Source organism: Drosophila persimilis, unplaced genomic scaffold (genome assembly GCF_003286085.1).
Source record: "Drosophila persimilis strain 14011-0111.01,24,50 unplaced genomic scaffold, DperRS2 tig00000002-arrow-pilon, whole genome shotgun sequence".
Classification (NCBI taxonomy): Eukaryota; Metazoa; Arthropoda; class Insecta; order Diptera; family Drosophilidae; genus Drosophila; species Drosophila persimilis.
In genome coordinates this window covers 7,440,769-7,512,642 of record NW_020825289.1, presented here as the reverse complement: position 1 = coordinate 7,512,642, position 71,874 = coordinate 7,440,769, and the positions used below count along the sequence as shown (strand labels likewise).

Here is a 71,874-nt window from a genome sequence, read left to right as displayed (position 1 = left end):
CATACAGATTACACATATTGCAATAATAATTTGCCCGCAGGTGGCCGCTAGAACAATAAAAGCTGGCTGCTATAAAATCAGAAAAAGGTGACCACTATGACACTATCAATTGGTCTCTTGGAACTAGTCGTCAAATGGGACGGCCAGACGGACATGGCTATATCGACTCGGCTATTGATTAAAAGGTATATATTTTGGTATATTTTTAAGAGTCAAACGGTATACATATTTTATCAATAAGTCCGTAGTCCCACTGCAGGGCATGGGGGCACCAGCTGCTGCCATGGACACCGTTGATGAGGATCACTTAATCGATTTTAAGCGCCTGCAAACATAATTTCCATTGCTGCCAGAGCAAAAAAAAGAGCAGCAACAACAGCAATTGCATGGCTATCAGCGGCAATCAAACCGAAGTTAAGACACATGGCCATGGCCAGCTCTTGTACTCCTCGGACTGGTGCTGGTGCTGGTGCTGGTGCTGGTCCTGGTGCTGGTACTTCCTCCCGATCCTGAGGTTATTCATACTCGACTCTTCTCCCGCTGCGGTTGGGGCTGGGGCTGCGGATGGGGCTGGTAAATGCAAAATTAAAACATAAATCGTGCGCGCCATTATGGTTATGGCAAAGCAGCATGCCAGCATGGCTGGGGCAGGGGCAGGAGGCATGATTGAGTGGGGCAAGCACATGGCGGTGGAGAGGGACGGGCTGAAAAATTGCACTCAAAGTGCGCTCAAAATGATCGTTCGATCAAGTGAAAGATGGCAGCAGGAGGGGCAGGGACAGGGACAGAGCAGCCTCCCCACTTGCCACTCGAGGGCAAGAGCGAAGCCATCAAGTGTAGAATTATATGTATGAAGGCAGTCGAGACCTGGTCCTGGACCATCCCCATGGCCCCTCGGCCATGTAACAGCTATGGCGGCTCATTGCGCATTGTTATTATAAATCCAGGCTCCGACCCCGACCCCGAACCCGAACCCACTCTGCCCCACAGCCCTGCCGCATCTGCATCTGTGGCTGTGGCTAGGGCTGTGGCCAAATTGCCAATGATTTAATAATACGCAAACCACCAACTGGAAAATGAAGACTCACTCACACCAGAGCCCCGGTTCGGGCGTGGCCAGCCAGTTGCTGGCCCTTGGCCCTGGAATAAAATATGGAAAATAAAACAGCTTCACAAAAAAAAAGAAATATATAAAAACGACAGAGAAAAATTGCTTAAGCTGCGTAGATCACGTGCTTATTAAATAATTTATTTAAGCACCCAATTCAATTTAATAATAAAAATGTAGCCACGACAACAAGAGTCCCGTCCCCCCCCGCACCAACAACCGCCAGCATAACCAGCACCCAGCCACCATCGCCTCGTCTTGGCCAAGTTACCATCAAAGTGGTTAATTGCTAAGAGATTTTGTTGTTGTTGTGGCCAATATGCAATTTCCTTGTCGTCTGTGTGTGCCTCTTCTGCTGCTCGTTGCAATTAAATGGGTGGCAGCCAGATGGGGGGCGTGGCTGGCTGCATACGCGCCTTTCAGTTAACTCCTGACTGGTTTCCCTCCTGACCGGCGGAGCCAGTTGCACTTGCACTTGCACTTGTCTCTGGATATGTGCTGGCCAGGCTCTTCGGAGCTGGCTCATTAATTTAATGGTTTAATTGTAGGTCTTTGCCCTGCCACTCCTGCCACTCCTGCCACTCCAGTGCCCCGTGTTGGAGTGTCGAAATGAGTTTCAGTATTAAGCCCTGTCTCTGGGATGGATCAGGTTCACTCTGCTCCTCGTCGTCATCCATCCCCATCATCTTTTAGCTGATGTTCATTGGGTTTGGCTGCTCAATTTGCAAATTTATGTCTTCATAAGGAGCTCCATTGTTGGGACTCCTAGAGTGATACTACGCCTGGCAGCTGGCCCACGGATTCGTGACCCACAACCGATTCTGGGCCTACAGATCGTACGTGACTCAGTTGCTGAAAATGCAGCCCATAAAAGAGAGAATTTTTAAGCGTTTGACAGGGGAAATGCTTCAGAAAAGGATTAAGTAAGGCTCAATTAAAACCCGAATTGGATTGGGCCAGGGAAGGGGGGCTTAATTGAGGCAACAATTCCAGAGGAAAACATCCTACCAGAAATGTCTACCAAAATCCCACTCCTTCCATACATCCATAGGAGTACAATCTGAAATCGTACCCCATACAAAAACTTGAAGCCTACTCGGAAATGGAAATACTTTTCCAGCCTCTTCCCACACTTTTTCGACCTTTGAGTGTGAATTGTGTGGGGGGAGGGGGGAGGATCGGATCGGCATCGAATGCCAGAGACAACCCCATAATTCAGTGATATTTAATCTCAAACAAATAATAATAATAATAATTTCCTGCTAAGGCAAACAACACTCGACTGCCCAGAGCGCAAAGAAATCTCAGCTAAAATTGCAAAGGGGAAAACCAATGAACAACTTTTGAGGCAACAAACGCCTCCAACACGCCCACAACAACGAACTGCAGTGCAGCAAAGTACAGCAACAACCAGCAGGCAGTTTTTGGTCAATCAATATCGTAAAATGCAATTTATGATTTGTGGCTTCGATTCGCAAAACAAATAGCAAAGGCTATTCCCAGCGAGGAAAAACAAAAGCCAAGGCACGAGAGGATTGAGCAACAACGGCAACAAACGAGCAACATGCCACATGCAACACCATGGAGACAGAGACTAGCAGCGGCAGCAGCAGCGGCAGCAGCAGCAGCCACCAAAAGTTATGGCACAATTTTCACATCATTTTCCCCCTCTCTGCCGATATCTGAGTTATGGGATGAGATGGAGAGCCAGAGCGCCTCCACAGCGGAGTCCAGGCCGGAGACTGGGTCCGAGTGCGGCACGTAAAATAATTTAACCAGCGTTTAACCTTAGTTTTTCGCCACTCGGTCCGGGCGGTGTCTGGGGGATAGCATTGTTGTTGTTGTTGTGGCTTGCAGCTGTCCGAGCGTTGATTATGATGAAGTTGTGCGCAATTTGTTGGCCGTCTGGTTGCCCATGAGGCACAACGGAAATTGGAGATGCGAGATGGTGGATGGTGGATGGAGGATGGAGGACGAAAGATGCAGGCCCCAAGATGGTAGATCCACCATGGAGAGCCGCACAATCCGAGAAGGGAAAGCCAGAGTGCTTTAGCCATGGCCAGATCGCTTAATTGGCCACCAACTGGAACTGGAACTGGAACCGAACGAAGCATTCATTCTAAACCAAACTAAAGTACGAACACGGATGGGAAGATGAGTCCGAGTCCCTCTTTCTTCACAGTTCGCGTTTCGTTGCGCCCTAGTACACGAGACTAATTAAATTGCGAACGTTTTAAGTTTGGGCCATAAATACAGAGGGGAACGGACCCCCCAAATGCCGTGGCGGGTGGTGGGGGCTGAGCGCTTGCTTCATCCTTCAGATGAACATCTGCGTGTGGCTCCGCCCCAGCAATTTGACGGCAGCAGCCACCACCGCAGCAAAGGAGCTCTCGCTCTCCTGCTCCTTGGAGACTGTGAAGTGGAGACTTGGAGAGAGAGAGAGAGAGAGTCGCCGACTGTCGCTCTAGCCGTCTCTGTCGCGCCGGAAACTGGTTTTCGAAGTTTCGGATTTCGAGCTACCCCAACTTCGAAATGTATCTGACAGATACAGATGCGGCCCCTGGCGCAATTATGACTTAATGCTTGGCATTCGATCAAGAGCGGCAGAATGCGCAATTTCCTGTTAAATGATACGTGCTATGAACGTTTAATTTATGCCACCTTTGGTTTAATATTAGCTCTGTTCTGCCCCGCTGGCTCTCCGCTCTAGTGGCTGCCCCCCCTACCCCCTCCCTCTGGCCCGATAGTACCCCCCTTTTCTTGGTTGGGGGGAGGTACTTTTAATGCGAGTGCCACGCATGCGCAGACCATAAATTATGTGCAACGTTTTCATTTCATTCCATTGCCACATGTGCCGCCCAAATGGGATCATGATTAAAGCGGATGATACCCTCCTCCATCTCGTGGCTTCCCTTGGCTAATTATGCTTAGACTCCAAGGTAACCAGGTCCAAGCCAAACCCCCACCCCCCACCACCGCCTCTGCATCCGTATCTGCCGGCGGAGGAGCTTTCGCGGTACGCTGAACACCCAAATTGCCGTCTCAATCCGACAATCCCTCAGAGCTGTTGTGGGTGCCGCTGCGGGGTGGTGCGGGGTGGTGCGGGGTGTGGCGGGGTGTATCTGTGGGGGGAACGCTTAACGCTTTTTAGTCGCTCGTTGGTCGCTGGCTTCTCTCTGTTTCTCTGGCAATTTAAGCGATAAAACAAATAATACATTGCACCTACTACTTATTTGTTCAGACTTCTTTACCTTCCCCCCTCAGCATTCCCCTCAGCACTCCCCTACCCCTCTTCTCGTTCATCTGTTTGCATTGTTCTTCAGTTGTTTGCTGCTCTTCTGCCTCATTGTTGCCTGTTGTTTCTGTTGTTGATTTGTTTGCCAGTTTTCCGGCTGCGATAATGAAAAGGTGTAAAATGTCAGTTTTGTTTGCTGTGCCCCCATTTTGTAAGTGGTTGTTGTAAGCGGTGTTGCAGGTTGCAACTTGTTTGCAAGTGGCGCCAAGTGCTTGTTAGAGTGCTCTTTGTGTGGGTGTGTGATATGGCAAATTGAGGAATTACCTAAGGAAGAGATTCAGAACGTAATAGACACGAATAGATCGATGGAATCAGCCTTGAGTTGACCATCTAGCCACCTAAACAGAAGGGTTTCTTATATGTATGAGCTATAATTAAATAAATTAAGTATTTCTTACAAATTTTAGCCTGTTTCCCCTTCCAGAAACCCCGATTCTGGGCCCCAGGGCCCAGTTCTGACAACTTCCTCCTGGATGTTCCTCATTCCTTTGGGCTCTACGTGCCGTCATGGGGTAGCTGCAAATTATCCATGCTCCTAGAGACAGCGAGAGACAGAGACCCTACGAGTAAGCTATATAAAATATGCCACGCGGCTTCCGAGTGAGTGACTTATGGGAGGTCTGTAGCCATGGGGGAGCTTGCAGAGGGACTCCAATTGAAAATACGCAAATCGCACCTTTGAGCGATTCCAGCGCGTTTCATTCACACCTTTCAGAGTAGTCTTGCATTTGATCAGCCAGTTTTAGCCTTGGATCTAATGGCTGGACTATTATTAGATGGCCACGATTCACAGTTGAGTGCGAGATCAATGTTTATGCTGCCAGCCAACAGCTGCAGAGCGAGAGCCAGATCAGCAGCCCCAAATCGAACTCCAGGCTCGGTTTGGGTCTCCATTTTGGCTAATTAGCTGCAGCTATGGCCAACGCCACGAAATCTTGGGCCCCCTTTTGCGAGCGAAAGTTGCAAATTTGCGAATTTGATTTATGTTTTTGTGTCGAGCGCGGCAGACCAATAAAAATCGACCAGGAATCGAGCTCATCAATCAACGGGGAAATCTATTTAGAGACAGAGCCTCACCACCCGAGAGGGTGATTAATTTCAATAAGTCCGAACAAGCTGCAGAATGGTTCGGGGTCCAGGCCGGGGCCAGGCCTAGGAGCGACCGGGAAATGGGTCAGAGATGAACGTCAGACGAAGACTACGACGACCACGACGACCACGACGACCGGCACAGTCAGACAGTCTGGTTGGGTCTGACCAGGGTCCAGAGTCTGTTCTTCGGATTTGCTCTGGGGGGGATTACAACGTCTCCTGAATGTCTCTGAGAATTTATTATTTGCCCTGGCATCAACGACAACTGCCAGAAGAAGAGGGTGGTTGGAGGTGGCTCTGCACTGGTCTACTCTGCCCTGCTATGCCCTGCTCTGTTCTGTTCGGTCTGCTCGATCCTGGCATCGCGGAGAGGGACGAGACTCTCGGCAAAACACAACTCATTTGCAAATTCCAACGAAACACTGTTCCGCAGAATTTTCAACGATCATTTAGAATTCAGTTTGGGTGCCCGATGCCCGGTGCCCGGTGCCCGGTGCCCCAGCCTCGCAGTCTCGACTTGAGCGTTGTCTCTGTTGCGGTTGCATGCCCCATCCAAACTGGTGGCTGCCTCTGCCTCTGCCTTTGGCTCTGGCTCTGGCTCTGACTCTGGTTCTGTCTCGGTCTCGGTCGCGGGCTCAGGTTCAGGTTCGTTCATGGTGCATGTTCAGGTTTGAGATGCGACGAGACGAGTCGCGCGGCTTTGAAGATGCGCCGCGAAAGTTGTTCGAGACCACCCAAGTTGACGCAGCGCTAAGGATGTTGCTGGATGCTGCTGGATGCTGGATGCTGCTGCATGCTGCATGCTTTAAACTGCTGCAAAGGGCGCTGTATCCCCGTGTGTGTGTGTGTGTGTGTATCCGCGCGTGAGTGTGGGACTGTGTGCGAGTATCTGTGTGCAATAAATGCGCAAATAAAGTCACAATTAGAGTTGAACTGGTGGGAACGCTGGCCAGCAGCGACAACGACAGCAACAGCAAACAGCAACAGCAACAGAAACGACAACGACAACGACGAGGAGATTCTTTTGGCATACACTTTTGGTTAATATTTTCGACTCTTGAGTGGACCCTGGGTCCAGGCCTCCCCCTGCCCCTTGGCTGGGGTGCCTGCTCCTGTGGCATATTTTGAGATGCGTGAAGAATGCCTCCATCTGCAGACCTGCAGATCTGCAGATCTCCACTTGGTGCTAAAGTAGAAATTCTTGTAGTTTCCATCGATTCGTATTGTTCTTTGGGATCTGGGGAGGTCTCTTCTGTTTCCTTGGACCAGGGGTCATTGATTTGTTACGAATTTATTAGCCAGAAGCCCAAAACTCAAATAGAAGGAGTATCTCTTGATGGGTACTCCTTTTCTGGTGCCTACTTTTGGGCTACCAACCCGACTGGACCGGACCGGACCGGACCGGCTCCCATCTTGTCATTATCTAAACTGTTTCACACGCTCCCATCCATCGATACATCGGTCCATCCATCGCCCATCGTTGGCTGTTCCGCAATTAAGCCAAATGTATCTAGATAATTGCAGCCATGTTCTCTCACTATCGCCACCTTGGCGGAACCGTTGGCGAAGCAATTAACCAGAGCCCCTGCTCATCCCCAGGCCCATCCCAACGTCATTCCGATTGCAATTCGACTGCTCCATTGATCTGGAGCTGGGGGCTGGAACGGACCGTACCGGACCGGATCGGATCGGATCGGATCCCCGTTATCATCTGGCTGGCGATAATTGCCTAAACCAATTTGTAAGATACTCGTATGACAGATGCGCGGGGCATTATATTGGCAAGATCTATGGCTCGTACCGCAATTGCAATTGCAAATGAATAATGCAAGCCAAATGCATTTATTTTCAGTTAATACGATTTGCCGTCAACGATGCCAGTCTTGGCCTGGCCGAAACACCCATTACAAATCACCGTTAATGAAGTTGAACTCCATCGGATCGGAGTCCGCGATATGATCGGGCAAAACATGGAAGCTGCCGGTTGCTGAAGTCGTGGAATGTCCGGTGGATGGGCAGAGATGGAGGAGCTGTTGATTGGACTGCCGCTGCCGCTGCCGCTGCCCCTGCCGCTGCCCCTTCTGATGGTGCAGTTTTTCTTCTTTCGATCCAAGGCTGTGACTCCGTCTGAAGGTTGTCAACGCAATTGACTCGAGTTTATGAGCAATTAGAAGCAGATCGTACTGCCACGCGTTCGACACAAAGGACACACGACCTACGACCTCGCTCTAGGACCTGCCTGCTTCTCTGCTTCGCTGCCACGCGTGGCACGCGCATCAGCCCAAGGACTAACAGTAGGCAACAGTCGCGTTGTTGACCATTGCCTTGAGTAGGATTCCATGGATTTTTATGGGCTTACGAACTGGCCTTGCCTGCCCCGTGGGGGAGCCTTGGGAGCGGGTCTCACCTTGGACCCAGACAAAGAGAGGCTAGAGGGAAATCAATCAGTCACAGTAGTAGCATGTGAGTAGTTGTTCGTCTTCCGGGAAGACTCACTGTAGTGTCCCCTAAAACACTACCGAACACTGAGGATAAAGATGGATAAGGCAATCTTAGGCGAGCGATCTGGAAACGATTTACAAACGGAAAAACAATCACATTTCGATGTTATTTCCTTCGACTTTATACAATATGGATTTTTTATGTTTCGAAAAGCTTCTGCTGTTCGGTTTTGTTCAGTGTACTCCCCCCAATCTCCATTTGTCTGCTGTGCTGTCATTGTTTGTCTCAATTCGTTGGCCTGGGACGACACTAATCCAGCTTATAATTTTTTTGTATTATGCCTTCGAGAGGCACTCTGTGTGTGGGTGTCCGCCTCCGGACCCCGACCTCCTCTCCAGCCCCAGCCACAGTAGCGAAATGCTCTGACACGAGGCTTTTGACAAACGTAATTCATCATCGCCACGAGTGGCGTTGGGGCTTGGATTGGGCCCCAGATGGAGTCCGAGCCTCGGCTTAGTGTCTGGCTGTGATGCCTGATCGTTTAATTGGATGTCGACTACTCGTACTGGTGCCCTTTCCCTTAGCGGGGAGGCGGGAAGGTGGGAAGGCGGGAAGGCGGGAAGGTAGGGGGCAAATGCCACACAACTCAATTGCTTGCTAGCCCTCCCCTGGAAGCCCCCTGGGGAAAATGAAGTTTTCATTCGCGGAATAGCTTTTCTAAAATTGAATTTTCGCCTGGCTCAGGTGTGCATTCCTTCTGGCTTTATCGGGGCATGCGATATACTTTATGACTCAACAATCGAATCGCAGTCGAAGGGAGGGTCGGGCTCGGGCCCGGGCCTGGTCCTCCAAGTAGAACATTTCCAAGGAAATATCAACGGGAGCCGTCGGTTGTCGGTTGTCGGCTGTTGGTTGTTTTGGGGTGTTCGTGTTAATAATTTAGTTGCTTATCGCTTGTGTTGACGTTCAAAATGGTTTTGGCCTGGCCCGTACAGAAGGCAGGAGCACGGGGGAGGCCAGAGCAGTGTGTGTGTGTGTGTGTGTGCTATCCTCTTGTCTGTCAGCGCTCTGATAGCGAAATAGTTGCCGTCTCTGGCCAATTAGCGGGCACTTGGCACTCGGCAGTCGGCAGTCGGCACTCGAGTTAGGCATTAGATAGGCATTGCCGCCTAATTGGCAGGCGTTGAAATGGACTGGGGCTTATCAACCAGCAGTTCGATAACTTCCAGCAGACAATGGCAGGACGGTCAGAAGGGGGCAGAGGGGGCAAGAACGAAACGAAACGGCCCTGGGACGAGACGAGACCACACACGACGCATGCGCAAACGAGATTTAAATGAGTCGCAACTCTCTCACGATTCTGAATTTCAGCGAAATTCAGCCAGTGGCAGGGGCAGTGGCGGTGGCGGTGACGGTGGCGGTGGCAGCATCAGGAGTTGCAGCAGTTGGAGGAGTTGGCTCTGTGGGCGCATGGAATGCCACGCATTTCAGAGATACTTTTGGCACCTCAGCGGCGATTAAATGCACACGCACGAACCCAGAGAGAGAGGGCGGGGGAGAACGATCGATGGCTGAGGTAAGCGGCTTTACAGGCCCCTTTTCTGTCCTGCTCCAGCATCCACTCCCTTTTAATTGCCAAGTACAAGGACCACACAGGCCGATGCGGGAACCGATTAGAAGGCATTTTAAATGTAAATCGACAGCAGCAGCAGCGGCAGCGGCAGCGGGACAACCATTTGTTGTCACAACAGAAACACAACCCATGAAAAATGACCCAAACAGTCAACAGGTTGAGGCACGCCGATAAGATGACCTGACCGCAAAGTGCCCCCAAAATGCAACCGCAGCAGCAGCAGCAGCAGCATCATCGGAATCAAAATCAGGGAGAGCCCCTGGTCCCTTATCCCCTGCCACTGCCACGGTCCCTGCCCCTGCCCCTGCCACTGCCCCCGTCCCCTTGTTCGATGTGACACTAATGTCCTGTCCAGCATTTGTCGGCGGTGTCGGCGGCATCTCGTTTGTCCACTCGCCGCCTTATCGGATCTTGCCACAACAAATGGAAAAGAAGGAAAGAAAACCCCTCCTTCCCCTCATAATTTACGATTAACCAGCGGGGGGAAAAACCCCGGTGGGGGGGAGGGGGCTTAGTGCGGGGAGCACAAAGTGCTTTCGTTTCCTTTCTTCTGATTGTAATAACAATATTTTGCTTTCGGCTTTCGCCGCATGATTAACTGAAAACTCGATCGGTGGCTTGTCGGCCCGGACCCCAAGCCGATCCTATTCGAGATCCTAACCAAAGAGATTCGATCCGAGCCGAATCGAATCGAACCGCATCGATCCCGTGCTGAAGTCGAAATGAAAGCGCGAAATGCGTTAATTTCGCAGCCAATTGACGTGTTTCAATGCTCGTTGGTAGGCCTTCCGGCTGTCCAGCTGCCCGGTCGACTGCCCACGGAGTCCATTCGACTGTCCGCTCTGGCCGCTGATTGAGCAAAGTGCGCCGAGAGTGGACGTGCCAGAGAGCTTGTCTATCGTGTTGCTGGCGTTGCCTGTTGGTTTCTGCTGTTGGTTTTAGCCGCTAATCAGCGTTTGCTGCTTGACTGATTCAATTGACTTGGCCGGGATTGGGGCTGGGGCTGGGACTGGGGCTGGGTCTGGCACTGGCACTGGCACTGGGGAGCCTTCCCATGTGGCCCCCAACCTGCTGTTCACTTTATGCTTGATTTGATAAATGAATAGAGGAGGAAGATAGAGAAAAACCGTGCACGGCCTGCTGCCAGTAAATATTTGCACTGCACTTAGCACTCGGGCCCCTTCCCCCCTGGCTCCCCTGCTCCACCCAGCCAACTGAGACGGCATTTTGAAAGCTTCAATCAAGCCGGAGCTGTGGCAGCCACAGCCACAGCCACAGTCCGAGCCGCCTCAGCGGTTGCAATTATGTGGAATGAGGTGCTAATTTATGGATTTGAAAACTCTTTCCTCCGAGCCGAGCAATTTTTGCGTCTATAATTTACACTATCCGTCTGATTGCTCAGTTAGCTAACGGTTGTTGTCTGCATTATGCATTTAAGTGGAACTAAATGCCTCGAACGGGAGTGGGAGAATTCAGTGGGGTGGAGATCCACAGATCAAGTGGGTTTTTGTAGGTGGTAAATATTTCCGGGTGGTTTGATATGTCTTTTTATCAAACAGATCACTTTGGAAATGTTCTTTAGGAAGCAAAGAATAGCTGTAGTAATATAAGAATTAATAATAGATAGAAGAAGATCTATCCATTGGTTGTAGATACACAAAAGACTTGGTAGCAGTTGAATCAATTTAAATGTGGAACCTTAACCACATTCCATATCAAATCTCTATATTCCACATACTATAGATCTCTTTAACACTCTCCTCGTAAATAAGGTTCGTCAAATGGTATTTTATTTCCTTCGACTCAAGTAAGCTTTTCTTTGTTATATATTTCTGAGGCAAAGACCTTCAAAGATCAAATGATTCGTACCGTTAAAAGATACAATATAATAAGCGAAGATGGACTTCCATCTCTTTTCTGATTCCCCCATTTACGGCTCCAACCCGTCGGATATATCTTGATTTGGTTTCATTTCAGGCAAATATGCATGTTAATTTTGTAATAATTGAATTCGGCGTCCTCCTAATTGTTGCAACGTGACCCGAACACCCAGAACCACGAACCCAGAGCCCTGAACCCAACCGAACAGATCTCCAGCCTCCAATCGTCCAATGGGAGAGACGCATTAATTTTATGGAAGTTTCAGGTCATTGGTAGGAAAACTGAAATTGATTGCCACAATCTACTCGAATAATCTTTCAGTTCTCTCCGTTCTGTCAGTGTTTGTGTGTGTGTCGGTGTAAGTGAGAAACGTTGTAGATACATAACCCCCACCCAAATGTATCTGTATCTCTCGCTCTCGGTTGATGGGTCCATATCTAAGGCATCTCGTAGGCTCTCGTAGGTTGCTTTTGGGCAAGTTTCTTGGATTCCGTTTTGGGCATTTTTGAGGGCGTGTTTGCTGTTGTTGCCTCAATCATTCTCTCCACTAATTATTTATTGGGTCTCGGGGACCGCTCTCAGAGATATAGATACATTTTCGCTGCGGCTCCATTCTCTGGAAATCTGTTTATTTATGGCCGATGTGGCTTTGTTATTAAAATGTTATTGGATTTCTCTCGCTTTCCAGCTGGGCCACGGGGACGGAGCCGGAGACCGACCTGGCCGTTGGATCATTAGAGGAGAGCGGACAGCGGGTAACCCTATATGATCTCCGATTTGGACGGGTCTCCGACTCTGGGGTGTTGTGATAAATGATTTTCCCCGTCATTTTCCTTGTGCCTGACTGCGACCCTCTCTGCCATTTTCTGTTGCCTGTGTTTCCATAAATTGGTTATATTTTTCATTTCGGACGTTTTCAGGTGTCGGAGGGAATGTTCTCCCAACCAAAAATGGCCGCTGGAACTGGGCTCCTTTAAGACGAGTGCGAGGGAAAGCAATTTGCAGCCAAGGACGAGCCACCCAGGAGGCTTCGGAGGCTGCTGCCGCTGGTCGTGTGACTCTGGTGTCCTTGACTGAAATCAATGCTTCATTAGCAGCCCGAAAGCACTGCCATTAGACCAAGGACCGGGGAGTCAAGGCCGCTGTCGGGATCGGAGGGCACCCATTTGCAGTTGCTGCCGTTCGCAGCTTCCGTAGCCTTCGTCCTCGTTTTCGTCTTCGTCCTGCCAACCACACAATCATTTGGCAGCCTGAAAGGGCCGACCTCCTGTCGAGTGCGTTGCCAATTGCCAATGCACTTGCCTCGCTGTGAGTCCTTGGCCAACATCTGTGCCTGCCTGTGTCTGTGTCTAATGGGATATCCTTAGTCTTGAGTCCTGCCTTTCATGCTTTGCGGTTTAATCGAATTTAGAGATTTGCCAGCAGTTATCCCTCGGACTGTTTGCAAACACCGGCCTAAGACTTTGCTTAGGTTTTTATTGGATTAACCGCACACAAAGCAAACACCCAAAAGTGTCTTAAGTCTATCCTGGCTGCTTATGCAATTGGGCTACGGGGATTTTCCTGGAAATCCCAGCACCTATTGCCCAATTAAGGGGGCGTCGAACAACAGACTTAGGACACCAGCAAAGGTCAAGATTGCCATCGAAAAACTTTCACCAGCCGCGGGGGAAAATGCCACACAATTTTCGATTTAAACAAAAGTGAAATTCAGACAGACGCAGCAGACATTAATTGCAGTGAAACCGCGCCAAATTGTTTAAACAATAAAATAAGATATTAAACACTTATGGCCAATTAGCGCCCTCAACGATCGGGGGCACGAAAGAGAGAGCGAGAGAGAGGGAGAGGGCGAGAGGGCGAGAGGAGTCAAATGCCACAACAGCGTAGGCAAATTAACAAATTAGCTGAGAAAACCCATTTGCGGCGAGTGGCAAATTAGACAAATTACAGCTTTGCAGCGGAAATTGGCCAGCTTAAATGATGGGGCCAGAGCGAGAGCCAGTGCCAGGTCCCCCCCACCCCGGTGCCCCTTTTTAGCAGATTGAAAACGAGTTACGTTTGACAAAAGCCAGAGACAGTGCCCCCCCAACCGCAGATGAAGTCATAAAATTCTTACGACTCTCGAGAGTCTGTTTTCGGACTTTTGAAATGCCATCCGGGGGCTGCTAATGGCGTATATGTATATAAATTAATAATAATCAAAATCGGCAATGGGATGCCGCACAGATACACTCGTATAACAATAAATATGAAACTCGTTTCGGCCAATCTGCGCGATCTATTAGTTGGCCAGGCCCAGGCCCAGGCCTAGGCCCCTCCGAAGCGGGCAAATAAAGTAGTCAAATTTATAATCAACAAGTTCATTAACATTTAACCCTAAACGTGGTCCACTCCACAGAAACAACCAAAGGCGACAACCAACAAAAAAAATGTATTTTTAACAAATTAAAAATTGTTTTAAGTCCCGAGGCATTGTGCGTGCTGTGGCAGGGAGGGCGGCAGGGTGGAGAGTGTATCTGGGGGCCAACAGGAGGTGGAAGTGCTGTGATGGCGGACGGGTGATGGGAGGGCATCCCCATCACTGACAAACGATTTACGAACAGAGTTAAATTTTAATTAAAGCCAACGCTCAGAGCTCGAAGATGGAAGGATGAACGGAATGCCACAGCCTTGGAATACCCTATCCAACTAACCTGATGGCTCAAAAGAAAGTTTCCCACTAAGAAAATACTAATAATAATTTAGAAAGGAAACTAAATCGGATTCCTTCTAAATCTAGATAAATGTTCCTCATAAATCATGCTAAATATATCAAATATCCTACGGAAACCGTTCATCTTCCTAAGTGGAGGCACTTGCGAGTGGAGGCACTCGGTAACCCTGCTGCTTCAGATAGTATATCTTTCTCGTCTCATCAAAGTTTCCGATTACACCGGTAGACCGTATATTCCCGTAGTTCCCAGAAGCAGCAGCGCAGTGCAGCTTCCCGGGACTTGTAGGGTATGCAAATGACGGAGAGAGACCCACTCATTTGTCTCGCAAGTGGCTAGGGGGCCAGGGGGCCAGGGGCAATGGAATACCCCATATTATATGCGGACTCGCATGTGTGTCCATTAATAACTCTCGCCCGCCACTCGCCGCCACTCAGCACAAGCGCACATCGCACGGATTTACGCATTTACGCATTTTGCTGTGTAAAATATGAATTTTAAATTACCACAGTCCCAGTCCCAGTTCCAGACCCAGACCCAGGTCCAGACCAGTCCCCCCTCCCCATCCAAGACTCAGTTCCAGTTCGAAGTCTGAGAGAAAGAGGGAAAACTGTGAAGCGGAGATAAACCATTTCGTTTGGGCTAAATGTCCGACGTGAGGGAAGGGAGTTGAAGCGCAGACAGACATGTGTTTTCGGCTTGCCTCCAGCTCCAGCTCCAGCTCCAGCTCCAGTGGTGACCCCGACAATACATTTACTTAATTACGTGTATGTCCAGTGCCCGTTACGGTTCCAGTTCCACTTCCAATACAACTTACATTTCCAGTTTTTGAGAGCGACCTGCTACAGATACAATTGAGTTGTACGATGGGAATGAGATGTAATTGCAATCGCACAGGATACACCACAAAGGAGCAAGGAAGCAGCTTTCGAAGGGAAAACCTATCGAACAGTAGACGATGATGATTTCCCTTTTTTTTTGTCTCTCTGATATGTTTTGGCACTCTATCAAGTTTGTTTCTTCAGTCTTTTGTTTGCCCTGCAGCGCTTAGACGTGGAAAATCATTAGCAGGGGAAAAGAAACAGTAGCCAAAAACGGGTGGATGGATGGGCAAAGCTCATTAGCAGTTACCATTTTATCCAAACAGAGGGACGGACAGACGGACAGACGGACAGACGGACGGACACGATCATTATCATTAAGGGCAAAGCCAGCCCAAAACTCGAAACACAATCAAAAGCAGCAGCCGTACAGAGCAGAAGGCAGTGGCAGTGGCAGTGGCAGAAAACAAGTTGAAAACTTTAATTAACGCATTTTTACGCAACGCAACGCAACTGTCGGCGGGTCTTAGCCCTCCCCCCCCCACCCCTTCTGCGGTTTGCAGTCGCGTCAAATGCTGAACAAACACGACAACGGTAATAATTGAAAATCATGGCAATCAAAGCGGAAAGCAGGGCGCTGCAAGGGCGTGGGGTGGGCTGTCAGTGTGGTTGGGCGCGTTGAGCGGAAAAATCAACAGCTGCCGACGGCATTGGAGAGCAACAGAAACAGCAACAACACCACAGTAGAGAAGAGCAGCCATTGATGTCATGCGTGAGAGAGCAAAGAGAGCATGACTGATGTAGTGAGCGAGCGAGCGAGAGAGAGAGAGAGACAGAGGGTTGTGTGCAAGCGGGACAGCTAGCCACAGCAGTGTTCGAATTTCGAAAGGGGAAATGAACAGCTCCAGATCGGGAGAGCGAGAGCGAGAGAGCCGCGTTCCAGTTCCGTTCCAGTACATTTCCAGTTTTCCCCAGTTTGAATTTCAATGGCTCTCGGCTGGAATGTGTGAGAATGAGACACAAACAAAATATTGTAGTATTCGAATATATTGTTAAATATTTATTTATTTATCTAAAATTTAAATAAAAATGCGCATAATATTGGCATAAATTGTGGCCATTCGAAACAGGTTCGATCGAGCGATTGTCTGCTCCAAATTTGGATGGGATAGCCATTGATTATGTCACCTGGGAATATGGCAAATGGCAACCGGAAACGAGTGGGCTGGCGGGGGAGTGGCTCCACTGATTATTCTATAATTAAATCCTTGCCACTTATCCGAAATACTTGCGCCATAACATGGATAGACCGTAAATCACATGCCCACCACGGATGGCATCGCCATCGCCAGCTCCATCGAATCTCAATCGAATCTCAATCGAGGCGATGCTTTTATTATGCAAAATTAACACCACAAATAATTCCAGTCGCAGCAATCCCCAATATAAGGCAATTCATTAGCGATTTTAGTGTTTGAATTGGCTTTTATGTGATTTATGTGCCATATATCAGGGGATAGATACACGGAATCTGGCAGCACATGTTTCGCATTTCGAAGATTCGGCGGCTGATTAGAGCCCCGCGACGCGACTCCCATTGTGGCGGCCCGATCCCAATGCCAAATGGCGTTCATTTCTAACACCTTTTCGAGTCGGTTTTGAAGGGTAAGCATGATATAATATGTTCATGTATTTCCGATAGTTTTTGTTGGTTCACATTGGATTGGTTTTCGAATTGATTTTCAATAGCAGAAAGCTTCAAAATATCAATTAAAATTCAATTAAATACCAATCAATGGCCACATTGCGTCAGTCGCCTACGATGGAGGCCGAGATGGAACATTAAACCGTTTAATTGTTGCCAATCATGATTGTTGCAAGCATACCCAAATTGATGATATTTTTGGCATGTTTTTGTGAGAAATCGCAAGCGATTTGTGGCCTGGCTGGGCAGGGAGGGGGTGTGACAGGGCTCCTATTTAAATTATAACAATTAGTGGCTGCCACACCACACCACACCGCATTTCCCCTCTCACGATGCCACTCATGGGTGTCGATAAAGTTGTAGGCCGCCGACTCGTCGACGCAGATTGAAACGTCGCGGCCGAAAACAAAATCAACAAAAACTAAATACTTATGAAAGGTCTCTCTCCCTCTCGCGGAGAGTGTGCAACAAGGACAGAGCGAGAGAGAGGGAGAGAGAGATGGAGAGAACAACTGACAAATCAACTAAGAAAACAAACAGTCAGCCATTTTCCTTGGTAAGCCAGCACGAGTGCGAGCAGCACAGCTATACACACGCTCCGAGGCAACGCCCCCGCGGAGAGAGAGCGAGAGAGCAGCGCAGACGCAAACGCTGGCGACACAGTTGTCAACCGCATGACAGCTCCAGCGCGCGCATAATAAAGTCATATCGGGGCCTAACAAGGCCTCAGAAAAGCATCGAAGCGGGTGTGTGTGAGTGCGGTGGAGGGCGGGTGATGAGGGGCCGAGGGGTGGCGAAGGCGGAGTGAGCGAGCCAGCGAAACCGGTTAGCTTCGCGAGCATTTGCTGTCGGTTTGCTCTGGCAGGTGACAACGGGCCCGTGGCCAGCATCGACATCAGCATACGCCATACGCCGCTCCGAGAGAGAGGAAAATCGATCAGCAGTCCAGTCCAGTTCAGAGTCTCTATTCCACCGTGTCTCTTCATCGTCACTGTCACACAGGGGCTGCTGTCTGTCACTCACTCCTGCACCACTCTTCTGCTGCATAGTAGTGCTCGCTCTGTCTCGCGCACGCCCCGGCCCGCCTCGGACTGGCTCTCTCTCGCTCGCTCCGACCTGCGCTCAGCTGACAGTTCAATCGGCTCGTCGTCGCTCGGCCGCTGCTCGTCGCTGCTTCGTCGCCGAGCCCGGCAGCAGTGATTAGTTAATTTTCTCGTTGCGCTCAAACAGAACAGACGTGCGGTGCGCGTAGCAGAGTGTAGAGAGTGTACGAAAACAACAAAGAGTACGAAACGAAAACAGAGCCAAGTGCATCGCGAATTGTGACTAAGGCAGTAGACAGTGCGACTAGAGAGACAGTGCAGTGTCCCGTCCAGCGACAGACAAGTGCGTGGCTCCGTGGTTCCCAACAAATGGCCCTTGAGGATCGCTGCAGTCCACAAACAGCGCCCAGCCCACCAGGTTGTCACCCGCACTACGCCGTAACCAGCATCTCCGCCACCGCCCTCGACATGAGTCTGCAGCACCATCCCCAGCAGAGCCCGCCACCAGCGCCGGTGGCCGCGCTCTACCATCAGCAGCAGCAACAGCTGCAGCACCTGCACCAGCTGCAGCAGCTCCAGCAGCTCCACCAGCAGCAGCTTGCTGCCAGCGCCGGGGTCTTCCCCCATCCGGCAGTGGCCTTCGAGGCAGCGGCAGCCGCCGCCCACGCCGTTGCACTGCAGCAGCGCCTGAGCGCCAGCGGATCGCCTGCTTCCTGCTCGACCCCCGCCTCGTCCACGCCGCTGACCATCAAGGAGGAGGAGGGCGACTCCATCATGGGCGACGGTAGCTTCCACAACCAGACCCACACCACCAACGGCACGGCCACCGAGGACGAGGAGGACGACGACATCGATGTGGATGTGGACGATACTGCCGCAGGACGCCTGCCTCCGCCGGCCCACCAGCAGTCCACGGCCAAGCCCTCGCTGGCCTTCTCCATCTCGAACATCCTCAGCGACCGCTTCGGAGACGCAGCACCCAAGCAGCAGACACTAAAGAAGCCAGGATCCCCAAACGCCTCGCTGGAGTCCCAGGCCAGCATTTTCCGCCCCTTCGAGGCCAGCCGAGCAGCCGCTGCCACGCCCTCCGCCTTCACGCGGGTGGATCTTCTGGAGTTCAGTAGGCAGCAGCAGGCGGCGGCTGCCGCAGCCACCGCCGCCATGATGATCGAGCGGGCTAACTTCCTCAATTGCTTCAACCCGGCCGCCTACCCGCGCATCCACGAGGAGATTGTCCAGAGCCGTCTGCGCCGGAGCGCCGCCAACACGGTGATCCCTCCGGCCTCCAAGATGAGCGAGTCCTGCGCTGAAAAGTCCGCCCTGGGCTCGCTCTGCAAGACCGTCTCCCAAATCGGCCAGCCCACAACGACCACGACCTTGCCCCCGCAGCTGAGCAGCTCCAGCAGCCTGGCCAACAACCTGGCCAGTCCACCGCCCGCCTCGAATGCCTCCACTATCAGCTCCACCTCGACGGCCACCAGCTCCTCATCCTCCAGCTCCTCGGGCTGCTCCTCGGCCCCCAGCTCGCTGAACTCCTCGCCCAGCAGTCGCCTGGGAGGCAGTGCAGCGGCCAACGCCAGCAGTCCCCAGCCCCAGCCGATTCCACCACCCTCTGCCGTGAGCCGCGACTCTGGCATGGAGTCCTCGGACGACACCCGCTCCGAGACGGGCTCCACGACCACCGAAGGCGGCAAGAACGAGATGTGGCCCGCCTGGGTCTACTGCACCCGCTACAGCGATCGTCCCAGCTCAGGTTAGTAGATATATCAATAAAGTGTGAAGAGGGGGAACTGCCTAAAGATGGTTCCGCAGTCCACAAAGGAATACTAGATTCTATGCGACACATAAGAACGGGATCACGTTACGCGCGGAGACCACCCCAAGGAGCGGCAGTCTTTTATCCAGCATTGTTTTGGGTCATAAATTCGAAGGACACTGCAACAATTAGGAGACACGCGGACAATGACAATGACTTCAATTTCAACATCGACTTGGACTTGGACTCTGAATCCGAATCCGAATCCGATTCCGATTCAGGGCCGCACGCAGTGCAGCGCTCCGTTTGAAGAGGCGACACTTTATGTGACAACATGGGGCGCAGGCAGCGTTTGCTTATCGCCGACAAGGAAGCGGAATAGGAGTGGGAGTGGGAGTACACTACCAGAAGATCGTAGCTCGAAGGTCAGGAGTCACGCACACACGCCACAGGGCCGCAGGGAACCTAAAATGTGCTGACGATTGACGGGGACGGGTACGGTGACGGGTACGGGGGCACACACACACAAAAGAGGGAGAGACGCAGGAAAACTCTACTCTCCCTCCGTCTCCGCTTTTCCCGATTTTCCATTTTTTTTTTTTCTTTTGGTTTCTTCTTAGAGTCTGTGTTAATTGACAAGTTAAGTGCTTTTTTATGAGTGGAAATGGCTTTTTAATTTGGTGTGGATGCAATCGATGGCATCCCATAAACGAGGCGTTGATAGCCAGTCAGATTATCGCAGAGTGGAGTGCCTCTGCCGCTCGATGGGAATTAATCAAAGCATCATCCCGCTTCGAGTCAATTTAATTATAATTTACAATGTGTGGAAATCTAATAAGCACTTTGACAGTCACTCTCCCTATCTATCTATCTATCTATCCATCTATCGTGGATGGTTCGCACTGCCAATTAGATTGAGAACCGAGAACACCACTAATTAGACGGCTGAAAATTTGCCTAAAATATGCCTGCCTGCCTGCCTGCCTGCCTGCCTGCCTGTCTGCCTGGCACATTCCCGGACTCGAGGCCGAGACCCGAGCTCGTTAGACCCGCCCGGGAGCCCTCTGACAGCTGACAAATTGAACACTTCCCCGCCATCACGCAAGAAACTGGGAAATAGCGAAAGAAAGAGCTCCGACTAGGGGTCTAGAGGCATATGCTAATTAAATCATTAATATTATTAATCACATGTGAGACATTTATGCAAATGCGGCCAAAAACTAAACTCCGTTTTCTCTTTTACTTAAAGGACCCCGCTACCGCCGCCCCAAACAGCCAAAGGACAAGACCAATGACGAGAAGCGGCCTCGCACGGCCTTCTCCAGCGAGCAATTGGCCCGCCTCAAGGTAAGCATCACACACAAGCACTCACACAGACCCATGTGGAAGCCATAGATCCCTTGTTGTGTCATATTTGCACCAAAATATTTACACATATTTTCCGAGACCCCCGCGGCGATTGCATCCTGGCAAACGCATGTCCTGCCCCGGTCCCCGGTCCCCTGTCCCCGGTCCGTACTTAACCAATTAGACACGCTCATATCTCACCCGGACTTCCATCTACTGGCAGTCTGTCTTCGGGGTGCCTCTTTCAACTCAAACCGCAAATAATTGATTTGCCTTACCTACCTACCAGCCTCCCATAGTAGATCCCATCCGTATCTCTGTGCCTCTGTACTCATCCCAGACTCCTCTCTGATCTTTCTACTTGCAGCGGGAGTTCAACGAGAATCGCTATCTGACCGAACGGCGACGCCAGCAGCTGAGCGGAGAGCTGGGCCTGAACGAGGCCCAGATCAAGATCTGGTTCCAGAACAAGCGGGCCAAGATCAAGAAGTCCAACGGCTCCAAGAACCCCCTGGCCCTCCAGCTGATGGCCCAGGGACTGTACAACCACACGACGGTGCCACTGACCAAAGAGGAGGAGGAGCTCGAGATGCGCATGAACGGCCAGATCCCCTAAAAAGGGGCTGCAATCGGTCGGCCGGCGAACAGAGCGGGGGTGTGTGCAATACAAACGGCAGGGGGGGCGGAGGAGGGTACAAAAGGTTCTCATGTGATATAATTGTAATATATTATCATCTATTATACATTAGCATATAAACCATAAGTATCTCTAGCGAATTCGATATGTAAGTTGTTGGCGTATTTATTTAACCATCCGAAGATAGAAATCGGAAAGCAGCTATCGGATATCCCGTATCCGATCGATCCGAAATTTTATATTCTTCTAACACAAAAGCTTCAACTTTCAAGCGTTTATTCCTACACAAAGATATAGTGGAAAATTACTTTATATATGTACGCTATATACAGTTCTCTATCGCCTATGTAATCTCTGTAAATTAAGTAACTTAACTGTTCCCTAGCTTAAATCCTAGTTTAAACACCACAGCAGTCCCCCGAGGACTGCATTGCTATGACAGAACAGAGTATTTTTAGTCGTTAAGTCTGCAAAGTGTTATGGATCCAATAAACGCACAGAAAAGATACAAAATATTTAACAAAAAATACATGTGCTAAAATCAAGAAAGAAAAACCACAAAAAAAAAACTAAATAAAAAAAAGATTTAAAAAATGTTAAAACAGAAAAGAAAACGATTTATTTTATAGGGGGAGGGAGTTTCATCCCAGACCTATTTCCCCCATTCCCAAAGTGTCAGATCAAAGGCCGGCGGAATTTTGAATCATGTAAATCCTGTCACCAGACCAGAGGGGGGGTGATGGGGGGGAGGCGCGCGACTAAGTAATGCCGCTAATTGCACAATCAGTATCAAAATCGGGGTCTCGTCTGTCTTGAGTGACGGCAACAGCATTGGCCACTGCCATTCCGTTTAATTAAAGACAAAATTTTCATATAAACAAATATCTGCGAGAAGACAACAGAGAACCCAGGCCCCGCCGACGCGACGCGACGCGACGGACCATCAAAAAGAGAGGAAAAGCCGCAGGGAGTCGACATCAAATGATTTATTAGACCGCTGTTCTCGCAGTGAGCGGCGTTAATTTGCTGAAAATAAATGCAGAAAACGCGAAAATGTGCATAGATCTCGGGGATCCCTCGGATCTCGGGGCTCTCGGGGATCTCTGGGTAGATGGGCAGCTGACATTTACTGGCAGGCGTTGATGTATATGCCCGTCGATCCGATCATCGCTGCCTGCCTGCCTACATATGAATCGATGCCAAACCAAACGCTAATTGCAGCAACTTGAGGATCGACCAGAGGAGGGCAAGAGAGGAGCTTGCATGTCTCTCAAGGCGGATTTAAATCAGCCGTATTACAGAGGCGCAAATCCATTTGTGCACGTAATGAACCAATTAGACAATTTACCCATTAGCAATACACACCCCACACACACACACACACACACACACACACACACACACAGGCGCTGCCCCAATCTGTCAGACTTTTTATAGATATTCGTGTGTGCGGCAATCGTTTAGCTGCGAATCGAATCACATAAAAGCGGGGATCCATTCAGATTTGGCTTTTACTTTGAATACCCTTTCCTTGGGGGAGTTATCAAATTTCAAAGTACTCATTCAATGAATTTTAATAGCCATCCCCTCTAATGAATCATTTAGCCTAAGTATATTGATTCATCGGCTTGATTGTGGGGTAACCGCCGCTCACGACTCTATCTTTCATGGGACGTAGCGTGTTTAAGTGAGTAATCGCATAGGTAATTGAGTGTATTTTAGTTGGGCCATCAAAGCAATGACCAATTATCTGTATAACTCCAATCGATTACGTATTGTATATAGATATCATAGTACAGCGATGGGGTCAACAAATCGCTGGGCAAGGTAGAACTTTCTCTTCTGTCGGATGGGAGTTTGGGCTGAAGGGTATTCGGCCGCCTCTCTCATTAGTTTTTGCTCGTTTCGATATCAAAGCAAACACTTTCAACACTTCTAATTAGCAGAAATTGCCAAGTGACACACTAAATTTCACTTTCAGACAGCCAAAAGGAATGGAATGGCATTCCAATTGCGCATACAATGTAGGGAGCATTTGGCTCTGGAGTCGCGACTGAAGATGCAGATGGATATATGGAGATGCAGATGGAAGTGGATGGTATGGCAAGGGGATGCGATCCATCGAGCGAGCTATTAAAAAGCCACAAAAAAACACATATGCTCCATAAGTCAGAGGCCTCCCCAAGCCGCATGCCCCTGCCCGGCCGTTCCGGGCTGTGTGTGGGCGCATCCCCTGCCGCAGCATCCATGCAGTACGTGATTTATGCGCCTTTGACGTTGACTACAAATACAAAATACAGAATACAGAATCTGAATCTGAAGGCGCTGTCTGAGATGGGGAGTGGAGTCCCCCACCCCCCCTTGGATATCGCGGGCATCCTCGGACACGTGTCATACACATCGCTAATTGCATTTTTGGGGTGGTGTGTGGTGCATTTTGCAGTTTTGTAGTATTAATTGCCGCCGCGAGTCTAGTAAATGTCGAATCTGGATGTGTGTTTGGTGGCGGCATTCGCTAGATTTATTCCCCGGCAATTGGAGCTGCCACTTGTTTCCGCTTCGTTTTATCAATTGATTTACGATCCCCGATGCGAATGCGAATGCGACTGCGAAAACTGAAATGGAAACTGAAGTCAGTGCCCCAGCCCCCTACCCCCTACCCCCTAGCCCCATCAAATGGAATATAAAATACTTAAACATTACGATTACGAGCCTCTGATGTACGCCATTTGCAGCGGCAGTCCGCAGTCGCAGTCGCAGTCCGCAGTCCCAGTTACAGAGAGTTGTCAGTGGTGCTCTGTGGCTGTTGGCATTTCATAATCGCTGCTGCCAGTTCCATGGAAAGTGCACTCAATTATGGCCAACAGACAGGCGCTCCAAGTGCTGCTCTCTCGCTCTACCGCTCTCCCGCTCTGGCTCCCGCTCTGGCGCTACCAATGGCATGAGGAGTATCTCGCAAGAGTATCTCATCTCACATTATGGGCTGCCTGCCATCTCAGCCCGAGTCTCAGGCACAGCCTAAACAAACATTCAAATGCCCAGCACACTTGGCTTGGATTTTCAGCAGAAGTCAACGCCAACATGGCCAGAAAGAGGAGGTGGAGACCCATACCAGAGTCCCAGAGTCCCAGAGCCAAGCTAGGCCTCGGCATCATCATCATCATCAGCATCAGCATCCGCGAAGCCGTCAACTCGAGACGTCAATGCTATGTTGACTCAACGCATTTGATCGGCCTGCGTATGCCCCATCCGATTCGATCCCATCCCATCCGATAGAGACCCCTTTCCCAGCGCACATCCCTGGCGCTTAGATCTGGCCAAATATTTGCGACTCCCATTGTGACCAAGTCCGCGAGTGTGTGTTCAATTTGTTGCCTGCTAATTGCCACGCTGCTTGCGCCTTTGTTTGGCCGGCGATTTGCACCTTTTTAGCTGTTAGTTGGCCGTCCGCTAACTGCTCTCAATGCTCCGCTAATTGAGTTGGTCAACACGGGCTTCTCTCTCCCTCTACCTCTCCATCTCCCTCTCCCGCTGGCCATCAATGGCTCATAAACCTGGCAGTTGAATAACCAGATATCGAACCCCCAGCTAATGGGCAATGTCGCACGTCTATGACAAGTATCTGAGGCTCCGACTCCGACTCCGACTGCGGCTCTGGCTCTGGCCCTGGCTCTAGGGTCCTCCCAAGCTGCGGCGCCTTTTCGGGTGGGGTCCGGTCTCCGGATGCAATTGCCGCCATTAAAACTTTAATTTGTTAACAGGCAAATGAATTGAAATTTCGTTTATGACCAATATCCAAAAGATCATAAATATATTATTGTTATTATGGAAATTATGCCATGAATGGGAGAGCCGGTGAGAGCTAGGACTCCTCGCAGCGGTAGGTCTTCCTCCGCCTCCGCCCCCGCCCCCACCTCTGCCTCAGTCTCTGCCGCATTGATGACATTATTAACATTATTTTGTGCTTATTAATACCTATGTGCCCGGCCATAAAACGAACATTATTTTTATGTAAATGTCATTGAGGTGTCTCTGCAGCCGGCTGAGAGTCGATAGGAAAAACAATTATTAATTTGAACCGCGGGTCAAGACACCGCAAGGCTGTTAAGCAACCAAAGCCCAAAGACACCGACGACACCGACGACGACGACGAGTCGCGGATGGGGAGTCGGGGACCCGACCCCGCCTCGAATGCGGATTCCGTCTAATTGAAATGCAACAACAACCACAAGCGTGTAGCTGGAGCGAAAGAGCGGCCAGAAATGCATTAGCCAAAAGATACAAACGGCGGCCACCCCGGAGGTACGCGGAGTACGCGTACGCGTACGAGAGTCAATGCCAAAGACAAATGATCCCAAACAATGGGCCGGCGAAAAATGTCAGATAATGACAATATTTTGGCATTTGAATATGACAAACAATACAAGCCAAAGGCTCCTTGTGGAGAGTGCAGCAGCAGGAAACTTGTCATTTATCATGCGATGAAATGCCAGACCCAAGCAAATTGATCGCCAGCATTTCCCCATTACGGGATCCCCAAACGATCGAGCTCTCCCTCCGGCCCGGTGCCCGGCCCCCAATTCCCGATGCCCGATGCCCCAATCATATATCAAAATCTCACGTACTCGCACAGATGCGCGCTATGTTGGTGGGTGGCCCGTGGCCGCCAAAGGATTCTCTGCTCGTTTAATTAATCAAGCCGTGCAAACAGTGTCCTGTGTCCACATGAAAAAACAAAAAATACGCCCACAAATTACGTACAAAAATGTTTGCACAATGAAACATATTTGTTTCGTATTCGATTTGAGACTAAAGGAATGAAAGGGTACATTCTGGGGGTATACCCAACGAAGCTGAAGATATGGCAAATAAATTAAATTTATTTTCCTAAAAAAAGAATATTTCCAAGCCGAAAATTATCTGAAATAAGTAGCACAGCGTTTAGAAAAATTGGGGATAGTATTTGTTCATCTAAAAGGAATCTCCAGTGGATGGATGGCAGTATTTTATGTCCGAAATACAATCAGTCTGTTCAGACAAATCCTTCAAAATACTCTAAGAACAGTTCATTTCGACTGGTTCTAAGACAAAACCACACAGAAAATGTCCTTTAGTTCCCTGGAATTGCCATTCAACCCCCATATTATTCGGATAAATCCTTTAAGTGTATCTCATCGTCTCCAGAGCTGACACCTCCGCCAAGTGCTGCATTTTTTGCAGCCAGAACTGGTTGGAAAGCTCTCCCCGAATGCCAAAACAAATTGTTTTCCATATGCAAAGTGGGGAAAACGAGACACACACACACACAAGGGTTAATTGGTGGCACAGCCAGCGCTTCGTAAACAAATTCAACGCTGATTCTGCGAGGAGATGAGAACGCAAACGAGAACGAGGAGCTACCCCAACACTTGGAATTGGATTCGCTTACCTCACAACCTGCCACACCCCAGCTACGCCGCCCTCGCCCCTCCTGTGGCAGTGTAAAAATAAACATTGTTCGCGCAAGTTGTAAAATTTTCAAATTAAAAACGTGATCTCAGCGCGAATTGGAAAGTAAATTATTTGATTCTGCACTTTTCACAGCCAACGGCAACGGCAACCCCAGCGCCAGCGCCGGAACTGGAGCTGGGAGCGGGGAGCGGGGAGCCCCACCCCAAAACCTCCCAAACCGCCCAAAGCTGGTGCTGAAGCGAAAGTGCTGAAAGCTCAATAAAGCAAACAACACGAAAAAAAGGAAGAGAGCCGGCGCGAAAACGGGAGGGGAAAAAAGGAAAACAGGGCCAAATGCAGCCTGAACATTGGCGCAATAAAACCAGGGGGAGCCGGGAGGTGGGCTGGGGGCGGCCAGGGGGTGCGAACGCAGCAGAAAAAGGATGTATCCTGCCCGAATGTGTTGAAAATCGCGCGCCGCCGTTGGTTATCTCTCCATTCAGGAGCCAGAGCCCAAGAGTCCGAGAGACCAACAGCCAGGACGTAGGACGGAGGACCCGGTGAAACGGTTTTTATCTGTGTTCGTGCAGCGCTTCTGAGCACGAACCGAGGCAATAACTCAGACATGCCCCCAGGAGTGGGCCGGGGGGTGGGGCAGTGTGTGGCGCGGAAGCGGAAATGCGCCACAAGCAGTCCCGCTGGGTTCCACGGAGTTCTTGTGCTCAGCTTTTTGCCCCACTGTGCCATGGACGACGCCTTAATTGAGGTACAAATTGAGCTTTTGTTGCCACTGAGCTTCTTTTGCCATTTTTTGTTGTTGTTGTTTTTCTGCTCGAAAGAAGAACAATGGCCCTTTCCCCCGAAAAGGGGGTGGCGCTGGGTGGATTCGCACTGGGGCGAGATTTAACGCGGGTTTCATGCGATAAAGCCCCCCTTTTATATACATATACATATACTCTTCTCCTCTTTTGATGGCAATAAATTCGAGTGCTGCTGCTGCTGCTGGGCTGCTGGTGCGAGTGAAGCGTTTTAGTGTATGCCGGGTAATTGCAGTTTTATAGCAACTAGTTTTCGAAACGGATGCGACTTTGATGTGATTTTTATGGCACTCAGCCCCGGAGAACGCGAAGATTCCAAATCCCAGAGCCAGAGCCAGAGACAGAGACAGGCCGAAATGTAATTAGTGCGATAAAAGGGAGAAATGGGCGGAGAGAAAGCAGAGAGCAATTGAGCTGATCTACAGCGAAGGAGTGAGGGAATGCGATAAAAAATACACCCATTAGATACTTGAGCTCGAATTTCTAATTAAATCACACTCATTATTCGAATAGAACTCACGAATAATCGTACATACAAGGAACACAGAGAAATATATGCCAGATACATTGGTATTTGTCAGAGAAAGACGGCTAAGATATAATTATTTATAAAAGAAGATTAAATAAAAGTATCTACTCAAAAGTTCCCTGGGAAGTATATTACATAATTTTAAACACATTTTGTTACTGACCGCAATGAAATGACACTTAATGTACGTATCTATAAGATACATAAGCATGCGAGCAGCTAAAAAAATAATGAAAATGTGAAGACACGAATGTATTCCACAGATACTCGTGTATCTTTGTGATGAATGCTCCCTCAAAAGGCTATCTTTTGTTACCTCCGTGGCAGCATTGCTATATACATAGTTTCTGATATTCCGTCCCTAAAGCTTCATTAAAATATATCTCAAATGCATTTATCAATTAAATCCAATTTGTGCATCTCAAAGATACTTGAAGATGCAGCCTCCGACTCTGACTCTGTCTTCGTCTCAGTTTCAGTCTGCGACTTGCGGCCTAATCAAAATACATAAATTATTACACCCTTTCCAAGGCGCTAACTCAGGGAACGAGTCTCTCTCTCTCTGTGTCTCCTCCTCTCTGGCATTCTCTTAAGCTCTGTGTGTTGTGTATCTTTGGGGCTCGCTCTCTTCCGTTTCGCTGGATGTGCCATTCGAGAAGATTGCAGTCTGCGGATTGCCTGACCAAGATCATTACAAGTACAATGCTAAACGCTGTTTTACTTTGCTGCAATTTGGCGCCGCAGCACCACCAGACACAAGACCAGACCCGTCGAGGAGCCTGATGTGGATGTGGCTGTGGATGTGGCTGTGGCTGTGGATGATGATGATGAACACGATGATGATGATCAGCGAGGAGTCAACGCAGCAAACGAGCCGCAAAACTACTGTCGATGTTGCCGCCTTCCGTTGCCCCCAGCCACAGCTTCATCCTCAGCGCCCAGCCTCCGCAGCCTCGGCAGCAGCCTGCGCTGCCTGTGGCGCAGCTTCAGACTTCGTGTGTGGTCCACTGTGTCCTCCCTTTGGCCGGCGCACTGGCGCTCTTAGCCGCTCTCTTAGGCCGCAGCCGAGCCCCACAGTAGCCGACTCACGTAGCCGTGGCCCCGATGCGCCTCGATCGCCAAAGTGTCAATAATTTTAAGTGCATTGCATTTTTGCGGGATCCGCTCTTCGGATGGAGACGCTCGCTCTTCGAAGTGGAGGCTGGAGCTGGAGCTGGAGGCTGGAGCTGCTGCTGCTGACGCTGATGCTGCAGTGGCCTCTGCCTCGAATCGCATACATATTAATCACTCCTAATGGACTGCAATTGAATTTCAAGTAATCATCGAGTGCCTCGAGTCGGGGCCAGAGCTTAATAGCCGCCGCCTTGCCGTCCACTCGCTCGCTCGCTCGCTCGCCAATGGGTATACAGATACTCCTCAGATACTCAGATACTCAGATACTCGTACCGTCAGAGCCCGAGTCGGTGGCGACTTGGGTGGTCCAGATGCCGTGTCCGAGACGACTTGAGGTTCGGGTATGTAGAGAATCGTTGTTGTGGCTGTGTTGCTGCCGCATTTTGCAGCAACAGGGCCAAAGGTTTTTGCAAGCCCAAATCGCGGAAAAGCATTTTACACGCTCCACGCTGTTTCTGTTGCTGTTTGCTTTTACTGTTGCCTCTTCTCTTCTGCAGATGATGATGATGATCCTCACATCATCAGGCGACCATCCTCATCCCCATCCTCTTTGCCTGGTATTTTATTCGGAAAATCCGATTTTGATAGCCCCAACCGAAAACATTAATGACTGCAATTTTTCATAATGGGTAATTAAATGCCGGTCTGAAAATTGATTTTCGTTCCTCGCCGATCTTCCATGGAAATTCCAAATGTATCGCTGATCGCTCTCTCCCGATACCTCGATACGGTAGCCGCGATTGGGTGCATCGCTGATGAGCATCATTAGTTAAGCGTCGAATTCCAGCTAAATCGAGAGAGTCCCAGTCGGAGTCGGACTTGGAGTCGGACTTGGAGTCACCTGCAGCCGATCTTCTCTGGGGACAAACCTCAATCGATCGTCTCGGGAGTCGGACAACATGTACTGCTGCTGCTGCTCGCTGACTGTTTTTGAGAAATTGAAAAATTTGAATCGACAGCCACGGCAGCCATATAATTTCTCCCGATCCATGTATTCGCATCGATCATTGACCACACTCAGAGTGTAGTCAGAGCCCACAAAAAATGAACAACAGGCCCGAACACAATTTCGGTAAAAACTCCAGAGACATCTTGACATGGTTTCTGTTTCAGTTGCAGTTGCTGTTGCGGTTCGGTTCGGTTTCGGTTCCCCCTGGTGGCCTGCTGCCGGCCTCCTGGCTGCTCCCCTGGCTCTGGGACCGGGCTAATTGACAAGATCGTTTCTAATTAGACCACCGGGCGGGCTTTTCCGTGGCCCTCTACTGCTCTGGCACTCTGGCGCTGCACTTTGCATCTGGGCAAAGTGTCGCGTGGAGCAGAGTCGCTTTGTTGGGTAATTTACACGGGCAGGTGTCACACCAGGCCTGGCCCCGGCGGGGAAAGGAGACGCCACGGAAGAAATGGAGACGCCGCGTCGTCGAGTGTGGCCCGACTCGGGGTCTGCGTGTCCGCGTGCTGTTGGCGATAAATTATGGCTTAATTAAACCAAACAAAACCAAAAAAAGACCCAACAAAGAAATATGCATACACGGAGTGTAGTTCTCTGGCACTCGGCCATGCATAATTAAAATTCAAGTTGGTCTTTGGGTAATTATGGCCGCACATTTTTCACTCATTGGACATATTCATCAGCGGCTTATCCGGATGAGGATCGGGCCCGGGATCGGGATCGCAGTGAGCCAAGCCCTGCACTTAGCCCCACGATGGGACAGCATCGTAGCATATCATCGGACAGCATTCTGTCACCGAAGTCAATCAATGAGGCAATGATTCAATGAGTCAATGCAAGTGGACAACCGACCCAACCATTCATCAAGCGCCGTTCGGTGATTAATCTCCACTGGAGGCGAGGAAAAGTGTTGAGAAGGTCCCGGGATGGATGGACGGATGGATGGATGGATGTCTAGTTGAAATTGATCTGCGGACACTGATCTTTCTGAGTCATGCAATTATTGTATGTCTCTGTCTTATCGCTGCTGAGAGGGGTAGAAAATAGCTGACAATAATCTGGGCTTCAACTGCTCTCTGATGAGAGTTTTGTACAGTGACAAATGTGCGACAACAAATCACTTTCAGTGATAGGGATCACTCGATGCAAGATCAATTAGCATGAGGGATGTTTTGAATGTAGGAAAAGAGTAATTCCATTAAAGATCTAGAGAGGATTTACCAAGATTGAGCCACGGATTGGCTACCATCTGATCAGTGGATCACCCACTTGGAGCGAGTCCTTTTCCACACCACTTGATCGCACATTCGATGTGCATGCAAAATGGTAATCCCCACACAAGATCAAGGTGGTCGGTCCCCCCAACGATCTGTCATCTGCATACGAAACGAGGGGAGAGGGCAGGAGAAACCCTTGAGTCTGGCGGCAACAGGTTCGCTCTAGATTTCGGGGCAACTTGCCGTGTGGTCCACACACAATTGAGCCATCAGCAGTCAGTGACCAAAACACTGACGAAAACCGAAAAAATGGGAAACCGAAACCAATATCAACACCACCAAGCTGCCTTTTGTGCCAACTGCCAACTTTTATTAACCGAAGAAGAACCAGCGAAGAGAGCGAAGATACAAAGGGAGTAGAGTGGAGTGGCCCACGCTATGGCACTCAAGTGCCAAATCATGACATGGCATAAGGCAGTTACAGATACAGATTCGGATCGAGATTCAGATACATATACAGATTCAAGCCATCCCAGATTGATCCTGCCAGTGCCAGTGCCAGTGCAAGACCCTCCTCGATGAAGCGCCTCCAAAGTACCAGGAATCAAGCACTCAACGGCTTAAGTGTGCGCCATACAAATATCGGGTCCCTTCAGCCAGCAGCCTCTGCCTCTCCAGCCATGAGGCATAAAAAAAGGTCGCACGATCATCAGGGCTGAGGTGGATCCAGAGGATCCGTCGGAGCCAGCTGCAGCCTCTTAATTTGACACAAAACAAGATCAAATGTCACTCATCATAACTGCAAGGCGATCGGGAGAGGAGCACGTATGCATATGAGCATAATACTAATGAGCAACATCGATCTCCCCCGGCCACTGTCTCGGTTTTGGGGTACGGTTTCGGTCTCGGTTTCGGCCTCGGCCTCGGCCTCGTCCTCTCCTGCCTCTCTGATCATCGTCTTTTAATATGCAGGCGCGCATGCTCCGTCTCCGACTCCGACTCCTACTCCGACTCTGACCGACTTAAGATTGCCAAGTGGCAACCACAAGAGCGACAACAGCATTGTTGTAGCAACTTGTGCAACTGTCACAGGCCGGTGGGTCTTTGTGCTGCAGGAGCCCAACGAACTCTGGGGTCCCTGAACCGCTTCCCGTTTGGCCTGGGCCTGTTCTTGGTTATTGGTTCTGGGTCTGGGTCTGGGTCTGGTCTAATGCGCACGCCCCATGCATAATGAACGGAGGGCTTCCCACTCTACCCATCGGAAAGGTAAACCTTCATAATTTTCGGTGACATTTCCTCCTTGTGGCCACTTTCAACAACTGCAACGTGGATTTATGACTTTTAATTTGTATGTCCGACTCGACACTCGATTAATTGGACCTCCCCGGAGCCCATGGCTACTGTGCATATCATTTAGGTTAGGTCTTTGTAGGTCTTTGAGTTAGGGTTCATCGGGTATGGGGATGTTTCTGAGCGGCTCATTTAGGATGTCATTTGATGGTTGGAAATGGAATTCGGAAGAGACTTTCACTTCGGTTGATTACCAGTAATGGTGCTACCCTTTCACAGAGTATTCTAATGTACCAAAGATGTTGTAAAACAAACTGAAAGAATCCTATTCGACTCAATTCTTAGTTCCTATTCTATGAAAACTCAAAGTGATGTTTAGATAACTTGCCGAATTATAATCCCATAAGCGTTTCATTTCATTTGAAATCTCATTGAATAGTTTTGAAAAACAGACTGCACAAGAGAGACTTTCTCTGATCGATTTGAATCTCCTGTCACACCTGCCCGTCACCCCTTTCCCAGTCCCTTGGTAGGTACTCGTATTAGCCATAATTGTATGCAGTGGACGTGTTGTCTGGACTGCATGGGGAGTGTACCATTAAATGGTTGATAGGTATGGGACTATTGCTTCTAGGAATGTGCGACCTTGCCACTGTTTGTGGCTCGTTGTTTGCAATTTGTTGATTCCCCCGGGTTGCGGTTCCTTCGCTGTGTTGTTCATATTTTATGCAAGTAATGTTTTGATTTGTTTCGTTGACTCTTTTCAGGTGGAGGCACAGGCACACACCCACGCAAGTCCCAGTCCCATTCCCAGACGCGATCAATTTCTGTTTTGACAGTTCTGGCTGTCAGGGGAGTTGAAGTGTGTCTAATTGATGTTCCACTGCCACTCTGCCTATCTGCCTATCTGCCACACTGCCACTGGTGGCGGTGGATGTGGAGGGCAGGTCACAGATGTTTAACCATGTAAACAGTTGCAGGAGTTTAATTTTAATCGAAAACCCAATATCAAAGGAGATAAAGGACGGGCAGGAGGGACTCGGGCCGGCACTCGAGGAGTGACATCTGCTGGTTGTCCTGGTGACAGTTTTATAACACTTTAAACATTATTCGGGCTTTGGGTTACGTGTTTATTGCCCTGCCCAATCCTCATCCCCCGTCGCACGGACGTGCGTGTCCAATCGCGTTAAGCGTCCGGCGACAGAGAAAAGGGTTGCCCGGACGGAGTGTCCTGCGATTTGGGTTGGGTCTCTCTGGAACTCTGGAACTCTAGAGCTCTGCTCACTGATACAATTAAGAGTGCGCTGCAAATGTGCCGTGAAAATGCAATCCCAGGGTTGGGCCACATCGTTAGATTTTACGATGCGGCTTTGGAACATCCCGTCTCCAAGCTCCCCCAAACCCCCACTCCCGCATTCCCATCGCCAGCTCCGATTGCCTTTTCCTAATTGAATTGAAGCGGAAGAAGCCAAAGAGACAGAAACTAACCTCCAGTGAGTCATAATCTGTGGAAGGTATACTCCTACTCCTCCTATACGTATCCCCAGGCTGCTCCACACTTTTGGCAGGTTCATAAACAGCTCCCGATTCCCGGCTTACCTTACCGACCCATGGCCCATGGAAATGGCTTGTTTTGCATGTTATCAAGATACTTCCGCCCCGAATGGCACCGACTGACTACCCCTCCCGGCTGGCTAAGCATGGAATGGAAATGGAAATGTAATGAAATTTCCACATTTTCATATGTCAACGGCAGCTATGAAGTATTTTCATTGCATAATTAACCCAGCCCACCCAGCAGTCTGTCTCCTTCTTGCTCTAAGCCCCCATTTCCAGCAGGTGGGAAAGGTACTTCCTTATGGTTTGGTTTTCGTTTCATTAAGGGGCGGTCTTTGGGGTGGTGTAAACGTGTTGCTACTGCCTGTAGAAGCTCGAACTATTAGGAAAACTTGGCCAAAACTCAGTCGACTTGAATTCTCAGACCAATCCGGTTGACATACCCTTTCATTTTACTCATGTTTCATTCCCTCCCACTTTAATCTGTCTGGACCACTTCTTAGTCCTCCCTAAAGTTCTCCATCTTATGGTGGCTATAAAGATTCGTCTCTTGTTTCACACTAGATCAATCCCCTCATCGCCAGCCGAGTACAGCTCAATAATCCACACAGCGATGATCCTCATTTGCTCTATCAAGGATTGCGCTGAAAATATCGCTGATTTAGACTGCATCTCCCACACAGCCATTAATATACCCTGACAGAAGGTATTCTTCTGTGACGATCCCAGTAGCCTTCCGGGCAATCCTGCTTTCGAAAGGGCTGCAATATTGTTGACGTTTATTCTCATCGGACTACTCTATCAAATGGGGCTCTGCAAGCGTATCCAATGCCTCGGTCTCGAAAAGGTGCTCTGGAGCTCTCCTTCTTTTCCTTCTGGCTGTTTGGTGATTTCGTCTGCGCGCAGGCGTAATGAGGCAGAGGCAACATCAACGCAGCAATGTCAAATACGCAGATCTTGGCAGCAGATTGGTGCTACGTGGGTGGTCTCTCTCCGAGACTCTGGATCTCTCTCGTCAGACAGGCCACACCCACATATGCATGGGCCCCATCAATGGGATCAATGAAACCGAGTGGCGAAGAGGAGCCAGAGATCGGAGTAGATGCAGGAGCAGCAGCTGAAAGATTTTCATGCACCAGCCCCGAAAAACTCATTAAGCCGCTGGGAATTAGACGCGCGGCCAGTGGGGGAATGCTCGTAAATCTTGTGCTAGTTTTTGGCCAAAGGGGTGCCGCCGCCGCCGCCGCCGCCGCCGCCGCCGCCGCCGCCGCCGCCGCCCCACAGACACTTACACTCGCACTTAGCCTGCCTCCTACCCCAAATGGAATGGGGATGGGGCCGGGTGTGCGGCGGAGACTGAGCGCATTTCGTTGTAAGTTTGTGTTTCATTAATAATCCGAGACCGAAACGGAAAGCTGGCTGGCTGGACGGTTGGATAGCTGGCTGGTTGGATGGCTGACTGGCTGACTGGTTGGCTGGTTGGCGGACTCTCTTCATAAATCTTGTGTCGCATAATTACAGTTAAAATTTATAAGCTTATCTCCTTAGCCGCAAATTTATTAGCGAACGAGCAGGCAGAGTCCAGCAACCAGCCACGTCCAACGCTGAACGTTCGTCAAGTCGAATAATGTCGTTTGCCTGCCGTCTACACTGTACAAAAACTCACGTACAAACTGAGAGCTGAAGTAAGAGAGATTCCTCAAGATTTTCTGTATTTTTAACCACCGTTTGGTATATGTTTTAGAAGAAATATACATAGATAGATGAATTGACTGAAATCTAGTTTAGATATGTGATTGGTAATCATAAAGGACAAAGAAGACTTTGCTCAGGAACGTTCTTTCCAACTTCAGAGGATTTCTCTCAGTGTACTGCCTGTCGTGGGTTAGAGGTGCCAGTTCCAGTTCCCGTTCCCTTCTGGTGTTCTTGTTCCCGTTCCCGATCCATACCCGTACCCGGTTCGGCTCCGTTCGGTTCGCTCATTAAACGGTCTCCAAGTATCGGCTAAAAAATGTGTATTTAAAACGGCGTGAAAAACAATTTGTTGCCAATTTTATGACGCCTCGCCACTCAGCTGACCTTCTACCCCCTCTCACTCCACACTCCTCTGTCCGCTCCGCTCCGCTCCGCTCAGCTCGTGCTCCTGCTCCTCGGTCTGCTGATGCTGGAGCTGGTGCTGGTGCAAAACAAATTCATTTGAAGTCTGTGGTCTTTGGGTACTAAGTGTCAACCCCATAGATTTATGCGTATTGTCTTTTTTTCGGGTTACTTGCTCTCTCTCTCGCATTCCGGGAACCCTGACTGGGGGCCTGGAGGCCGACGCTGGCTCGGACTCAGACGCGAACTCGGATTCGGACGCGGACTCGAACTCGAACTCCAACTCGGAGTCTGGCCAAGGCTGCGACCTGCCAGACATTAATCATTTGGCGGAGGGATTCGGGACAGGGACAGGCTACAGCTCCAACAGCGGCAGCATTCGAGGCGTTGTAATGTGTGTCCCTGGAGGGGGGCTGGGCGGTAAGGGTTAAGGAGGCAGCGGGATTAATGTACGCGGGCAAGGTATTTGAATGGGCCTTTTTATGGTCACATTTATTGAATTTATAACGTAATATACTCGCACCCCAGACCCATGACTCATGGAGATCCTGTTCCAGTCCATTCGTAGGACTGCCCTCTAAAGAACCAAAGTCAGGGTGTCCCTTCTACATTCCAGTTCCAAAGTGTCGCTGAGCCGTAAAAAAATTATGCTTAAACAAAATACTCTCCACTATAAATTCAACAAAATATTACTAAACTTAAATTGACTTTTTATGAAGTTATATCGCTGTCGCGCCGATTCCGACGCGTGCCATAAAAAATCACTTAAGAAACGCAAAAACTCCCACGCACACCCAGCACACACATACACACATGCAGGCCCAGCACACGCACACGTATACGCACAGAGCCGAACACGAATGGACATGCAAATAAAGTGCAATACGTTAATACTTACGTTATTGCTCCCACGGTGTACTCAAACAAGGTGAGGGATTTAAAGAGTGTGCTCTCACAGCTGCCTAAAATGTTTGCTCTCTCAATTGTCTTGCAGCGAGACACGAGAAGAAAACGAGTGGCAGGTGGGAGCGCCTTACCCCATTTACTAAATATACCTTGATTACGCTTACCTTGGATCCGTTCTCTCTCTCTCTCTCTGCTGATCTCTTTGTTCCCCTGCTCAATGCACAAACAAATGTCGCCAACAAAGAAACCCAAAACCAAACTGTAAATCATTCACGGCGAATTAAGACGTTTTTTTTTGCGCAGGCCGAGGTGATAGCGAATTTGTTTTTGCTTTTAACGGTGCTGCCTTCGCCGTTAAACTCTCAAACCCGTCAAGGGGGGTACGGGACACTCTCAATGCGTTCGATTTGCCATAATATGCGACAAGTTTAAATATTCAATAAAGCAACAACTATAACTGTTACACATAAAGTTTATTGCCCGGAATAACAGATTAAAACAAGACAGACGCGAATTTTTGTGAGGCAGAAGATTTTAATACTCTTTTTGATCAATCGTTAAGTTCTGAACAGCTCTCCGAGTAGCAACGAGCTTTCAGAGAGTAAGAATAAAGTAAGTGGAACATCTTCCTCTCTGCGCTCTAGCACGCATGTGATTGCGATCCACTCTCCCACTCTTTGTCTCTGCCCGCTCTCTCTTTGCCACCCACCCGCTGGCAAAAAACCCATCGTCGCAGTGACAGACACATTTAACACCTACGCGATGTTGACGCTGCACTTTAAGCAAAGCTCTGCCGCCGCAGCCGAAGCCGAAGCCGTCGCGTTGACGCCGCTTTTGCCGTCAAGTTGTCAATTTGTGCCGTTGGCAACACTCACACACAAGCAGCCAGAGAGTGGAAGGGAGGGGAGACCCATGTGTGTGTGTGTGTGTATGCAAATTTAATGGCTAAATTAGAGGAAGGAGAGAAACGAGAAAAAAAAGAGAATTTAATAATACTCGTGGTATAATGCTAGGCATCGGTCGGAGTCGTTTATTAACCACGATTATGCTCAAAGATAGCGCTTTGAAATCCAATTTGCATAATGAATTTCATTCGAATCTAAGCCCAAGCCCCGCAATTGTGGCCAATCTCTTGATCTGCGCCAATCCAATCCAATCCAATACGATCCAAACTTGGATTGTTAATTGAGTAATTAATGATGACTCCGACGCCTGCGGCCAACCTCTGGACGGGTGGACCACCCACCTGGCCTCGATTGGTTGTGGGCCATAAAGAGATATGAAAATTAAACACGAATTATGCAAAAATTCCCCCATAATGACAACGACCACGAGATCCGTATAATTTAAATGTTTATTAAATTATTTAGTTGTGAATTTATGAATCTATTTGATATTATACAAAACACGCACGCAACAGAGGGTCCCCGACTCCGACCCCACCGCTCTGCGCGGCACTGCGGGACTAGAATATTGTACAACTTAGGGCACTAGACTTACGGACTACTCTATAAATACTAATCGTAGATATTGCCGCCGAAGGGTCCCCTTACGAGGGCTCCTTGCAGGCGGAGGCGGCTGCCGCCTCCTGCAGTTCCTGCAGCTCCTCCTCCTCGCGGGTCAGAGGCACCGTCGAGTGGTTGTACAGGCCCTGGGCCATCAGCTGCAGGGCCAGGGGGTTCTTGGTGCCGCTCGATTTTTTCAGCTTGGCCCGCTTGTTCTGGAACCAGATCTTGATCTGGGCCTCGTTCAGGCCCAGCTCTCCGCTCAGCTGTTGGCGACGCTTTTCCGTTAGGTAGCGGTTCTCATTGAACTCGTGCTGTGGAGGATACAGAGAGAGCGAAGCAGAGAATGTGGGTCAAGGTCAGTATTTGCTCCGATATATAATCGATTATCAGACTCAGAGAAGATAACTTTCTCGATAATTTAACGATAGGAATCCACTTACCTTCAGTCTCGCTAACTGCGGTCCACTGAAGGCCGTCCGAGGACGCTTGTCCTCCGGCACGTTGCCAGCGTCCGTATCGCCCTTGTCGCTGCTCCCGCTGCCACCCGCGGCACTGGTCGTCGTTGGCTTCTTGGGTTTGCGGGCTCGCGGACCTGCGATAGAGACAGGGAGAGAGAGATGGATGGTGTGTGTGAGATGAGATGAGGTGGGTCATAAAAATTCCAGGGAGCGCTTAATGGCATCAACATGACTGGACCTGGACCTGGACCTGGATCTGCCCTGCCGACTCATCGGGCACACATAAATCCTGCGCCTCATATATGCAGCGATGTTCAGCAATTAATTCAAATTTAAATGCGTCCAGACAACCCCAGAGGAACAACCTACCCCCAACTCCAACTCCAACTCCAGCCGCCAAAGCCCCTCCCCTTCATGTCGGACCAGCTAAAACAATTAAAGTTTTTGGGAAATTTGCTCGCGTCATTTTCAAAAAGTAATCAACGCAATGACTTTTGACTGTGGCTAATTTCACCACCCCGTTGTCTGGAGCCACAGCCACCCCCACGGCGAGGGTGGAGCGTGGGCGTGGGAGTGGGCATCATCCCGACTTGAGTTGTCTTGGATTTAATTAACAGCGCTCGAGGCAGACAGCCGCAGAGAATCGGGAGAGTCGGGGCCCCAGCCTGCCACTTGATGTGGGTTTGGATAACGAAAACCTCTTCAGAGCAAATAAAATTCTATCCAAAATGCAAAAGTGCTTCCACTATGGGGCGCTGGGGCTGGGTCTCAAAAGTTACGCTCGTTTCGGAAATAGTTTGAAAACTGACACTTAAATGGAAACGGAAAAGCGGAAGATGAAGCAATTATGAGGTTTTACTAATGGGAATATTTCGGTCAGAGCCGGAGCTTCAAGTGACCGCAAGATGTTCTCTGGGGTATTTGGGAAGCAAATTCGGACGGAAATATGTCGAAAGTATTTTGTAATTTAAGAGCTCCATCTATCATAAGGCCTTTGGGAATGTTTGTGGCAGGAGGCTCAAGAAACTCATGAGGACACGTTCAAATGTTGTTGTTTGCTCCATCGAAGATTATTGTAAAGAAGTCAATTCTGAATAGATTAAGAATCAAATGCTTCAAATCATCCTTTAACTTAATAAATCTGTATCCAATAAGGCTTCATACTCTAAAAAATCAAAGAGGCATATTATCCTATTCAACTTTATTTTCTCTTCCAAAACATATTTCCAACCCATCTACTTCTTCGATTTATTGTCCTACTTTTGGATTCCCATCGATGAGAATCCCTCCCTCTGCCCTACTCCACTCTGAACTATCAGACTTTGACCTCCATCATATTGATCCATTCGCGCTTCCCGTTGACTGACTTCCAGTCCAAAGTGTTCTCGTCCTTTCTTCCTTTACTTACTTCGACCTGCAACGATATAAAAGGAAAAGATTAAGAGTGTTAGAAATCAAGTAGAATTTTTTGGGTAAACAATTTAAAATTTAATTTACTTTTAACGTGAATCAATAAAATATCGGAAATTGATTAAATTCCACGACGTCAGCGAACATAAACTTCAACTTTTTTGCCGGCGAAACGTGCAGAAATTCCCTCCATGCCATCCTATCTGGGGGACCGGCAGGCAACAACCTTCAAAACAAATGTAGCGGCACTAATGGCAACGCAACCAAGCCAAGCCAAGCCAAGCCAGGCCAGGCCAAGTCATGCCCTAAGTTAAATCGTTGGAAAAATTGAACAAATCAATTTTGTCAACGAAATGCCAAGGCGGCCGAAGGGCGCGAAATTAAACCGGAATACGGCACAAAAAAAATGCACAGAAATACGGGGGGAAATAAGGAGAAAAGTTCGAGCGGGGGCGTGGCCATTAGGAGGTGTTATCACGGTTTTAAATTTCACACGCAGCCGACAGCAAATACCTTCTCCGGAGACGGACGGATACACAGACCTTGAACCTGTCAGACACCCGGGAGACGATGGCGATGGTGACTGCCGTGTCATGGTGACCCCGACTACCACCCCCAGTGGAACGCGGGCTGTAAGAGCACGTTGGCAAGCAGAGATAAGCTTCGGGCTGCATGCCACAGCGTCGCAAGGACATGGCCAAGGGGTTGGCTGTTCGCCTCCCCCGCAACAAAATGCAACAATTGCCAGCAGCGTCAAATCTTTTCTCTGTTGCCCAGCTTTTCCTCTGTTCTGTTGTGTTGTTGTGGAAATTGTGATTTATAGCGTGTTAAATTTTTCATTGCTTTGACACAATAAAAGTTTCAACGTGGTATTTGCCAGAGGGTTGGCCCAGGGCCCAAATTGGCTTTAATATAAATTATATGAACTCAATCAATGATGGTGTTCTTGTAGTAGCTTTGGGGCTTGGGAAAGTGCGCATTTAAGGGGATATCTATGGGATCGATTATAATGAACAGTGGCTGAGTAATTACTGGTAATTATTTTGCTCTGATGAGGGCTACAGGTCTATTTTCTTGGCAAGAATATTTCCGATAAAGTCTAAAGGTTTTCTCTGCGCTTGTCAAACTTGTTACCATAGGCTGCTCCCAATATCTCAGTGCCCTTCCTTTAAACGTCTGCAGCCGGGCGCATCCGAGCAAAAAGAAGTGGCCAGAATTGGCCTTGTTTTATGCTAAAACCTGGCTCAAATGTTGCCGCACCAAAAACAGACGGAACGCTCCCGACCCGGCCCCGTCTTCGCACATTCACATAAATTCTTTTCATTTGCCAGAAGCTCATCAAAAAAAAAAGGAGGCAAAACAACAACTACGAACAGACAGCAGACAGCAGGCGAAACAAAAACGGGAAGATGTCTTCATCAGCAGCAGCCCCAATGACCCAACTTGGCAACGGCCAGTCTTGGCCGGGCCAGAAGCAAAAAGAGAGCCACTGCCGCTGCCTGCCACTGCCTGCCGCTGCCTGCCACTGGGGCATATGTTTTAAGTAAACGCATTTGTTTTATTTATGCTTAACATGAGTTGCAAATGCCAAAAGCAGGCATCCCGTTGCTCGGCCAGCAAATGAATGAACCCGCGAATGTGAGGGCGCAATTAAGGATCGATCGATGCTCCCTGCTCCCTGGCTTTCCTGGCTCTCCGTGCAGGAGCATAGTCCAGAGGGAAGGGAGTCCCCCAAACGACACTCGTAACTCACGCTCTGAGCGCAGAGAACTCTCTGGAACTCTCAGATCGCAGCAAAACCGAAATTGACTTATAAAGATCTCAAACTAACGGGCCACACACAGTCCCGACCAGACCGCGTCACAGGGGAGCCACAGACCAGACCAGACGAGACCAGGCCCACAGTCAGAGACAGAGACGGAGCCAGAAACGGAGACCGAAACAGATACAGATACAGATACAGATACTCGTACAGCTACAGCTAAAGATACAGAGATGTGGAGATGGAGCCGGTCTGTCCTCTGAGCCCCGGTCCCCCTCTGTCCCCTGTCTAGGCAGAACCAGTCACATGAGCTGGAGCCGGAGCTGGAGCCGAGCTTCGTTGTAAGCGATCTGTTTGGAGACACAACATTTGGCTCTCCGATTAGATCTTGGCTGGGGCACTCTCCTATCTGTATCTGTATCTGTATCTAATGATCGCACATTCGAGTCAAGATCATTAATAAGCCATAAAAGACAACACGTTGTCGGGGCAATATTTACATGTGAAAAAGTGAAAGCTCTCTCTCCAGCCTCCGCCCTGCGCGATCGATGATGGATCAGGGCCTGTCCCCCAAAACTGGTCATCAGATTAGGGCGATTCTCGGCGGGTAACCTCGCGGATGGATGGCTGGATGGGGAGCTGGAGGGGAGGGGCAAATTAAAGCTGCGGTTAGCGTCAATCGCTGGCTGATGAATATTGACATGACGACGCGTTGCTCATCGATTTGATTGCACGTTTAATTGAAATGATTGACACGGAGACAGTGCGACAGTGCGACACTCGACTGCGATGGATGGATGGATGACAAACGATGCCGATGCCGGTGCCGATGTCGATGTCGATGCCGATGCCTGGCAACTCTGTCAGCGTTTTGTCTATCGCTCAATCGCTGCGGACTGGTGCTCAAAAATAGCCATTTAAGCGCTTAGCCAAACGCCAAAGGCAAACATGACAGCATTCCATCGCATAATTTGCTCTCCTGCATGAAAATATTTAAACATACGAGTACAATATTTCTTAATTGCTCTATCAAGTGCACGGTGCCTGGTTGTTGTCGACTATTACGCGTACTAACTGATTTGCATAGCCCTTGCCAGCTTTGCATATGAAATTGGCTTTGGCAAACGTGTCCTCTCTCGCGTGTTCTTTCATCCCAAGGCGCTTCATTGAATATGCCACAGGGAGTCGCGGAGGTGTCAGAAGACACAGAAAAAACAGAATTGAAGTCGGCAAATGAAAGTAAACGAAAGATACAATATGGTAGAGTCACAGCGAGAATATCTTTTAAGCGCACCTCACACCTCAAATGCCTGCCCCTGCGCCTGCGCCACCCCTGCATCAGTTCAGATATCGGTTACAGATATAACATTGATTGGGTCCATGGATCCGGCCAACTGGTTTGACAAATGGCAAACCGCATTTTCCGCTGATATTAGCAAACAATTTCATTAAGAAACTGAAATCAATACAGATACAGGGGAGGCATCATCAGGTGGCAGCCACTGCCTCGCCTCGGAGTCGACTCAACGACTCAACGACTCAACGACACTGATACGGCTAGCCAGAGTATCTGTATCTGTAGCTGTATCTAAAGCTGTGTATCTCGGGCTCCGAGCCTGCCTTAATAGACTCGTTGCTTTGGCTTTGGCTTTTGTGCAATTGAGGTGTGAACGCTTTACGCTTCTATGGATATTTCGACTAAATTAATGCACTTTTAGGGCCTCTCAATTAACGCAATCTGCCGCTCTAGATTCAGCCTACAGCCCCTGCCGATCGACTGACGGACTGACTGACTGAATGACTGACTGACTTTCACCCTAATGAACACATCAGGAACTTTGATCTCCGGGGACCACCCGCGAGCCGTTTCTCGGGGCCAGGCCATAAAAATGAAATTAAAACAAAAGAACGCTGCGATCTCTGAGGCGATCAACCGACCAATCAAGCGACTAATGAATATTTAGATTACCCTACTACTACCACAGAAAAGCCACCGAAAACCCGAAAAGCCGAAAAAATAAAACAAAATAAAATAAAATACCAAGTGAAGCCGATCGATGCTCCGATCGATGCTCAGCGGCGGCTCAAAATAATTTGTAGATCAATAAATGTTCGCTTTATGGCTCTATTAGTGGCGATAGCTCACGGGCTGGGATGATCGTCGTGTGTGGCAATGGGGCATGGGCCATGGGGCAGGGTTGCCACCACATCAGCAAAACAAATATGCGAATAAGTGTGTTCACACCGACATTAACATCAATCTTCCGCGGATCAAAGAGATGCAAAGCACTCGAGACCCCGAGAGACCACACCAAAAGATCCTCATCATCATCCCGAGAGCGCCGACCGATCACGCAGTCAAGCGCATACAATGATGATGATTATAATCATCATCTTGGGGGCACCGTTGCAGAAGATCCCAGTCAAAGTCTGGGTCTGGGTCTGGGTCTGGGAGTCCGATCCGTGCCGATCCCCGAGTGTGGGTCAAGTTTGTGGCGCTCTCTCAATGCGCTACAGAAGGAGACCTTTCTCAAGTGTCCGAAGGTCTGAGGGTGTGCGGGTCTGGGCTTGTGGTGGATTTGAGGTGGTTTCCCTCCTTCGACAGCCTGCTATGCCCTGCCATTCCTGCTGTAGCGTATCTGGCATGTTAAATCTTGAAATGTCTTAATAAAACAATTAATAGCACAGCTCGGCTCATAAGATTTGTTTCTTCTTCTTCTTCTCATATTTTCTTGCGCCAATGTTTTGGGGCACACACACAAGCTCCAGCACAGGAGCGCATTCGGTTGGATCAGGGGCGGAATGCAGGGATTTTGCACATATGAAATTGATATGAAACTTTTGAGGATACCCAAGATTTTATAGGAATCTATATAGGAACTCCTCAGGGAATTGGTTAGACTTTATAAACCAGACCATGGAATTGCTTAGAACTTAGAATAGCTCTAGTACTGTCCGAATCTGATGCAGATCCGCTCCTGTTTTCATTCTTTTTATGGCCGGTCTCAGTCGCAGTGCCAGTCGAGAGCTCAGGCCCGGGCCGATCGTTCGCTCAGTTCGTTCGTATGTCGTGTACGTACTATAAAGTAATTGAAAAGCACAACAGATTGTTTTAAATATCAGCAGGGCGAGCCGCCCAGGTTGACCACCTGTGCGGTGTTCGGCAGTGGATTTATGGCCCCGGCCCCGGCCCCGACTGTGGCTCCGTCTCTGGCTTTGGTTGCACTCCGAGCCCCATTCTTTGGCTGCAGCTGATCTCGGGCTTGGACTTGGGCAACTTCATCAACAACATCATCGTAATCATTATCATCCAGAGCAACGGTTTGACGATCATCAGCATAATAATCATGATCATCGTCTGCCCTGGCACAGCACTCTCTGGCTCTCTGCCTCTCTGGCTCTCTGCCCTCTGCTCTTATGCTAATTTCGAAGACGGCGACGTCCACGCTGGGGATTCTGCCATGTGGACCACACACGTCGACCGATTCGCATCGTCTCTCCGAGCGCCCTCTCCCCCTCCACTGCTTTTATTAACAAACAAACGAAGAAAAAAATAAGAGTATTCGCCACTGGGTTTTTTGGCTTTGATAAATTATCGATAAAACGATGCGATCACTTTTAATTTGGCTTACTTTACCTACCGCATTCCAACGACTCCGATACGGTATCGGTTTCGGTTTCGGTCTCGGTTCGGGTCAAATGGGGAGCAGAGCTGAGGCCGAGGAATTCTGAACTCGACTCGACTTGGTTGCAGAAGAAACGATGCTGCTGCTGCTGGGGTTCTTAATTAAGTTATCAAAGTCTTTATGACGTCAGCAGGTTGCCGCACACGGGGGGGAAAAACAGGGGACAGCAGCAGCTGGCGCCACCGGACGCCGCATAGAAGATCGGTATTAAACGAGAATGGGGCCGGGCCCAGGCCCAGGCCCTGCCTCTTGTGGCATCCAAGCAATGCCCGGCCGATTGGGGTAGAGTCGGAAATACTAAAGCAACGAAGTGGGGCATACCCTAAGAGTCTAAGATCTTCAGAGTTCTCCTACTACCCATTGAAGTCTCAATTTCCCTCAATCAAACGGACTCGAACAGAGACGATACCCCTCTGGGGTAGGGCATCAGTCGACTATCGACTGCCTCTCGACTGCCCGTCTCCACGGCATCCCAATGTCAACTTTGTTTTGCTCTTCTCGAGATTCACATCCAGCTTCACTTTTAGCTCCAGTTTCATCTTCAGCCTCCTGGAAGATGCGGATGTGAGGCTCCTCTTGCGTGTGTTTTTGTTAAAATTCTCACGCTTCAGTCTGGCGACTTTTAATTACTGTTATCCTCTCTCCCTCTCCCTCTCTCTCTCTCTCTCTGGTCGATTGATTCCGCTTGTTTGTTGTTGATCAGCGGCTTTAATTAAGTAATTATGGTAGAAGGAGGAGGATGCCCAAGACGGTGACAGGGCAGAGGCTGAGAGTGTTGGAAAGCAGAACAAATTTCAATTCAATTCAATTTCTGGGTAATCTCTGCTTCAGTTTTGCAACTGTCATCGGAGCTGCACTTGGCCCCCCCACACTCATCCACCCTTTCCGAGGTCCTGTCTGGCTGCAGTTTCCATCCTGTCTTCCATCCATCCTTCCTCTACACCATCGCTGGTAAGAGGGAAACTGTCATTTGTCTGCTTTTAACAGACACGCCGACATGAAGGATTTAATTAAATTCAACTCGAGCTGACAGCTTCCCCTTCCTTCCCCTCCTTCCCTGCCTTCCATTCGATATACACGAAGCGCTTTTGATAGTCACCCAGGGGCGTGGGCGGTGCCAGTGGGGGGGTGGGTGGATATCCGTATCTGTTTCGGAGAGTGGGAGTTCGTTTGTCTGCAATGGATTCTCAATTCTCAATTTTCGATTCGATTTGTTGACTCCGCGATGGACTCCCTTTGGCGTTTGTCTCTTTTGTTGTTTGCTTTTGCCAGAAATTTTCAAATGAATTCGATTTCGAGTGCATGAGTGTGTGAATGATGGAATGGAAGTGGAAGTGGAAGATTGCTGAAACATTTCCTATATCAATTGTTAGGAAAAGATTGAAAATTAAACGTAAAGGGTTCATGAATCATTAGAGCGGCCCTTCCAGGTGAACATTTAACGCAAATTGGCAACGATTCTGGAATTACGCATACGCCTCGTTGAACAGCATTTAATAACTCACTTTTCTCGGGGGCCCGGTCTGAATTTCTTTCAGCCTCAATTAGCCATGAAATGAAAATGTCACCGTAATAATTTTCCATCAACCAAATTGGCGGCCTGACTGGCGGCAATACAACCGACAATCAATGCAAATGTTGCATGCAACACACGGCACACCGGCAGCAGACAAACAAGGCGAGACTAGAAGGCAATTTTAGCATATGAAGAGAGCCACATAAAAAGCGGGTAAGCCAGAGCATAGAAACCCAGTACGCCGACTAGGGGATACCCTATCTAAGCAGTTGGAATCCAAGAAGAGGAGAAGGCGAGGCAGGTATGAACTGGTATTCATTATTCCGATTGTACAAATAATATAGCATATACCCTTCTGCGCTAAGACTACCCTGTATAAGAGCTGGCATTTCTGGCATAATTAAGCACACGAATTGGCCAAGTTTATGGCTCGCACACACACAGAGAGATATGTGTACTAGTGCTGCCGCATACTCGTAGCTGGTTCCTTGCAACGGCCAACGTCCATCAGTCGACGGAGCCAGACGGAGGCAAACATGGCAGCGGCTAAAAATTTTCAGTGACTAAAAGCCGTTTTCCACTTTGGCCATTTATGAAATTAAGTTATTTTGCTCTTGGGGCCAGTGCAACAGCAATTGGAGTTGCAACAGCTGCCGCAGCTGCGTCCGGCACTCTTTAAATGAGTTATTAGCCTCGAGTTGACGATTTTAGCCATGACGATCCATGAGCGGGCAACAAGTTTTGTCCTCCCCCCCTCTCCCCCACCACACCCAACTCACCGCGCGGCTATCTGCGGTTTCATTCTCCCCTGGCAACGCCCCTCAAAATGGCAGAGCTGCCATCCTGTGCACCCCCATGGACGATGACGAACCAAAGCAAAAATTAGCCCGAAACAACACTTGGAAAAAGATTGCGGTCCTTGTTTATATTGCACGCTAATCATAAGCCGCCACTCTGCCAACCACCCCCTGTAGCCAACCGTGCTGCCCCCACCCCCCTGCTGCGAGTGTGTCGACAAGATAAGCCGCACGCTCACTCGACCAGGAAAGGGGGATGCTGCCGCCGCCTGGCTCTCGATAGGGGATGGATTTTATTGGATTGGCGTTTATTGAATGAAAGCTGCCTGAAAGCTCCCACAAACCCCGGCCACAGTCAATTATTAACTGAAATGGATGGACTCGCGGAGAAATTTAATTAAATTTGAAAAGAATCACATTCTTGAGGGAATTGCATCTCTATATATAATGGATTCCAGGGATATTGTACAGTTTTCAAGGAGAAATCTCTTGCTTTGCAAAGGACCGACCCACAGATGTTTGATGCAACTTTCTAAAACAATATTCCGGACACACGCTCAATCTGCCATCACACAAGATCCACATTCAGGCGGGTATTCGATGGCGCTAATTTCTTTATTCATGGGTCCCCCCATTCCTGGCGGTGTGGCACATTGCTTATGCAGCACATGAAGCTGAAGAAAACAAATTTACTTGCATGCCACAGATTCAGTCGAAGGCAGCAGGCAACCCAGCACCCAGCAGCCAGCATCAGCCTCCGCTTTCAACTTAATTGCGTGAATAAATTGTTTCAATTTCAATAAAAGAAAAAAAATGTTGCACAACTGGCAACCAGGGTATCAATCAGTGTGAGAAAACCCAGTCGAGCGACTGACAATGGATGGCTTTTGTTGCAGTTGCAACTGCAGTTTTAGTTTTGTAATTAATATTCTGTGGCCATACGTGCACTCACAGATACGGATACCCCGAACGTGTGTGTGTGTGTGAGTGTGTGTGCATCGTGTTAACAAGCCCCACAACAATTGACATCTGTTGTTGTTGTCAACGCCGTTGTCTGCCTGAGACCCTGCCCTGCCCCTGCCCCTGATCCGAATGGCATAGAATTTGCCAAGTTTGAATAATGAATGTGATCTATATACTCGCAAACGCTACTCAGAGATACAGATACTAAGTCAACCTGCTGCTGCTGCTCGACATTTCGACAAATGTTCTGTAATTGAAATGTAAATTGCGGCTCTCCGACTCTTAATTGATATGCTCTGGCGCTGCCCGGCCTGCTCGATGGCATTCAATTTGCATTCGACGAAATTAATTTCAGGCCAAGAATTCATCACGAGTTGGCAGTTCCACACGGAGGACAATGGGGGCTGTAAGTCTCGCCTCCTGTTGTGGGGGTGGCTGAAATATTGAATAACATTCGCCACAAGCGAAGCAACGCTATGGTCCAGCAATTTCGATTGTTTGCCCTGGCATTGTACGTCTCTGTTTAATGGTTAGAATTTAGAAGACAATTTCCTGGATTACATATAATTATACTTTTAAATATTAATGATGGATGTCAAGGAGACTGAGTCTTGAATGACTTGTAATAAAAGCATAATCTCAGTATTGTATTGGTATTACATAGGATTATATCGGAGATGTATGATTTTCCCTAAAAGAACATTCCCAAAAAGAGAAGAGATTGGGTAACCTTTGAAAGGAGTCTCTAGTAACGTGACAGCGAAGCGAGTGAGCCGGGGGTTGGTGAACCAGTGATGCTCTTACTATGTATTGGAATACCTATTCCCATTATATACCCTACCTATTATGAAAATACCAAAATAATTTTATTGCTCCTAATTTCCCTTTCTCTCCTCCGGCTCTCACTCTCTTTTCATGTTTTTAGCCCGACCAATCCCCTGGCAGATCCTTATCTTTGTTAATTGTTCAATTACATTAAAGTCGACTCATTCAAAGTCATTAGCATGTCATTAAGTCACCGACTAACAAAAACTTGACCTCATGCCACTTTCTCTTCAGCTGCACCGTCTCCGGCTCTTCCTCGGGTCTCTGGTCTCCGGTCTCCGGTCTCCGGTCTCTTTCTTCGTGTGCGTTGTCATAATTCTTTGGTTCCCCTCCTCTCCCCTGCAGTAGGACCAGTGCAAGAGATGAACATGTTCGATAGCGGTATCAGAGATCTACGTGTGTGTGCGTGTGTGGTGCGCGACAAAAAGATGTCTCATCTTCGGGACTCTTAATTACTTGCACGCGTGCTAGAAATTTATATGAGAATGAGACAGGGGGCATTCGTCATCTTCTTCTACTTCGGCTACTGCGCTGCCCAGCCACTCTCTTTGGCGACTTCTTCCATTGGCCTCTGGCCCAGCTGACGTTTCACTCTCAGATGCAGGTGCAGCGACAGAATCAGCGACGGATCTACATACGCTTGAGTTATTTTAAATCTGCTTGAGAGATTCTCTTCCTCTGGCTGCAGTTTCTTCGTCTTCCGCTTCATTCTCTGATTCATTCTCTTGTTCTTTCTGTTGTTGTTCCTTTTATTTATCTGCATGTTAGCTGTCTGTTTTGTGGCTGTTTTTCTTGTTGCTCTTTGTTAATTAACTCATTAACAGTTTTGGCAGCTGTGGAAGAGGCAGAACGGGAGAGCGCGCCAGCCAGATCTTACATGAATCTACAAAGCGGATAGGGTATCTTCTCTGGCCATAAACCAAAGCCAAAAACTGTTGCTGATGAGTTCATTAGCGAACTAATTTCAACTTGAATTAAACTTAATGCGAAATGATCATCATCAGCAAAACAAACAAAGAGAAGAGCCACAAGAGGGACGAGCGACAACGCAGCAGGAACGGAACGCGAGAGAGTGCGAGTGCGAGAGAGAAGAAATCATTTAATTTGCAGCTTCTGCCTGTTTGAGCGGAAAAAAATCAAAGACGTAAATGCCGCGCAGCCCCGAAAGGAGCAGCACAGCAGCAGCAGCAGCAAAAGAGACAGAATGTTGGTTACCCACTCACTGATCGCAGTGCAACATGCAACATGTTCGAAGCCTGCTCCCGAAGAGAGCACAACATCCGTTTTGTATTGGCGACAGCAAAACTCCACTCTGTTCGCCCCCATTCGTCCCCACCATCCCTTGCAGCATTGCTGCATTGCTACATCGCTGGCTGTTATTAATAAAGACCACACATTTTGACAAGCAACAAGAGGGGGGACCACCCAAGTGCAGCTGCTTCTGCCGGCGCTGGCTGTCGCGGTTCTGCTGCCGCCGCTGCTGCTGCAGTCGTCGTCGTGGCTGCCCTTTGCATGCTCGCAATTTTAAAGGCACGCTTAATTATATGCGGAGAGAGAGGGCAAGAGCGCGAGAGCTAGTGAGTCGACCCCGCGTTATTTAATTCCCCAAATGCAAATTCTTTTGCGAGAACGAGATGCCTATCGGTGTTTTGTAATTGCAATCGAGGGTAAATATTTTATGGCCGATGTCGCTCTGCCGGTTGCGTGTGTGCGAGTGTGTGTGTGGTCAGGCATGGTTAGGTTTTGGGTTAACTGCGTTTACGGGTACGCCTGGCGCCCGCTAACTACTCTCTTAATAAAAATGTCAATGCAAAACACAATATGCAAATCCAGCAAAAACAGCACACACAAAAAAGCGAGGAGCAGCGGAAGAGGAAGAGCAACTGCTAATCCCGAATCAATGTAAGCATCACAGATAAGAGAAGAGCACAACAAAAAACGAACAAGCAGCCACTAGCGGGATCAGGTGAATTACACTAGACAACAGGCTTGTGGGCCTTACTTTGTATATGTTACCCTCTTTAGAGGTAAAACTCTATTATTAGTCGCATTCCTATTGCGATCTTTGCAGCTTAGTGTGAGTGATATTAACATAATTTGCTGATGCATGTTTCGCGTACATTGCTGATTAGTGTAAGCAAGCTTTACATACTCGATGACAAGATCTGAGTTTGATGCAAAAAATGTCTCAGCTTTCGGGCTTGTTCGTGTCTGCTTGTGTCGCACAGTGTTGTCGGGAGTCTTCATTTACAGCCGCCAGCAGCAGCAGCGCCAGAGCTTGGACCACCCACCCCTCAAGCAGCCTGTGTGAGAGAGAGGGAGAGAGACCTTAACCTTAGCTTTCGTGGTGGTCCCTCTGCTGCGCTCTGCTCTGCTTCTGCGCTGCTCCCACTTGTTGTTGGATTTGCCAAAACACACAAAAAAGCTGCAGCGCAGCTTGTGAGTCATCCACTCCCTTTCTCTCTCTGTCCTCTAGGGAGCCAAAGGGAACTCCTAGCTGGACAAGCGCTCTTACCTATACACAGACACGTGTGTGGTCTCTGCTGACGCACTGAATCATCGAGAGTCCCCCCGTTCATCATGATCTTGCTGCTGCTGCTGCTGCTGCTGCTGGCGCTGCTGCTCCTCATGATGATGTTCATTATGGAGTTCTTGTGTGCGCCGCCACGCCGCCTTCCAGTTGCGGGTGCGTCGTCGTTTGGTCACTGATCCGACGCCAGGCAGGCCCTATATCAGTAGTCTTTGGTCCCTGGTCCCAGTCTTTGGATCGGGTTCGGCTTCGGGTTCTCTTTCTGGTCTCTCTGTCCCTTTCTCTCTGTGGGCTGCTGTGATCGCGGCGCAGATCTCCAATTAGCCTGCCTTCTGGTTGATGACTTAATTAAGTCTGTGTGGCGCCCCCTCCACACAACTCTCCTTCCCTTCCCCCCTCGGTTTCTTGTGGCTGGTGTTGTTTTAGTCTGGGCATCGATTCCGATTGATTTAAGAGAACCAGGAAAGAATTTCCCAGTTAATTGGATGTACAGGGTACAGTGTGCACCCCTTTGAATGCACCACCCCTCCCACAGAGCACAGGGTGATTTATGCCCTCAGCCCCAACCCTCATCCCACACCCCACAACCACTCCCACCACAGATGTCGTTTTTCAGGGGAACTCCATCCGAGCAGGGGGCTCCTCTTTGCGGGTAAGTGTTCTGCGACATCTTTCTGCATCACATTTCTCATGTTGTGAAATATTTTTGCAAATCTCCGACTTGTCGGGGCCCTTTGAAGAATGGGGTCGGCCCCGATCCCCCGACCGCCGTGTGGGTGGCCAGATGAATGGATGGATGGATGGAAGGGATCCATGGATAGATGGATGAATGGCTGGGATGGCTGGAATGGCTTGGAATGGCTTGGAAATGCACACACACGCTTTTCTCCACTTTAATAGCTTACAATGAAAACTCCTCCGATCTGTCGCCCCCCTCTCACATTGTGTGTGGTCCCTCCGTGCGGGCTTTTTGGGGCCGCCAGCGCCAGATGGAAGTGGCAGAAGTGAGTCATGGGCCATGGAGCAGGCGTGACAAAGACATACTCGTAAATTACATTAGGAACAAATTTCATTTGTCGCCTGTCAAATGGTATCACACTGGTGCAGGTTTTCCACATACTACTAATCCATTAAATCCATTAAAACTAGCCATTAACTGTTTTAGTGTGGCTTTTAAACTGCAAATACGTATTGTAGAGCAGATTTTGGTGTTCTATGACGATCTTTACACTTAGGATCTATTTGTCCCACCTAAAATTAGATATTTATGCTCTAAAGATAGATTCAAGGATCGATGGATGACGGATGGAGCCCAAATTCCCCCCTCAGATGTATTCAGAGGGTAGCCTTAACCCTAATGACTTCTTAAGATGATAATGAAAGACTTTCAATTTCTCTTTTTAATAGCATTTTCTCTCAGTGTTTGTGGCTGACTGCCTGCTGTCTCGTCAGTGGTCATGGGTCACTCGATTTTCGGACCACAAGGCTCCTGCGACGACAGTTGTGGGGCAGTCGTCGGGGAGAAGCCCAGAAGGCTAGTTAATGGATTTTTAATGACAAGTCTTCAAGCCGCCCCATTGGCAAAGTGGAAAATAACTCATTTTGTTGCGGTAGCCATAATCGTATAACATAATATGGGGGTTCCCCCACCCCGGCCGCCCTTCCGAGACGAATGGATAGAACCTGCTAATGTCAACAAATTTACAAAACATTTAGTTCCGCCGTACGCAGCTTTCACCGCCCACAATTTGGTTAGAGAAGGAGGTGGTACCTTTTCAATGGAGCGCAAATATTTGCTGGGTTCCACTTTCTGACTGACTCTCTGCCACTGCCACCGCCACTGCCACTGCCACTCCCCTCGTTCTGCCACTGCCACTGCCACTGATTGTTTCTGTGTGTCTGTGGCCCGGCTTTTGTTTATTTCCTCAGCAGAAAAGCAATTTCCATTTACCTTGGTCCATCAAATGGGCATTTTGTGTGTGTGTGTGCCGTGCCGTGCCGTGATTGTTGTGACTGCCTCGTTTCCAGCCAGTTTTCCAGCCTGCCACATGCCACAACGATCGTTGTCTCTCTGAGGCTCTAACCAGCACCTGTCCCTCTACCCATCTACCCTCTTCTCCCACCCATCTGGGCCCGGTTGCGGATTCCTCTGCCGCTTTAGACACACAAACAAACTGTCAGGCGGCCGCTCGGGCCGCTCGCCTGATTTGCAGTTGATGGATTTTACATTATTCACCATTTGTAATCGTTTTGCGGTTAAGTTCTATTTGGACACATCGTTTATTGTGTTTGCCAGGAGACGCAGACGGTGACGGAGGGGCTACGGCAAAGGGGCAAAGGGAGGGGCAGTAGCAGGGGCAGAAGCACAGCCGAGGCAAGTTAATTGAACAAGAAGGTCGTCTTGGTTGCTATTGCTCCGGGATGGAATGGGGCAAGTCTACAAGTAGCATGAATGAGGATGGTGCAAGTATGTGATGGAAAGATCACTTGGAAATTTAGTGGGACAGGGAATTAGAATCGTGAAATGGGAATGAGCATAGAAACAGGGGATGGGATTGAGAAATATTAAGATATAAGCTTTTGATACTGGCCATAACTATGGAAAACGAAAGTTTTCTGGAGGATTATTAGGACAACAGAGAATACTTGGGATCATATGGAACACAATTCTCTAGGTTGTAGTGCTGATTCTTCCAATAAAGGGATCAATTGTGCTCTTTTATGGTAGAATTTAAACATTTTGTCTAGTATTTACTGCAAATACAATCCATCAGCCTTTAAAGTTTCATTTAGCGAGGGCCTGTTGTGTTTCTGTGTCATTAAGCTTCTTGTTTTGTTCACTTCTATAAGTGTCTACTGTACTTCTAAGGCATGAACTCAATTCTAGGCGCTGCTCCTCAAGAAACAAGTGGCAGCCCCCAAAAAAACATGTAAGACAGAAGTCAGACAGAGACAGAGACAGATACAGAGAGGTTGAGAGAGATATAGAGAAGGAGGGGTGGGGTGGGGCAAAACGGTGGAGAGACCACTCTGACAATTAACACCTGCTCACCTGTTCAACAGCAACAGCAGAGGTAGAGGCAGAGGCAGAGGCACAGGCAGCAGCAATAATAAATAATAATTGCTCCAATGAGGAAAACATGGCCAACACACACACACGGACACACACATTGGCATTCACAGAAAACGCGTTTGTCAAAATGAAAGAGAACCCGAAGCACCTGAAGCCGTTCGTCTTGGCCAAAAGCCAGGGGGATGGCTGGCTTCGATGGGCAGGCAGGAGGTACGGGGGCACGGAGTGTTGTGTGGTGTGGAGTGTCTGGCCTGGTTGGGTGCGATCACGACACACGACACAAACACGACAACAGCAACAGCCACAGCAACAGCAAATAACGACAACATAGGCGACGCAACAACATCATTAACTCCAAAAAAGACACACACACACACACACACACACAATCAACTGAGAATAAAAATGATTTTTTCAACTAAACAAAAATGCATTTTTTATTTAGGATTTCCATAATGGAAATATCTACATTGAATGAACGGTGAAAAAGAGGCGAAAAACGCCAGAAACGCAACATGGCATTGGCCATTAAAAAGACATTAAATGGAAACAAGTGTTGTCTTGCAACAACTGCCACTGCAACCACCACTAACTTGCAACAACAACCGCTAAACCATACACAATGGCCACAGTAGACATGCGGCTAAGTGCCCGAAGAGCTGCTGCTGCTGCTGCCCCCGAAAGGAACGGGAACTTCAACCATGAAACCATCGAGGCATGGAGCCATGGCCTGATCTATGGCTGACCTGGCACAGAGCACTTGTCGTCTCACTAACCCATACCATGCGAGAAAGAGACATCGAATGACTAGAGAGAGAGAGGGAGAGAGATATGACAGATCATGTGAACTACTTAGAGATGCTAAAAACTTAATCAAACAAACGTGGTTTTCTTTAAGATAGATAACTAGATATGGGAAATTCCTAAGGGAATATCAATCATCTTCTCCCCTCTCTGGTTAATGGGTTAAGGAGATTTATCAGTACTATTATTCTACAATCTATAAGCATATCTCATCTTCTTCCCCTTTGCCAACTCTCTCCCAGAAATATACGGAAGGAAGACTCCCCAATTTGGCAACCACATCCGAATCGGAGTCCCCATCTGGCCAAGAATCTCTCCTAATGAACAGCACCGAAAACCACAAATAGGGCAGGGGCAGGGGGCATTCCAAAGGGCTTGCCGCTCAACTTGCAAATCAATATTAAAATGCCATAAATTCGGTTATTTTCTCCCTTTTGTGTGGAGAGCAAACCAACCGCAAAGGGCTCCATTTAGTTGGCCAGAAATTAACCGCACAACTGAACCCCGAAGGAAGGATGCTCCGGCCAGCTGCAGTTGGGGCACAGTGCCACATGGGAGCGAGGGAGGGAGGTACGGAGAGGCGGGAGAGGGGGGAGAGGCAGGCGCCAGTTTGGACAGGAACTAAAATCAACGTCAACTCGAATGCAGATGGAAGGTCTTTTGGAAATGTGGAGGAGCCTGGGAGCCTGGCAGGCTCAACTCCTCAGCGGCTTTACCACACGCATATCCAATTATTTAAATCCCAGTCGCAGTGCCAGTCCCAAAAAGACGTCCATGACGAAGGGGCACTGCGCTCATGGGAGAGAGAGAGAGCCACGGGTAATGGAATGTTTCAATCGCCAGGCGCTTCAATCATCCAAATTGACAGAGAAACTAACTGCGAATAATAAAGCATAACTTCAAAATATGATTACGATGTTTAAATGCAAATTCCCTGCCTTTTCCTTGGGGACACACAACACAAACACAAACACACAGATGTTCGAATCAGGGCCAAGTCAGCAGGAAGCTCCAGGAAGTTTGCGAACATCTCCAGCAGATGTTTTGCGGCGGTAGAATGGGAGCAGAGCAGAGCGGCTTCCAGGGATCCACTCTGGAGACAACTTGTTAATGGACAACATTCTTCTGATTGAATTGGGATCGAGTCTGTTCGAGTCGCTTCGTTTTTTTGTGTGTTTGTCATTTTGCGGGTTTAACTAATTGAACAATCAGTAAGAGCCACCGACTGCCCCGAGTACAGTGGAGCCTCTCGAGGTTCAAGGTAGTCCCCAGCTTTAGCATTAGCTTAGTAGTAGAGTTATCCTTAGCGTATCCTTACTGTACTGGCTTGAAAAACCTTCTGGTCACAGATTTCGGACAAGTTGTCACTCCCATAGCCATTACAAGAATTCCAATCGATTCGTTTCCATTCGATTTGATGTCACAGCATTCTTTGCGGTTTCGATTTCGATTTCGTTTAATTTCCACTTCGATTACGAATCGACCGACTTGAGACTTCAATCAGAACGAAAAAACAACAACAGATCAGAGAGATCAGAGACCAGTAGCCAATTTTGGCGTAGAGTCAATTGCAATTAATCAATACCAAATATAAGCATAGACTACAAAATAATTTAACCTTTCGAATGGGGCAATTAAATCGCTGTCCGATCGACTCTTAAACGAGTAAATGGTATCGAAATTGTTTTGTTTGTTGTACAATTAATTGTTGCTGAAGGCCCCTCGATCCGAAGCCGATCCGACGAAATATCGTGGATAAGCCCAGGCTTATTCTTTCTGTTTTGGTCTCTAATTGAGTAATTTGGGATGGAAATCGAACGAAGGCTGTGCTTTTAGCCGCGCTAATTGTGGTTCTAAGAAATGATCGTAATTGAGACCAAGATCTGTAATGACTCAGAGAAGAGCTCCATTCATCCATTCACTCTATCAAATCCGCTCAATGTCAATGCACTCGAGGCACCAGCCCCAGAGAGAGAGAGGGGGAAGAGAGGCAAGAAATACATTTTAATCAACTTATCAAAAAGTGTCAGTCAAGTCAGCAATCAACATTTGCAATGTGTGTGGTCCCCACATCATCGTCAGCCTCCCGTCTACGTCTCGGAGGAGACTCTGTGGAAGACCCCGCTAGCTGACTGACACCAAACTTAAGTGGCAGACACACACACACACACACACACACACACACACAAGCACAGCTACAGTGGATACTCTCACAGATACTCTGGGAGCTGCTCTGAGCCAGTTTTGAATGCAACAATCTATGAGAGCGAGCTCGTGGTGGACACTCGTCTCGGCTGGGCAAAAGCTTCAAGCCATCAATCTTATTGACACTGTTTCTTTGATTTTTTGTTGTTTTGTTTTTGTTTGAGGGAAAAAACAAAATCACAGTCAGTCAGTCGTGGCGTCAGAGGCTGCGGCAGAGGCAGAGGCAGTGTGTCGGTCTCGGGGTCTCCGTCTCAGTGTAGGTCTGCCCCACCACCCCTGAAGCAATTGTAGCAGCTTCAGCGATCAACTCGATCTCGATGTCGAGCGGGGCAATTGAATTTTCCACACGAAATTCCAGCATTGAAACCCAACCGGAGACGGAGACGTAGACGGATACGGATACGGCTTGTGCGGGGGAGAGTGTTATAATTTGTCGCTAATAGATCGAGGTATATCTATCACGGATAACAGGAACCATTCGGAAGAGATTCTTTTGAGGTGGAAGAGATTATCCCGTGGGTCAATACACATTCCTAGATGCTACGCCTTTATTCCTCATTTATTCGATCAGAAACATAACGAATATGTGCCTTATATTATTTCCTAATTAAATTTCATTAAAATACTTTATTTCAATTGTGTCCCCTTTCACATTTTCATACAATTTATATGGTTTTACCATTCGGTTGGAGTATATCGATCTGCGATAAATTTCCGTCTGCCCCAAGGGGCATAAATTCCTGGGGAAATGCAATTTAATTACCCGAGATGAGCTCGGAATAGCTGAAGCAGCAATAATGATGACAAAACTGATCATAAAGATGCCTCCAAGATGGTCAGATCTCTCTCGCAGCGATCATAACGATGACGACGATGATGATCATGAGCGCATGTCAGCGACTCTCCTCCAGCGAGTCGGAGTCGACTCCGATTCGCATTTGTTGTGATTGTCACAATTATTACGCACATAAATCGCAATGAAACTGGGGGAAACGGGCCATCGACGATCAGCGCCTGACGCTGACGACGTCTCGTAGTCAAGCAATGTGCACGTTGAGTTGAAGATCGAAGATCGCAGCGATCACGAGTAGGAAAATGGGGGACACGGCATACATACTCGTACTCGTACATACATCAGACGTCGGACATCGGGCAAGGACAGCAAATTGAGTAGCTCAACAATGTCCCTCGACTGATCCCAGCTACTGGTTAACCTGGTCCCTCTTCTTGCTCCACTCTCCAGGGTATCCCCTACCCTGCGCTCTTCTCGTTTTTCTCTACGAAAGATCATCACATCATTGGGTACGCAACCATCGCAGCTTAGGATCAAAGGAGATGTTTGGAGATGGTAGCGTGTCTGGGCTGTGGAGGATATCGTTATGATTCGTGATGAGCTCCAAGACCAGGAAATGGTGGGCTATTAGCTTCAAGGAGAGCTCTGTTGATCGGTTTTCTATGCTTATAATTGGTGTACCCCGCATAATGGTTATAGAATTTCCAATCATATCGTTTTTATTCAGTCTTCCTTCTGGCTCACGCTCCCATCTCCAGCAAAGACCTGGAAGACTGCCTGCTCTCGTGGTGCATTTCATTAAGGCTTGTTTTCTAACTGCTTAATAAAATTTATTTGTATGCACTGGAACCGATGTCTTCAGTCGTTCGGGCCAGCCAAAATGTGTGGCAGCCGCAGCCTCTTCGGCTCCATCTGCAGCGCTCTTCTGTCTTGGCCAGAGTCTGTCTCTGACTCTGTCTCTGACTCTGTCTCTTCCTCTGCGAGGACAAGGCTTAAGCGCTGTTCGTGTTCGCTGTCAACTTGGGTGGTCCGAGAGCTTGCCTCTTCCAGCCGCAGCAAACAACTACAACTACAACTACAGCGAGCGCGGAACAACAGAGCACTGGAGTGGGAAGTGGGGAGTGGGGACTGCGACTGCGACTTCGACTTGTTCTGTGCCTTCCGACTTAATTTTGCAGTTGAGGGAGCTGCCCTGCCTCGACGTTGCCTGGCCTCGGGCCCCTCTGCACTGCCGTATCTAGACCAAAGTTAGACAATAGCCGGGAGTTGACATCCCCGTCGCTTCATTCGCAATTAGTTGGCAGCCCCGTCCTGTGGGCTGCTCTGCTTCCTGGAACGGGGGCATGGGGGATACCAGAATCTCTCAATTACGTTACTGATTATTTGCCCAACACTCCACGGATGATGGCAGCTCCAATCTGAGCCACTCCACTCTCCACTCCACTCCACTCCACTGGATGCTGAACCAGTTTTCTGATCTTACAGAGCCTCCACACACACAGAGTGTGCCCCACATGATAATGAAGCAGTAATTCCAATAAGTGTGACTATCCGATTTCTCTGCTGCTACGAAAAGCATCTTCCACATCATCATCATCATCGTCGTCGTCATCACGAACAAGTAATTAAAGCAAAACAAGTAATAAACAAACAATAAGACGCCGACGCCAAACATATGTCCGACAAAAGGGGGGCACCAGCATGCACCCCCCACCCCACCCTCGCTCCCCGATCGGTGGAGGCATGCAAAGTATCTTTTTGGACAAAAGTGAAACCATCTCGAAAACCCAACTCGCTTCCCAATTAAACTTGACAAATGCGGCTGACCACACACACGCACTATGCCTTTGCCCCTTGGATATCTGTCGTGACTGACGGATGGACGGACGGACGGACGGACGGACGTACATACGTACGGGCACAGGCATAAAATAATCAAAGCGATCCATGGCCTGTCCCTATCCCTATCCCTTTTTCCAGCCCAGCTTTCCGACAGACATGTCAAACTGTATGACAACCACATCAACATCTCTCTGCGGAGGAGCTGCTCTCTCCCGGGGCATTCATTCGAGAGCTGTCAAAGGAAGTCACCAAAGTCTCAGACCTCAGATCATCATCAGTGGATTCATCATCATCAGCATCAACATCAGAGCCCATAGCCCTGGGTGCGAGTTATGTGCGTCAATTAACACCAGTAGAGAAGAGGCTTTGGGGCGAACGAATGCGGAGGAATGTGTGGTTCAGTTTTCGGGGGAACATGCGATTTTTTGGGTTCATATTGGGACCAGAGATGTATCCCTCAAGTGGAAATAGAGGATCAATTGGTAGAACACTTCAGCTTCAGTAAAATCCAGAACAATCCTTTGAGTGCCAGCTACCGAACTGATAAATCTGTTTAATTAAGGAAATCGATAAGCCCGAAAACTCGAAATATTTAATTCAATTTATGCTTATTTCGAACCACGAATGAGGTCCAGGTTTAAGCTTATTATCAGAGAGAGAACTCAATTTCTGAGCGATAAATAATCGATTAGCCAGAGACAACAATCAAACGAATGAATGAGTGAGTGAATGAATGAGTGTCTGAGAATTCTGTGCTTGATTCGCTGTTGCTCTTTGCTGCAGTCATAATGAGGCTTATTGGGATTAATATTCGTTTGTTTGTTTGTTTGTTTGTTTCTGCCTGACGCATATTTGTGTAAAGATCTGATTGACTGATTGACGGAATGACTGAGAGAAGCAGGGACCCCGTACCCGGCAACTCCCACGCCCCAACGGATACTCGTATATGATTATTATTATTATTATTATTTGACTGATGAATGAAGTCATTTGCTTGTAGGAAATATTTTGACAGCTGTAAATATTTCCACACCCTGGCCTCCCCTGCCTCGCCGTCTCTCTTTCTGCCACAGACGTTGCCTCGTTTTCAAATTAACACAAATGAAGTTATAAAAATGATTTTTATATGCCATGCCCAAAAAGTTATACAATACGAAATCCCCCGAATACCAATACCATACCCCAATGCCCCCTCCCCCTCCCCATCCCCATCCCCCAATACCGAACCCAAATGCGGAAACTTGTCTTTCTTTCATTTTCGATTCAAATATTTTTGTGTTCGTTTTTGGCTTTTTGTTTCGGCTTTTGGGCCCGCTTTGGGTGGTCTCTCTTTGGGCCCAAAGCTCGTTGAGGCCTGTGATTGCTGTGTGATCTTGAGGTTTCTGTTACATACGAAATTGAAATTTTTTGATTTGATTTTTCATTTCATATTCGTCGTCTGTCGTGTTGTCGTTGGTTTGTGCCTGAAGTCGAAAGCCTAGATAAACAGGCCGCAGCTTATTGGGTGTGAAATCGGTGGAGGGGGGCTAGCAGAGAAGGTGGAACATAACGAACAGGTGATACTCTAGCTCTAGATGGTGCTTACAGGAGAGTTTAAAAGGTTAAAGGTGTAGGAATTCTGAATAGTTAGCTTGTTGGGAGAGTTACAGACCCTTCCAGGAGAGAGCACATAGAGATCTCCTCTCTGCTATCCATTCACCAACGAGCAGCTCCATCCATCTGTCTAGCGATCGTCTCCGCTTGAGTTAGGGTATGGCGGGTATCCACACACACAAAAGCAATTACAAAATGCCTGGCCAATGCCCAATTTCAGGCCATATTAACGTTGGCTGCGAGTGCCGTGCCGCAAATGCAGCCACCATGCAACCATCCATCCAACAACTGCAACAGTTTCAGACTCTGCCTCTGCCTCTGCCCCAGCCTCACATTAACCAAATGCGGTCAACAGTCGCAGTCACAGTTTAAACGACATTTTTCGCCGCTGCCACTGTTATCGCTGGGGCAGTGGCAGGGGCAGTGCAGCGGGGGGTAGGGGGCTGCGGGCATGACAGTTTTATTACCAACGGCAGTGGTGCATGGCTGCTGCTGCTGTTGATTCCAGTTGCGGCAGTTGCAGTTGCCAAAGCCTTAAAAGGCGCTGCCACTAGATGGTGTGTACCCTCGCAGAGGGTATTACGACAGTTGTAGGGCACTAAAGAGAGGATTTCTAAACAAGAGTGTATCGCCCTCTTTGTAGGAATCATCCTTCAGCAGTAAAATAGTTCAAACAAATTGTATCGCAATCGAGAATCCAGATCATATTGTAGCCATGGTAAAAAGAGTATCCGAAGCTTCGGCTCTCGAAGTGGGCTTTCCTCTCTTGCCACTGCCACTGCTGCTGCTGCTGCTGCTACAGTTACAGTTTGTTGCCTGTTGTTTGTTGCTTCTTGGTTGTGCGATAAGTTAACAGTTGAAATTAATTTTTGTCACTTCATAAATCGCCAAGCAAGCCCCATGCCCCAAGCCCCTCTCTTTCCGCTGAGTTATGCCTGCGCCTCTGACCCAAAAAGGAAGAGCGGCGCTGGATGGATGAATGGAAGAGACATTGGCAGATAAGAGAGTGGGGAGTGGAAGTGGAGCCTTTTCTGGAGCAGACCACTCCACCAGCCCGGCAGATAAGTATTCTGCCCAATGGCTCAATTTGCCCCAAAAGAGAGCAGACTTCTGGGCGCCTTCGTGTGTGCCGTGCACCCTAGTGATTATCATATGACGTGACAGGTATGGCACGGTACTCGTACTCGCACTCGCACTCGCACTCGTATTTATGGATGCATTGGGGTCATAGTGCCATTGTTTTTTCTCCGCAAATAGCGCATTTAACGGTGGGTGAACCGTAGAAACTCTTCGTGTTTCCATCATCATTGATTGAGTTCTTTAATGGCCTTCAAATAACAATTATTTGCCTAATTTATGTTCGAATAGCTACCATTGAGTGAGCATAAAAATCATCGATTTATGGCGGACTTTGGAGTCTAGTTCCAGTGTCCCCTGCCTGGGGCAGCTATCAAATCCGACTATTGCTCGACTATAATTTAAATTGAATTTGTTGTCCATTTATGATCTCAATTATTGCCCAATGTCGTCCCATTACACTATATAGAGTACTAGTAGTAAACTCTCAAATCTGTTGAGGCTTCCTTTGGGGCACGGCCAGAGGGCGCCACTCAAAGCTGTAATGGGAACACGTTAAGTCCTGCCGGAGGGTGCCACTAAATCTTTATTACCTGCCCCACAAAATGGTAGACCTCTAAAAATTAAATACAAAAATTCCTCTCAACTTTTCGCACATCATCGGACTCGAGCCGATTTTTCCGGGAATCAAGTGCTTTTCCCCTATCTTTTCATTTTCATTTCCTTCTGCGTCTGCCTTGTGGCTTTGGTTTGGAGCAATTTTCCCAAGTAAATTTTCCATTTAGAACATGCAAAGGGGGGGGCGCACCAGAAAGACTCTTTTCCAGCAATTTTCCACCAAACAGAGAGGGGGCCAGGGTAATTGCAGAGCAGTGTAATTGAAATTCGTTTGTTTATGCTGTCATTGTTGTTGGACCGCACCGCACCGCGCCTCGTCGCGTCTTCTGTGCAAATTGAAAATTACTTAATGGTTCAGTGGCGATCGCTGCTGTCCCGACTCTCGACTCCCGACTCCCGGGGACTACCGGTTAAATGAGTACCAAAGTGCCGGACAAATGCGAAAATTGCTCTCCTCTCGAATGAAAGGTAGGAGGAGGTTCAAACACAGTTTGTTTATCTCTCGAACATTTGCTCGGTTCATGAACTTGTTAAACAGCGTTTGAGAGCCAAAAAAAAATAAAATAAAAACCAGCAGCAGATGCCAGACAGGTGGCTAGACAATAATTTAATCAATTTGCCAACATATTTCTGATATCTATGCAATTTTTTTACTGCCAGTTAACCACTCAGGAAGCAGGCTTCAACCTTCAATTATGTTTGCGGGAATTGCAGAAAAACTATTGAAATTTTGTGCGCAAAAAAGCAACACTTGTCGTTTTTTGCAGATTCATGACAGATTAAAAAGAGGATATGCTTTTTTGTTGATAATATTCCAGGAATAATTGTGGTGAAGGGTAGACCTTCCCCTTGAAATCCTTAACCTTTAAAAAGGGTTGAAAACATCCTCAAAATATTGTAGGTTACCTTCAATATATATGAGGTTAAAGATCATATATATAGAGAATCTTGAATGGGGCATCTAACTCCAAAAATATTGATGATTTCAGTCAAATTTCAATCTTTCGAATGTCAGCTAGTCCGTTAATAGATTCACACCCCTACACATATGTACATTCAAAATTAAACGTTCGACACGCCTCGAAAAAAATACATGGCCCAAACAGCAATCCATAAACCATAAACCAGCAGTTGCAATTTGAAAGATTAAAGACAATCTTGCATCGATTATGCATCACAGTTTTCACAGTTTCCACAGTTTTATCGTGCAACCATTAATTGCCACTAAATAGAGGCAGCGGCAACATATGGCGGCCATACAATAATCTATCATTTGTGCCACACATTGTCTGTGGTGTGGTGTGGTGTGGTGTGGTGTGGTGCGATTTGCAGTTAACTAATTTGTTTCCGAGTGTACGATTTTGGCAAATGTTCGGCACGGCATATGTTGCATTAATTTGTCAAATTAACACCTTTTATGGCATAATAAAAACTTTTCAAAAATAGTTTCAAAAAAACAGAAAAAAAAGGCAACGCAAATTTATGAGCTTTATTCTTTGTTGGTTGGGAATTTTAATTCGTTGATTTCGTAGCTGGCGCTGCTGCAGTGATTGGGCCTCTCTTTTGGGCCAAATCTCACGCTAAATCATTGCTTGCAGCTGTGGCAGCTCCGAAGGCGACTCCGAATCGACGACAACGACGCCATCGCCTACAACATTCATTCAAATTATGGAACCGCACTGCGATCGAGATCTCGTTTTAGTCACGCTAAATTTATACAGAAAAGAGCTGGAAAAAAAAATGAAACTGAGAAAATGAAAAAAGCCCCACAACAATAAACACACCTTAAAAGCCACCCAGCAGGGCGAAAGAGACGGCAGTCTAAAGGGGCAGGCAGAGAGAGAGAGGGAAGGCCTGAACGAAAAATCGTTTCAAGTTAATTAGCGAGCGCGACAAAAAAAAAAACCCACCCAAAAGCGTAGATTTATGCACTCGAAAACTTGGAATTCCGTTTCGTCGGACTCCCCTCCTCCCCGTTTTTGTATAGTGCCCCCACCCCACGCTCTGAATAATCATGGGGTTTGACACTAATCAGCGTAATGAGTAAATTGCTGAGAAATTATACCCATTTCGGTGTACAATATATGGGAGCAATGGAGAAGCATTAGGCAAAAAGAACATTGGAACAATAAAAACCTATCAATTATCCAAATATTGTGCAATTAGTTGCCACGATGCTATATTTAAAGGGATGAGACTTTCATTCTTATGAGAGAATAATAGTTTTACCTTCAAATATTTATAAAATTCCATCGAATCCGTTGCATTTTACTGATTCATTCGAATAGCTCCTATGGATAGCAGTTGCATCATATGACACTTTATAAAGCAATTAAATGAATCAAAAGAGTCTTTTGTAATCCAACCACACTGTTGCACAATCCATCATCTCCTTAGCCAGCAATTTAATTCCATTATTATATTCTACCTAAAGAATTATTCAACCAATACATTTACATTTAGTTCTTTATTCTTCCACCTTTCAAGGAGCTAATCAAAAACGTCTTTGCTTGACTCGAAAATCCTTGTAATAGCAAAATCACTTTCTAATTTTCCCACCCGAACCGCAGGATCCATAGAACCCACAGGGATTCCAGGGGATTACAGATTGCCCACCCAAAAAATAAACCAAGAATCCAAATTGCTTGTACAACACACACATTCAGTCGCAATAAAAGGACACCCTGGAAATGAACTCCAAGGGCCCCATCCCACACCCACAGCATATGGAGTACATAAACTCCTCCCTGCAGCACTCCACTCCACTCCACCACTCCATCACTCCATCACTCCACTTAGTTGGCCGCATGAAATTATTGGGCAAACGATTACGGATTCCCTGCGGTGGCATAAACAAAATTCATGAGTGTGGCCATGATTGCCATGGCAGGAGGGAGAGGGGTGGCAGGAGAAGGGTGGGTTCACACACGCACAGAAGCGGTCGGGGGTGGGGAGAGAGGGCATAATGAGCTTAAGTTATGTTACATAAGCCATAAGGACATAAAAACCACTCGAGCAGACACTTCACAAGGGTGAGTACGGGCATTGTTTCGGTTCGGGCCTCCTTCCTCCAATTGGGGTTTCCTCTCCCTCTCTCTCTCTCTCTCTCTCTGTGTGTATATGTATCCATTTCACTCTATTTATACCCTTGCAGCGCACATTATTATTCAACTATTGTTATTCCTAACTATTAAAACAATTCCGACTAGGAATGTTGTACGTATCCTGATCCAAAATATATTGCCCTCCATCCTCCATCAGATCTTCAAGGCCCTTCTAACTCGGATATGGATATCTGTATTGTAGAAAAGTCCCCTAAGGAAGGAACTAAAACTCTGATCAAAAGATTTCCTACCACTCTGCAAGAGTAAGGTTTTTCGGGGTACCTTGGGTACCTTCGTAGGGAGCCTCCGACTCTCCTCCTTTGTTTTATGTTTTTCTGGTGGTTGGTAAACTAATGAGCTGTGGGCTGCTGTGGTTTGCAACGATGTGGTGCGACTTGGAGTGGTGTGGAGTGTGCGGTGTCTGTAGCTTGTTTGCACAACCGCTTTATGGGGCACTCAACACTCAACGCTTTTGGGAGCCCCACTCGAGTGTTTGGATTGGGAAAGCGAGTGGATGAGTGAATGAATGGCTTCCGTGGGTATGGACTCACCTGAGCTGGGGCGATCGCTGTAGCGAGTGCAATAGACCCACGCCGGCCACACGATGGGCGTACCCGAGTCCTCTCCAGATTTTTTGGCTGTCTCCTTGGCTGCTGCTCCTCCCGCCGCCGGTGGCGGGGACTTGACCAGATCCACTGCCAGAGTGGTGGCCGTTGTGCTGCTGCTGGTGGCGGTGCTGTTCGAGTCGTTGCTGTTGCTGCAGATGTTGGCCAGGGAGCTGGAGAAGCTCAGGCTGGAGTTGACCGCCTGCGCCTGGCTCTGGGCCAGGTTGAGCGCCTTGCCCGACTTCTTGGGCGCCTTGAGGGGATGGCTATGGCTGTTGCTGTTTTGGCTGCTGTTGCTGCTGCCACCGCCTGCTCCGATCTTCGGGTGATGGTTCCCCACGTTGCCACCCACCAGGCGGGAGCCAAAGTCCGCCTTCAGGATGTTGTCGATGCTGAACTTGAGCGCCCGCTCGTGCAGATTCTCATTGTTGTTGTTGTTGTGGTGGTGGTGGTGGTGCTGCAGGTGGTGGTGGTTGAGGTGTTGCAGATGGTGGTGCGCCTGCTCCCGCTCCCGCTGGGCCATCAGCAGCTGCTGCTGGTGCCCCGCTCCTGGCGCTGCAATCCCCAGCGCCGTCGCCGTCAGCTGAGCCAGTGCATCCTGGCCCGTGGGCGCCGATACAGCAGCCGCTGCTGCTGCTGCCGCCGCCGCTGCTGCGGCCATCTGCAGCTGTTTGCCAGCTGCCGCCGCCGTCAGGGCATTGACGCGGGCAGCGGCCATCAGATGCATCTGCTGCTTCATCAGCTCCTCGGCGTAGAGCTGCGACTTGCGCAGGAACTCCTCCTGGAAGCTGCCGGCGGGCGGCCCGCCCAGGGGCAGGAGACCACCGCCCGGATCCGTAGCGGCATCGACTGGGACGGCGGGAGGATCGCTGGGTACACTGCTGAAGGCCGACGGGCGGTAGAGCTGGCTCATGAGGAGCCGTTGTCGCGCCTGGGCCTGGACATGGACGTGGGCCTGCGCCTGGGCCTGGGCCGCTGCCTGGGAGTGCTGCTCCTGGCCGACGCTTAGCACGCTGTTCTCGCTGCAACAGCTGGCGGCGTCCTCCAGATCGAGGTCCTCGTCCACATCCGCATCGGCCGATTCCTCCTCATCCTCGTCCTCGATGTTGAGGTGCCGCTCGTTGCAGATGGAGGTGCGTCCCAGGTCCGTTTCCGTTTCCGTCTCGTCCTCGACCTCCTCTTCGACCTGCGGACTGCTGATGTGCTGCGACAGCGGCAGGGGCAGGCAGTCCGGATGCATTGCCTCCTCCGGCTGCTCCTCCTGATCCTGATCGTGATCGTGGTCGTGGTCCTCCTCCTCCTGCTCCTGCTCCTGCTCCTCCTCCTCTGGCTGGATGCGATTCAGTATGCTGAATTTGAGTGGAGGCAGAGGGCGACTGCTTGCCAAAGTGGACATCAGTTTCTCGGGGCGATTCGGCGGTTTCTGTCTTTATCTTTATTCCTGTTGCACTGCAAAGCCGACGGCATTTTCAGCCGCACGGCGACTCCACTAAATAACTGTTCCGTTCCCCGAGCACAAACACGGTAACACACACGCCACGCACACACGCGCAGAGCGGGGGAATATGCGTCGCTCTCCTCTCGGATTGAACATAAAAAGCATTAAAAGCCACAAAGTACCGACGCTGCTCGCTCGCTGGCGCTGGCCGTTCCGAACCGCACGAATGAATCGAATGAATCGAATGAAGCTCTCGCCATCTGGCAAACTGGAAAGCAAGCGGCGGCTGCGAGCGGGTCCGAATCCGAACTGGTGGTGGTTCGGTTCACTCGATTCATTCGCCGCCAGAACACGTTCTCCCTCACCTTGGCGTGCTCTCGCTCGCTCTCGCCCTCTGTCTCGCTCTCGCTCTCCGCATCGGTTCGAACATCCAATGAACGGTCTTTGGGGCGTCCTACCGGCTGCTGCTGTAGCGTCGTCTCTCTCTGGCAGGCGGACAATCTCCGTGCTGCGGCTCGCCTGTCAGTTGAGGTTATGTTAAGTGTTTGTACATTTGTTAATTAAGTGCGTCGTCGCCCCGAAAACTCCACTCCACTCCAGCTCGCAGTCCACTTCAGCACTCTTTTCCTCTCCCTCAGCCGCTGCCGCTGTCCCTGGCCATGTTCCCTGATGTTCTGTGTGTCTCTCGTTTTGATTATGCGCTGCAGCATTTAAGTCGTAAATCTCGTTCTATGTAGGTTCCACTGTCGTCTCCCTGCTCTCTGTTCCTCTCTGTGGCTCTCTGCCTCTGCCTCTGCGGTCTGGCAGTCCTTTTAGTGGCATCCTCCATCCTGTTTTATATACAGCACGGTACACAGGCCCATGTCTGCCTGCGCGCTGGTGTGTGTGTGTGTGTGTGTGTGTGTTTGTGGCCACTATGTACTCGTGCAACACATGCCACAGAGAGCCTTGTGTTGCTTTCGTTTCTTTTGACGTTTTTTCCTCTTGTTTCATTTTTTTGTTTTGTTTTTCGCAAGCATTTTGCGCTTTTTGATATCATTGTTGTTGCTTTTCGTGTGTTGTTTGTGTGTCGTTAGCTGCGCTTTATAAATCACCACCACAATTTCTGCTTTTGCTCTGTTGTTCCAACATCTGCTGTGATTTCATAATTGCTTTCGATTCTGTTTTTGCTGTTCTACTTGTTTTTGTAGTGCCCATCATTCCATCGGACAACATTGATGATAGTTTCTGCGTAAATGAATATAAATGCAGGAGCGTAGTGCGGATAAGTTGGAGGGGGGTTGATCTGCTCTAGGCATGAGGGATCTCTGAGAGGTGCCAGGGGTCCCTCTGCCCCTGGGCTTGTCTAATTGCCCAACATATTGTGCATTGTTTGAGTGGCAAGCATTGCTTTGTGTTCATAAATCTGCATTTAGCTTTCCTTTCAACTATTTATGACTTTTGTCTGTGGTGTGGTGTGGCATGTGTGTGGGGTGAAAACAAGTTTGCAATGGCTAATCGAAAATGAAATGAAAGTGTCGCCACCACCTCGACGTCCGTCAGGAGTAACAGGAGCATCCTTTCGCCATTTAGCTCCTAGTTTAGGTAATACGTTTCTATAAATACCAAATGCCATCAAAATTCGAACCATTCCCAGAGCCTATATATATACCCTTTTCAGAGCGACTGTCCTGAAGGTATTCGAAGGTATATTTTGTCAAATTTTCTCCCAGTACTGGGTGTTCCATTAGCCATGTTGTGTGTGTTTTTAATGGATCATATTTCATATCTGGAATCGCCCATCAGTGTGGCACCTTTTCCGCTTATCGCAGACAGCATCGGGATTGG

General features: G+C 48.7%; 2 protein-coding genes across 2 annotated transcripts; one reads left to right on the top strand and one right to left on the bottom strand.

The window, feature by feature from the left end:
* Nucleotides 1–17,905: 17,905 nt before the first annotated feature.
* Nucleotides 17,906–21,531, top strand: LOC6590782 (segmentation polarity homeobox protein engrailed). Its single transcript, XM_026985870.1, has 3 exons — nt 17,906–19,487; nt 20,740–20,837; nt 21,205–21,531. The coding sequence occupies exons 1-3, from the start codon at nt 18,104–18,106 to the stop codon at nt 21,451–21,453; spliced, it is 1,731 nt and encodes a 576-aa protein (XP_026841671.1). The 5' UTR covers nt 17,906–18,103; the 3' UTR covers nt 21,454–21,531.
* Nucleotides 21,532–38,776: 17,245 nt separating this feature from the next.
* LOC6590781 (homeobox protein invected) lies at nt 38,777–70,280 on the bottom strand. Its single transcript, XM_002016063.2, has 4 exons — nt 68,556–70,280; nt 40,815–40,820; nt 39,389–39,540; nt 38,777–39,259 (listed from the first exon to the last, which is right to left on the bottom strand). The coding sequence occupies exons 1-4, from the start codon at nt 70,003–70,005 to the stop codon at nt 38,990–38,992; spliced, it is 1,878 nt and encodes a 625-aa protein (XP_002016099.1). The 5' UTR covers nt 70,006–70,280; the 3' UTR covers nt 38,777–38,989.
* Nucleotides 70,281–71,874: the final 1,594 nt, after the last annotated feature.

Bases quoted from the DNA above. Each gene is read 5' to 3' on its own strand.
- LOC6590782 (XM_026985870.1), top strand. From the start codon at position 18,104: ATGGCCCTTGAGGATCGCTGCAGTCCACAAACAGCGCCCAGCCCACCA. The intron at 19,488-20,739 runs GTTAGTAGATAT...TTTTACTTAAAG, and splicing joins CAGCGATCGTCCCAGCTCAG to GACCCCGCTACCGCCGCCCC. The intron at 20,838-21,204 runs GTAAGCATCACA...TTCTACTTGCAG, and splicing joins AGCAATTGGCCCGCCTCAAG to CGGGAGTTCAACGAGAATCG.
- LOC6590781 (XM_002016063.2), bottom strand. From the start codon at position 70,005: ATGTCCACTTTGGCAAGCAGTCGCCCTCTGCCTCCACTCAAATTCAGC. The intron at 39,260-39,388 runs GTAAGTGGATTC...TATCCTCCACAG, and splicing joins CGCAGTTAGCGAGACTGAAG to CACGAGTTCAATGAGAACCG.